The sequence below is a fragment of the Medicago sativa genome, chromosome 8 (genome assembly GCF_051527215.1).
Source record: "Medicago sativa cultivar Bolivia chromosome 8, Bolivia_mono, whole genome shotgun sequence".
NCBI classification, from domain to species: domain Eukaryota; kingdom Viridiplantae; phylum Streptophyta; class Magnoliopsida; order Fabales; family Fabaceae; genus Medicago; species Medicago sativa.
In genome coordinates, this window is record NC_140756.1 from 41,614,456 (window position 1) to 41,684,332 (window position 69,877).

General features: G+C 35.4%; 10 protein-coding genes, 1 non-coding gene and 1 pseudogene across 13 annotated transcripts; 10 read left to right on the forward strand and 2 right to left on the reverse strand.

Annotated features, from left to right (window-relative positions):
- Positions 1–5,161: 5,161 nt before the first annotated feature.
- Positions 5,162–6,867, forward strand: LOC146899201 (expansin-A23-like). The gene is made up of 2 exons (XM_085737796.1): positions 5,162–5,318; positions 6,034–6,867. Exons 1-2 carry the CDS (start codon positions 5,174–5,176, stop codon positions 6,648–6,650), a joined length of 762 nt encoding a protein of 253 aa, XP_085593922.1. The 5' UTR covers positions 5,162–5,173; the 3' UTR covers positions 6,651–6,867.
- A 3,993-nt stretch (positions 6,868–10,860) lies between these two features.
- Positions 10,861–11,416, reverse strand: LOC146899202 (uncharacterized). Its single transcript, XM_085737797.1, has one exon. It carries the CDS (start codon positions 11,392–11,394, stop codon positions 11,020–11,022), a length of 375 nt encoding a protein of 124 aa, XP_085593923.1. The 5' UTR covers positions 11,395–11,416; the 3' UTR covers positions 10,861–11,019.
- Positions 11,417–15,826: 4,410 nt separating this feature from the next.
- Positions 15,827–16,908, forward strand: LOC146899203 (uncharacterized). The gene is made up of 4 exons (XM_085736713.1): positions 15,827–15,875; positions 15,975–16,072; positions 16,159–16,566; positions 16,654–16,908. Exons 1-4 carry the CDS (start codon positions 15,827–15,829, stop codon positions 16,906–16,908), a joined length of 810 nt encoding a protein of 269 aa, XP_085592839.1.
- A 549-nt stretch (positions 16,909–17,457) lies between these two features.
- LOC146899204 (uncharacterized) lies at positions 17,458–18,067 on the forward strand. Its single transcript, XM_085736714.1, has 3 exons — positions 17,458–17,509; positions 17,612–17,709; positions 17,816–18,067. Exons 1-3 carry the CDS (start codon positions 17,458–17,460, stop codon positions 18,065–18,067), a joined length of 402 nt encoding a protein of 133 aa, XP_085592840.1.
- A 3-nt stretch (positions 18,068–18,070) lies between these two features.
- LOC146899205 (uncharacterized) lies at positions 18,071–18,587 on the forward strand. Its single transcript, XM_085736715.1, has 2 exons — positions 18,071–18,247; positions 18,336–18,587. The coding sequence occupies exons 1-2, from the start codon at positions 18,071–18,073 to the stop codon at positions 18,585–18,587; spliced, it is 429 nt and encodes a 142-aa protein (XP_085592841.1).
- A 1,407-nt stretch (positions 18,588–19,994) lies between these two features.
- On the forward strand, positions 19,995–22,616 carry LOC146899206 (replication protein A 70 kDa DNA-binding subunit B-like). The gene is made up of 10 exons (XM_085736716.1): positions 19,995–20,330; positions 20,437–20,701; positions 20,792–20,888; positions 20,988–21,200; positions 21,292–21,421; positions 21,512–21,666; positions 21,761–21,875; positions 21,979–22,155; positions 22,233–22,280; positions 22,374–22,616. Exons 1-10 carry the CDS (start codon positions 20,181–20,183, stop codon positions 22,614–22,616), a joined length of 1,593 nt encoding a protein of 530 aa, XP_085592842.1. The 5' UTR covers positions 19,995–20,180.
- Positions 22,617–23,847: 1,231 nt separating this feature from the next.
- Positions 23,848–29,881, forward strand: LOC146899207 (uncharacterized). The gene is made up of 10 exons (XM_085736718.1): positions 23,848–23,911; positions 23,999–24,202; positions 24,467–24,547; positions 24,646–24,783; positions 24,869–25,003; positions 25,096–25,143; positions 25,271–25,709; positions 25,854–26,779; positions 26,965–28,098; positions 28,230–29,881. Exons 1-10 carry the CDS (start codon positions 23,848–23,850, stop codon positions 29,879–29,881), a joined length of 4,821 nt encoding a protein of 1,606 aa, XP_085592844.1.
- A 7,201-nt stretch (positions 29,882–37,082) lies between these two features.
- On the forward strand, positions 37,083–42,238 carry LOC146899208 (F-box/FBD/LRR-repeat protein At4g26340-like). Of its 2 annotated transcripts, none has more exons than XM_085731581.1 (5): positions 37,083–37,711; positions 38,893–39,343; positions 39,436–39,603; positions 39,688–39,982; positions 41,889–42,238. In XM_085731581.1, exons 1-4 carry the CDS (start codon positions 37,179–37,181, stop codon positions 39,964–39,966), a joined length of 1,431 nt encoding a protein of 476 aa, XP_085587707.1. In that variant the 5' UTR covers positions 37,083–37,178; the 3' UTR covers positions 39,967–39,982; positions 41,889–42,238. The 2 variants fall into 2 exon arrangements, with proteins under 2 accessions (XP_085587707.1, XP_085587708.1); XM_085731582.1 differs by having other exon boundaries at positions 39,439–39,603.
- A 1,331-nt stretch (positions 42,239–43,569) lies between these two features.
- On the reverse strand, positions 43,570–48,623 carry LOC146899209 (F-box/FBD/LRR-repeat protein At5g56420-like). Its single transcript, XM_085731583.1, has 5 exons — positions 48,109–48,623; positions 46,572–47,055; positions 46,330–46,479; positions 45,919–46,207; positions 43,570–43,983 (listed from the first exon to the last, which is right to left on the reverse strand). The coding sequence occupies exons 1-4, from the start codon at positions 48,573–48,575 to the stop codon at positions 45,920–45,922; spliced, it is 1,389 nt and encodes a 462-aa protein (XP_085587709.1). The 5' UTR covers positions 48,576–48,623; the 3' UTR covers positions 43,570–43,983; position 45,919.
- Positions 48,624–50,777: 2,154 nt separating this feature from the next.
- On the forward strand, positions 50,778–53,549 carry LOC146899210 (F-box/FBD/LRR-repeat protein At1g16930-like). Of its 2 annotated transcripts, none has more exons than XM_085737440.1 (4): positions 50,778–51,368; positions 52,404–52,857; positions 52,947–53,114; positions 53,199–53,549. In XM_085737440.1, exons 1-4 carry the CDS (start codon positions 50,839–50,841, stop codon positions 53,316–53,318), a joined length of 1,272 nt encoding a protein of 423 aa, XP_085593566.1. In that variant the 5' UTR covers positions 50,778–50,838; the 3' UTR covers positions 53,319–53,549. The 2 variants fall into 2 exon arrangements, with proteins under 2 accessions (XP_085593566.1, XP_085593567.1); XM_085737441.1 differs by having other exon boundaries at positions 50,782–51,368; positions 52,950–53,114; positions 53,199–53,333.
- A 341-nt stretch (positions 53,550–53,890) lies between these two features.
- LOC146899211 (uncharacterized) lies at positions 53,891–57,450 on the forward strand (annotated as a pseudogene).
- Positions 57,451–65,121: 7,671 nt separating this feature from the next.
- Positions 65,122–65,228, forward strand: LOC146899212 (small nucleolar RNA R71). Its single transcript, XR_015024341.1, has one exon. It is a non-coding gene; the product is annotated as a small nucleolar RNA R71 (small nucleolar RNA).
- The last annotated feature ends 4,649 nt before the right edge of the window (positions 65,229–69,877 follow it).

Consider the following 69,877-nt stretch of genomic DNA (forward strand, 5'->3'; position numbering starts at 1 on the left):
GTGTAATCTTACGTGGGTGTGGATTTAATACGGTAAAATTATCTCCGGAATTCAATTGGTACCACATGCATCTAGAAGAGTCCAGAACATTGCATGCACTTGATAGTTTGTGAGTCGTGTCATATTTGACTATATGAATTGGTGATTATGTGCATTGGTGAAATTTGGTGAATATTCTGCATACTCAAAAATGGTGAATTTATATACATTGCTTGATTATGCTTGTAAACTTGATGAATAATGTTGATGTGGGATTTCATTGGATAGAAGGCGTGCAGGAGTGATTGCTTTGCTTGTGAGTATGCTTGAGGCTAGCTTTGGAGCCACCTCATTTCCTTTATGCTTGAAGTCTAGTTCTAGGGGCTCTGATTAAGGTGTCAGTCTTTTGTCGTTTAATTTTCCATGTTTTGAAGATATTATCACTCAGTATGTTGAGAATTGAGATTTATATTTGGTGATGTATTATGATACATGTGACATGGCTATTTTTGAGATTTTATTATTCGTTGATGAGATGTTATGATATTATTCCGCTGCGATTTTTAAAAATTATTTATGCATTTTTTTGGATTAATCAAAGATGTAGCATCTAAACTCTTTGAATTATTGTACTATTTGCGTGATTTATCGCTTTAAGGGTTTAGGGTGTTACAAAGTGGTATCAGAGCCATGTCGGTCAAGTCCGGACCAAAACTAGGTGATTATTCATGTTGTATGTGAATGGTATAGTGATACCTTCGGTACTTGTTATGTTGTTCTTACCTGCTGGTTGTGGTTTTGTGTAGAAGTAAGATGGCTGGAGGATCTGGTAGGAATGATGAGGCAATTGCGGAAACTTTGACCACAATGGCACTGGTGTTGGCTCAGGCTAATGAGCAGGCGACGCATGGTCAGTAGGACTAGGGTGAGGCTGAGGAGCGAAGGTTGGATCGTTTCATGAGAAACGATCCTCCGACGTTTAAGGGTCGGTATGATCCGGAGGGAGCGCAGACTTGGTTGCAAGGTGTTGATCGGATTTTTCGTGCTATGGTTACTAGTGATGATCAGAAAGTGAGGTTGGCCACACACATGCTAGCGGTGGAGGCCGAGTTTTGGTGGGCTAATTCTAAGAGGAGACTAGAGGTTGGTGTTGTTGTTGTGTCTTGGGAAAGGTTTAAAGAGGAATTCTCGAAGAAGTATTTTGCAGCCGATCTGAGGAACAAGAAGGAAGTGGAGTTCTTGAAGCTTAAGTAAGGAAATATGTCGGCTGTAGAGTATGCTTCTAAGTTTAAGGAATCGTATAGGTTTTGTCCTAACATTAATGTTTAAGATGCTGAGGAGTCCAAGTGTGTCAAATTTGAGAGCGGGTTACACCATGAGATCTACCAGTATGTGTGTTTCCATGAGATTTGCGATTTTGACACTTTGGTGAATAAGTGTAGGATGTTTGATGACCCAGGGAAGGCTAAGGCAAATTACTATAAGGCGGTTAATGAGAGGAAAGGGAAAGGTCATGATCATGGCAAGCCTTATGACTAGGATAAAGGAAAGAGGAAAGATTTTGGTGGTGGCTCTAAACCAAGTGTGGAAGGAGTTAAGTGCTTTAAGTGCGGTGGCACCTATCTCCCAAATGCTCCTAAAATCGTGGAGGTATGCTGGGACCCTCCCATTCACAATTGGGTCAAATGTAACACTGATGGCGCCTCTCAAGGTAACCCTGGTATGGCTGCTTGTGCTGGCATATTCAGAAATAGTCATGGAGAGAGCAAGGGTTGTTTTGCTGCGAATCTCGACATTGCAAATGCTTTACATGCGGAGTTAATGGGAGTGATTTTGGCAATTGAAATTGCTTCTAACAAACAGTGGAATCATTTGTGGATTGAAATTGACTCAAATTTAATTACTTGGGCCATTAAGTCTCCTAGCATTGTTCCTTGGAAGCTAAAGAACAGGTAGAGTAATTGTATTGCGAAGTTAAACTCTATGCAATCTATTTTGTCTCATATCTATTGGGAAAGGAATCATTGTGCTGACAAACTTGCTAACTTAGGCTTATCTGTTGTTGAGTTTACTTGCTGGCCTTCCCCTCCAATTGTAATTAGAGAAGATCTAGTTAGGAACAGGTTGGGTCTCCCATACTTTAGATTTTGCTAATGTTCCTTTGAGTAGGGGTGTTCAAATCCAAACCGATCCAAAATAAAACCGCAAACCGATCCAAAAAAACCGAAAAACCGCAAAAAAATCAAATATTTTTTAATGTGTTTGGATGTTGTTTTGGAAAAACCGCTATGATCGGATCGGATTTCGGATCATCTTTTCATAACCGAACCAAACCAAACCGAATCGCAAAAGTAGATTTTAATAATACTTAATTATTTTATTAGTATTATATATTGCATTAATTTAATTTATATCATTACTACTTCATCTATTTCAAATATAATCAATCATTTTAATTGTATAATGTTAACTTTTTTAATACATTTGTGTTATATTTTGTATCAAACATATTATTTTACTTTGTATGTGTAATATTAATATTAATAAAATAAATTACATGTTGCACTTTGGATGTCCAAAAATCGATCCAAATTAAACCGCATATATTTGGATCGGATCAGATCGGATTTTTTTAGAATAATTGTCCAAACCGAACCGAACCGCACATGATTTTTATTTTGGATCGGTTGACTTTTCCCCTCAAAACCGATCCAAACCGGACCGCGAACACCCCTACCTTGAGGGTTTGGTTCTTCCCCCCCTCATTTTTGTATATCTCTTTTCCTTTTATATATTTTGGATGAGACCCAATAGGATCAGTTTAAAAAAAAAAATATCAAATATTTGTCTCGTGTTATTTATGCATCAATTAGTAACATTTGTCTTGTTTTTGTTTTTTATCTCTGAGTTACTAATATTTGACTTGTGTTTTTATATATTTATTAGTGATAAAATATTTGTCCTGTGTTTTTTTTAATATTTATCAGCGACACATTTTTGTCCGATGTTTTTATACATTATGTGTCCCATATTTTTTTTTATATATTAGTAATAAATATATGTCCCATGAACTTTTTTATATTTATTAATGACAAATATTTATCTCGTGTTATTTTAATGAAGGGAGTCAATAGTTGAAAATCAACCAAATGAGATGTCATCCTTAAAAAAAAAAAACAAATGAGATGTCAACCAAAATTTCATTAATTGTTTTTTGAGGGGACCAAGACTACGTTAAATGATTATTTCAACATTTTGCCACTCAATGAGATTTAATGACTTGAACCCAAGTCACCTCCTATAAATAAGATTTTTGTTATATTCTATTTTAAGAAAAAATGAGAGTTTTGTTTTTATGTACGTAATTGACAGACATTTATGTACATAATTTGTTATTTTTTATTTACTATTTCAAGGGGAATAATACAATTTTTTTTTTTGGATGTGTAGTTATTTTTATTAGTTTCTTTAATTGTAATTAATGGTAATTTTTTTTATGGAATTAATGGTAATTATTCTGTTTGTAAAATAATTTGGTAGTGGCACTTGTATTTGTTCTATGTATTTGATTTAGAAATGACATGTGTATTGTCCTATTTTTTTATTCTAAAATGTATGTTTATAAGAGAAGATAAGAGAATGCATAGATATAAATATAGATAGATAGATAGATAGATATTTAAAAAATTGGAATAAACATTTTAATATGTATTTAAAAAATTGGAATAAACTAAACCCTAACTGGTTTTTGAGAAAGTCTTGGTTGGACACAAACCTAAATAAAAATATTTAGCAAAGACACAAAAGGAAGAAAAATAATTATAATATATCAATTAATGTGACTAAATACTTTTTATTTAATTTTATTAGTTTTATGTGAATATGTGCCTAAAATTCAGATGTTGGGTATGTGTCCAACCAAGACTTTCTCCTGATTTTTAAAGGTCGGTTTGCACTTTGCACACTCCATATTTGCGCTTTTGGTCCATATTTTTCATTCACTCGGTCAAAAGAAAAAAGAGTGAGGTAACAATTTACAATTTTAAACGCAGACCATAATAATTTGTGCGAAGCAATTACCATAATTAGTTGGTAAATTCTTTGGTATTTTAAAATTTGATTGGGTATCAATTCTGTAACTAAAATTTGTTTAACATTAAAATTTATTCTAATTCTCTAAAAAAAATTAATTTTTATATAAATTAATATAAAAATATGACATAATATTGAATCATTATATGAAAGGTACATATCTGATTACACTTTATAGGTATCGCTGTGTCTCGTAAATGTAGCTCAATTGGTATCTATTAGAGACATTATGTACAGAGGTCAGGTTCGAACTCCAGATTCTTCACTTTTCCACACTTAATGAGCGATCATCAATTCCTCAAAAATGTTGTTATTCCACAATAAAACGTTGTTATAGCCAGAACAAATGATACAAAACAAATTTACCGTCTCATTTAACTTTTTTATTAAATATTTTATTTCTTCTAAAAACATTAGAACCCCAATTTATAAGTGGTTAGCTTGAGTTTTAGAATAAACAAATTCATCAAAAAATTATGAAAAGAATTAGATTTATGAAAATATGAAGAAATAACAAGGAATAAGTTATCCTACATTATTATATGATAATTTAAGTAATTTTAATTAAATTTGTGCAATATGTGTAAACAAAAAAGCGTAAAAAAAAGTAAGTAAAATTTGTACAATATCCTTATTTATTAATTTTGTTACGTCTGCAGCAACTTAACCTAATTTTTTGTTAAAAGTCTTCTAAAAGTCTAGTTATGATTAATTCACAACACAACAATTGGCCATTGCAATTCATACCACATTCATTCGTGACATCCGAAATTACGAAATTCTTAAGTTAGTGGTTAGTTTAATGAGTTAATTCAAAGGGTCATGTTAACTTGTGCATTTAATTATTGAAAAGTAAAAAAGTTAAAGTCAAATGCATTAATTATAATAGAATATTTCTATTTTGAATCATTAACTTGTGCCTTGAGGGCACAAGTTAACATTTCCCTAATTCAAATTATCTTTTGGTATTTCCTTAATTTCCTTAATTGCCTTATTTAATGGCACATTACAGCTTTTAAATACGACCCTTCCTCAACTCTTCTAACCTGTAATTTTCACCCCTTTCTCTTCTGTGCCTGTTACCTTTGTTTCGGTCTTTCTTATGATGGCTCAGTCTCATTCTTTGGTCCATTTCGCTTTTTTCTCAATGCTTCTTGCAAAGTCCATGGCTTACATTCCCATTGACTCAAATTGGTATGATGCCCATGCAACCTTCTACGGTGACATGCAAGGCGGTGAAACCATGCGTCAGTATCAAACTAAACTCCCACTTTTCTCTTTTTAAATAAAACTATCATCGTTCTCATCATGGTCAAGATTTTGTTCTTCTTTTTAGGATTTTTTTGTTGGTACAATTTTTATGATCATTCTCATCAAGGTCTAGATGAAATGATTCATATATATATTTTGAAATGTATTTTGAATTTATTCATTGATTTTACATAAATACTTTAGATCGATTTTGTTCGTGAGTATTAAAATAAATAAAATGGAATTTTATGAAATAGTCAAGATTCGGCTTGATGACTATGTTATTACTTTTGTCAACAAAAAAAGACTGTTATTACCTTTTTTCGTGAGATATCAATTCACTCTTACATTTTTTTTAGGAATGTACATGTACACTATTACATGTTGAATCGTTGATTCCTAGAGAAAAAATTGTATTCTATTGTTTAGTTATTACGTGAGCTTACCTCAGTTACTAAAAAAAATACGTGTTATGTTAGTTAGTGTCCTGACACTGGTTAAGGATATAAAAAAAAGAAGTTATTACTAAGAACAATTTTTTTTTCTTTTTATAAATTGGTTACATAATTTTCAATGCAATAACCATTATATAATTTTATATTTTTTAGTATGCTTAACAAGTGCTCCTGAAACACAAGTTAACATTTTCCTATATTTTTTTTATTTTTTATATATTGTATATATATTTTTATTTTATGTTTATATATGTAGAGGGGGCTTGTGGCTATGGTGATCTCTTCCAACAAGGATATGGACTTGAAACCACAGCACTAAGCACAGCTTTATTCAACGAAGGCTATACTTGTGGGGCATGTTTCGAGGTCAAGTGTGTTAACGATCCTCAATGGTGCAAAACTGATGTGAAGTCAATCACAGTGACCGCAACCAATTTTTGTCCTCCAAATTACTCCAAACCTGATGGAAATTGGTGTAATCCTCCACAAAAACATTTTGACTTGAGCATGAAAATGTTCACTACTATTGCTATTTACCAAGCAGGAATCGTTCCCGTTCAATATCGTCGTGTTCCATGCATAAAAAATGGGGGCGTTAGATTTGAGCTAAGAGGAAATCCTTACTTTTTGATGGTTTTGGTGTACAATGTTGCTAATGCAGGTGATGTTTTAAGTGTGAGCATCAAAGGGTCTAGTACTTGGACTTCCATGGCACACAATTGGGGACAATTTTGGGATACGAGATTGAATTTGGTTGGTCAAGACTTATCATTTTTGGTTACTACAAGCGATGGAAAAGCTTTAGAGTTTAATTCTGTTGCTCCTTCGAATTGGCAATTTGGACAAACCTATGAGGGTTCTTTAAATTTTTAGATGTGTTGAATTTAGTTTAGTTTAAGATTTACAAATACATAGTCATACGCATTATGTGTATCATGTAATTGTGTTTTGGGACTAGAAGTCCCAAACTTTGTTTCATTTTAGTTTTTGAGAATTGCTTTCTAGGAAGAAAAAAAAAAAATCATTTATTTCTAGAATCACTAGAATGAGTTTCTCGTATGCATACTATGACTATTCATATATAATAATGACTTAAATGCGCTTTTGGTCCCTTAACTATTTATTTGGTATCGCTTTGGTCCCTTAATTAAAAAAAGATTGTTTGAATACTTTATTTTTATCTCTGTTACCTGTTTTGGTCCATTCTATCCTTTATTATAAAAGTTAGACTTGGTTAGCAAACATGTTGCCCTAATTTGCCCTAATCCCTAGCATTTTTCCCTCCTAAACATGCTAATCTAATCTCACCCGTTGATTCGATCTTTATTCTTAAACTCCTCATTTTCTCTCATATAACTTAGTTAATGCTAATTGAAAACGAATAACACACTTTTAATGCAATTGAAAACGAAATAACACACTTTTAATGGCAATTGAAAACGTAGTTAATGTCAATTGAAAACGAAATAACACACTTTTAATGGAAATCGAAAATGTAGTTAATGTCAATTCGATTAACAACCCACTTTCTCTCTCACACGTAACAACACAAACCTTCTCTTCTCCTTCTTCAAAAACACACACCAACCCTTCATGTTCTACCTTCATTTTGATCATTTTTCGTCCTTCTCCCACTAAAGTAAAAGCATCAATGTCTTCATCTCTTCATTATCTATAAAACCCATTTTCTTTCCACCACGCCGGAGTTGAACCACCGTCGTTGTACACCACGTCGGAATTCGCTCTTCATTGCGTCGGGGTCGCTCTCGGAAGCTTCTTTTACTTTGCAAGGTTAATTGTTAATTTCAGCTTTTGTATTCCTCATTTTTAATATTGAATAATTCATTGTTATTCATTTTGTTCTTTGTTTGGTTTTTTGCATTCAATGAATTTGTCGTAATCGTGATCAAGGGGTTATTGGCATGTATGATGCAGATGTGATATTCATCAACGACTCATTTTTAATTGCTTTCTTTTTTGTGTTTTTCTATTTAGTTTGAGTATTTATCTTCTGTGTTGATGGTTTTGTAATCCAAACAACATCTATGAATAAAATTTATAATTCTGCACTTCTGTTTCACGTTTTATTTGATAATTTTTTTCGAGTAATATGTGTGATCTGTTCTAAAGTCAACGATGGCTAATCACATGTGTATTTACAATTAGGCTAAAACTCTGAAAAACAATATTATTCAAAACTTATTTCAGTGGTTATTTCGACTCGACAACTAAGGCTTTGTATATAATTTCACTTCTTAGATGTGCCTGAAGTCTAACATTTTTAATTTAAATATACTGTCAACGTATTAGCATGTCAAAAAGTTTATGTCAACATAAAACAGTTTGAAATAGCATATAACAATTAAGTATGGTTAGGAAAGGATAATTAGTTTATTTCCATACATATGTTGTTCATCAAGTCTAACATTTTTCAAATATCATTTGCAAGTACTAAACCTTCTTCAATCACGTCATTCATATAGAACTTAATGGAACTTAATGATATTAGTTATAGATTATAGGCGACACCAGTCGAATTTGAAAACACATTTAAAGACCTACAATTCGAATTTCAAATATTTATGGAACTTAATGATATGCAATTGTGAATAAAAGATAAATTAATACTTATTATTGCAGAGGTCAAATTATTTCAATCAATAGATAGTTCATTAATGCTATATAATGGCCACGCCAAATGTCAACTATTGGCATTTATGATTGACACTAACAGCTTACAGAATTGGAAACGTCATAATGCATTATAAAGCATTTGACAGTAATTTCTTTTTTGGCTGCAATGAATAGAAATTATTACTGCAAGAAGTGAATGGTCATTCACATCTAATACTTTCTATATATTGGTGTCGTCTCCTTATAATTTAGTTGCAGGTTTTCAAATATCATTTGCAAGTACTAAACCTTCTTCAGTCATGTCATTCATATGGAACTTAATGGAATTTAATGATATTAGTTATAGCTTATAGGCGACACCAATCGAATTTGAAAACTCATTTAAAGACATACAATTCGAATTTCAAATATTTATGGAACTTAATGATATGCAATTGTGAATAAAAGATAAATTAATACTTATTATTGCAGATGTCAAATTATTTCAATCAATAGATAGTTCATTAATGTTATTCAATGGCCACGCCAAATGTCAACTATTGGTATTTATGATTGACACTAACAACTTTTGGAATTGGAAACGTCATAATGCATTACAAAACATTTGACAATAATTGCTTTTATGGCAGTAATGAATAAGAATTATTACTGCAAGAAGTGAATAGTCATTCACATGTAATACTTTCTATATATTGGTGTCGTCTTCTTATAATTTAGTTGCAGATTTTCAAATCAAAATACTAAACAGCCAGAAGATCCTGTAAATCAATCATGTTAGATCTTAAGTCAACTATTATAGTTTAGGCTATTGTGACTAAACTTCTATCTTATTAATGCAAGCCATTATTCTTTCTTTTTTATTAACACAAACAACATGCCTACATAATGTTTTTTTAAGCTTCATAGAATGGTGTCCTTAATATAGTGACAATATTTCCGCAATAAGAAAAGTCATAATATTGCTACCTTATTGATGCAACTTATTATTCTACCTTTTTTTTTAACACATAGTTTATGCCTACAATTTTTTTTAAAAAAATTCTAAGAATTGTTTCCTTAATATAATGAGAATGCAACCGCAATAACAAAAGTCGTAATATATTTCAAGGTGTTATCCTTTTTTTTTTCTTCTCGATATTCACCTGAATTTCAAAAAGCGATGTTGCATTGCCAAATATAATGTACATGTCTATTTGAGCACGGGTCTTTTAAATGTTTATAATACTTCTATTAACTATATATGGTTACATTGTTGCGACTTATTCAATTAACTTCTAAGCGGTAGGACCCGTGCGGTAGCACGGGTCAAGAGTCTAGTTAAAAAAAATTCAAAAAATCGTTAGGGTTTATATTATTCATCTTCTTCCTTCTCCTTCCATCATCTTCTTCATGATCTTCATCATCAACAACACACCAACCCAAAAAAAAAAATATTTTTCATCATCATCTTCATCAAATCTATAAACATAATCAATTTCATAACTCAATCATAACACAAACATAATCAGTTCCATTGTCCAAATCGAATCTGCAAACCAAATCTGCAAATCGAATTTCATAAACATCCCTTCCAAATCGAATTCTCAATGAACCAAACCAAATCTGCAACCATTGTCCTCTTCAACGAAAATCTATGAACCCATATTTTCTCTCTCTGTTCAGTTCCATTCCAGATCTAAAATTAGTGTTTGTTGGAATTTAATGGTAGATCTTTAAACTCTGAAACAAAATCATTGTCCTCTTCATCTAACAAAGAACAAGGCAGTGTTTATTTCTTGCTCTATATGTTTTTGTGTGTTTTGTTCTTGGCACCACTGGCACTTGTTTCCTTCACGAAAACCGGTGAAATAAAATTATCAGTACTTGATTTTGTTTGTTCTTGACGATGAATTCTGTTTGGTTTTTGAAGGATGCTGATTGCTAGACGCATGGGAAGGAGACGAGGATATGTTGTGTTTTAATTTTTTTTTGGCAGGCATGGAGATGTGTTGATTTTTTTAAAAAAATTGTTGTTTGGTAAATTAAAGTGATTTTTTTAGTGAACAAATTGGTTGTTGATTGAGTTATGAAATTGATTATGTTTATAGATTTGATGAAGACGATGATGAAAAAGATTTTTTTTCTGGGTTGGTGTGTTGTTGATGATGAAGATCATGAAGAAGATGATGGAAGGATAAGGAAGAAGATGAATAATATAAACCCTAACGGTTTTTTGAATTTTTTTTAACAGAAAGGACCAAAGCAGGTAACGGAGATAAAGATAAAGTACTCAAACAATCTTTTTAGTTTTTAGATACCGGACCAAAAGCACATTTAAACCTATAATAATAACACTCATCACACCCAGAATAAATGGTGCATAATGCCCCCACCTGCTATTTGAGAGTATAATATTTTTTTAAGGGCAAAAAAGATTATATATTGAAAACATAATCAAAACTATAAGGAATGACGATCGAAAAAGTTACACCTTTAACAAATAATAGAAAACTAATGCAACAATCTGGAATCAACAGTAAGATTTATAACAGAGAGACAAACAAACAGTAAATTTATTAAACATGAATGATCCATACATCGCAAATTCAATTGGAACAAGATATCGTAATTATTTCCTAGAAGAAAACTTCTTCTTCGGTGCCTCCTCTTCTTCCTCTTCATCTTCTCCATCATCGAATTCATCATCATCATCATCAAATTCAGACTCACCATCGTTTTTCCCATCAAAATCTTCATCATCCTCATCTTCCTCGTCACTCAAAGGATGCTTACCACGTGACATTGATGGAGACTTACTAGTACCCATTTGTCTAGAAAATAGGCTATAGGTCACGCTGCCCAGAAGCGAAAAATTGTTGTTGAGGGAGAGTTCCGAGGCTTTGGGCTGTGCTAACGGAGCAATGGATCGGGTTAGAATTGAACTGGTTTTGGAGAGAAAACGAAGGGGAAGGTTTTGGTTTATCTTGATCACTCTGGAGGCCATTTTTAGTGTGCGAGGTCAGTCTTGAGGGAAAAGATGGTGGCTAATGGGTTTAAATACAGAGAGAGGGGAAAGGCATACGCTTAGGGTTTTAGGGTTTTAGCAATAATCGGTCGCAATGTACTGTTCTGTTCACACGTGTTATTGTGATGCCAAAATGAATGTTCTAGATATTCTTCCCCCAACAACGGTTCCCTAGTTTTGTTTAAAAAAAAAACGGTTCCCAAGTTTATTTATAAAAAAAATGATATTACCTCCGTCCCATTTTTTTTGTCTTTTTTTTATAAGACTCATTTGCTATTTTCAATTACATTAATTATTTCTTTACATACATGCCCCTATTTATTATACATCTTTTTCTTTAATCAGCAATAAATAGCATGTCGAAAATATAAACTAACTCTCTCTCTTAAGGATAAAATTGTAAAAACAATAGTGATTACAAACAACTTTAATACAAATATCCACTTTTTTAATTCTCATAATTTTAGAAAAAGGGTCTTATATATAGGGACGGAGGTAGTAGTATATTTTGACAATAATTCTTTGACATTTTTTTTACAATAATTCTTTGACAATAAAAAAACGGTTCCCTTGTTTTGTTCCACTTGTGTTGAAGTTCTAACCCTTTTTTACGGTGTCAAAGGGGGGAGAAAATGAATGATGTACCTTGTTACTTTTATCCTTCTTCTTGTTTGTTTTTCCCGTGTTGTTTTTTTTTTTTGTGTGCTATATGTCAAGAGGAGCCATCATCAATTATTTGAAATCATCTAAAAGGAGGAGATTGAAGTCTACACAGTTTTACTTTATATGTTTTTGATGATGTTCGTTAGCTTAGTTTATCTTTTTGTTGATTGGCTTATGGTTAGTATGTTAAAACACCCAGAAATCTATGTGTCTTGGTCTAGGATTCACTTGTGTCTCATGAAAAAGTGTCATAGTCCTGACTGTAGTTGCGAGTAACTGAGAGAACATGCAACTTTGAGTGACACCTTCGTGGAATCAGAATCGAACAGTGGTAGTGGTGGGGGTAACCTTTGATATGGTGGTTCTGTCGAAAGTTGATCGGTCATAGTTAACATATGCGAATGCTGTTGTGTAGGGGTTCCGAAAATAGAACCAACCAGTGGTGGCGAATTGAGAGGTTTTGTTACATATGGGCATAGGATCGGAGAAGGTAAACTGATTTTTTCAACACATGGAAACATTTTCGATTTAGCTTCTTGCTTTACTTCCTTGTCCAACAACGTCAGCGTTGTAGGAATCTCTGTGTGGTCCGCGGTAGTGGGTAGCATGGTCGAAGTTGTGCAATCAGACTTGGACGCGACCACTTCATCTTCTGGGAGTGGCAAAACATCACGGAATTCAGGATGAAATTGCCATAGGAAGGCGATGGTGAACGATTCCCAATTTGACTTAGGGTTGCGGTGAGACCACCCTAGCCACCATGTGAGAGCAGAGCCTCTCATGGCTAAAACAGTTTCGATGAGCTTCCATGTATCTGATAATCCTCTAGAATTGAAGTATTTTTCAGAGCAAATAAGCCACCAATAAGCATCTTCGCTGCCATCAAAAATTGAAATCATCATCAACAGGTTCGGTGCAACGGGAAGGAGATCGACAATGAAAGCACCAATGATACACTCTAATTATCTCAGAGTGAAGAAAAGGGCACTCTTCGAGTGAGTGTAAACTCCTAAAGAGAAAATAGATGAGAAATTAGGGAAGAAAGTGAAACATTGTTATTATTCAACATACCATAACTTCATTGTTACATCATATATAGCCAATCTTGGCATAACCACTTGCATAATCTAAAGAAAGGGAAATAACAGAATCGTAAATTTAGGAACGAACATAAACTGAACCATAAAATTAGGAACGGGAGATAATTGAATGTAATCAAGTGCAACTCTACTCGCTCACAAATCCTTCATCCAATGAAATGAGGTCGTATCAGATACCACATTTCATCCAAAATTTTAAGACTTGAGTATGTATTGTGTCACTTAATTGTGGTTCAACGTGCACTCTTTTATTCATTGTTGAGAGCTTTAAATGACATTTGATACATCACAATATCTTTTCCCTAAAGAATGACGAAATTCTAGCCTGTTTTTGACACGAGTGTTCATACTAGTACATTGTAAATGTGTTCATCAATCTACATTTCAGACATCGATCTAAATTTTAGACATAATTTTGTCTCAATACAATGAAGCGAATTTCATTAATTTACTTTCATTCCTTGTCTCAAGAAAACAAATAGCATGGCAAACTAAATTGCTAAAACTATAAATAACATTAACACACTACACTAGCGAAATAATTTAAAAGCAAGCTCTGCAACAACATCTTCATAATGTATATCTGCAAAAGGATAATAGTGAACTAATGTTGCGCTTAGATCTTTATCCCGGGCTCCATTTGCTCATTCTATTTCTTCAAAGTACAATTCACAACAACATGCACGTATCTCTATATTCGCTCGGGAGCACGCACACCTATCCAATTGAAAACATCAAATTGACACAATATGTGCTAATAACCAAGAGACTATTGGACACACAAAAAGATAAATAAATAAAAAATCAGAGCAATTAAATTTACCAGCACAGATCAAGCAGATAAATGTATATTCCATTAAATAGGCAGCAATATGTGTGATTAAAAATGGAACATCACTAGCTCCTTATATTCCATTAACAAGTCGTATGCATACAATGATTATTCATATATAATACTCATCACAACGAGAATGAATGGTGCATAATGCCCCCACCTGCTATTTGAGAGTATAATAATTTATTTAAGGGCAAAAAAGATCATATATTGAAAACACAATCAAAAGAATAAGGAGTGACATGATCGAAAAAGTTACATTTAAAATAAAAATAAAAAATGAAAGAAAACTAATGCAATGCAACAACAGAAATCAGGAATCAATAGTCAAGATTTATAACAAAGAGTAAATTTATTAAACATACATCGCAAAATCAAATAGAACAAGATATCGTAATTACTTCCTAGTACGAAACTTCTTCTTCGGTGCCTCTTCTTCTTCATCTTTAACTTCGCCATCATGGAATTCAATTATTTCAAACTCATCGTCGTTTTTCCCATCAAAATCTTCTTCATCCGCATCTTTCTCATCACTCAAAGGATGCCTACCATGTGACATTGATGGAGACTTACTAGTACCCATTTGTCTAGCAAATAGGCTATAGGTCACGCCGCCCAGAAGCGAAAAATTGTTGTTGAGGGAGAGTTTCAAGGCTTCGGGCTGTGCGAAGGGGGCAACGGATCGGGTTAGAATTGAACTTTTGGTTTATCTTGATTTTGAGCAATGATCTGGCGGCCATTTTTGGTGTGCGAGGTCAGTCTTGAGGGAAAAGATGGTGGCTGATGGGTTTAAATACAGAGAGGAGAGGCGGTAAAGATCCTCTCCATTTATAACTTTTTCCATTTGTTGCAATTTGGAGAGAGATAGACACATAAAAAATAATGATGGTGGGATCCACTTAGTTAGGACCCACCACTTATTTTTTTTTGTCTATCTCTCTCCAAATTGCAACAAATGAAAAAAGTTATAAAGGGAGAGGATCTTGACCCAGGAGAGGCATAGCCGCTTAGGGTTTAGGGTTTTACGAATAATCCATCGCGATGTAAAATTCTGTTCACACGTGTTATTGTGATCTCAAAATGAATGTTCGAGATATACTTCCCCAACAACGGTTCCCTAGTTTTTTTTGACTAAACGGTTCCCTAGCATATTTAAAAAAAAAATGATAGTATATTTTGACAAAAATACTTTGACATTTAAAAAAAAAAGGAATATTATTGCCTTAAAAAAAGCATTATTGACACTTGACATATTTAACTGTGTGAAAAGTATTTTTATATTTTTTTTCTTTTTGTCGAACTTTTTTTTTAATTTAAAAGAGAATTTTTATAACATAAAATTTGAGTTGTGCATAGACCAATTTTAAAACACGGTAACCTTAAGGGCCCGTTTGATGCGCAGGATATGATAGAGATAGGATATGATTAGAAAATGGATGAAGATAAGATATGATAGTGACATGATAGACAGTTATCTTTATATCTAATCCTAAGGTACCTTTGCAAACAACTCTACCAAAACCCTAAAACTCTCATTTTGGCGCTAAACACATGTTGCCCCACCTAACCACACTTAATGCAAAGCTACTTGGGTAATCATTTTCAGAATTCAAAATTTCCCCCGCAAAGCAATCCCACTAACCCAAAAAGGTTCATGCCTTTACATCTTCTAACTACATTCAAAGTGTGTTGTAGTTCCAATGCATGCAACCCATCATATCTCCCAAATCCTCTGCCTATTTAACAGTATTTAACAGCCTTCAGTCACTACCATTTCCCTCACCCACATATTTCTTCTAACGTGAGAAAAGAAATGGCTCACAATGATGTTAATACTCTCCTCGCATACCACAGCATGACTGGTAGTTAAAACACAAGCTTCATAATCTGTATTTTCTTAGCATAGATCATTTACAAATATTCTTAGTTATACATCATTAACTTTCGTTTTCATGTGGCAGCACCTCTTAATCCCAATCCTGAAGATCAGTTGGAGAGGATTGTTAACGATTTACGGGTGAAGTATAGAACATACCAGGTTGGGTTTGATCATGAACAGGTCAGTTTCTTAGCATAATCTGTATTTTCTTAACATGGATCATTTAACCTAAATAATCTTTGGTAACTCATTTTTTATCGTTGTAGGGCATGGTTCTGCTTCCAAGCCTGTTTGCACATGATTTTGGAGATCAAATCGACCGGTATGCAACTCTGGTGGATGCTAATCGCAACGAATTCGAGGTTTTGGTTCAGCGAAACAACTATGGCATCTTCTTGACCAAAGGGTGGCGTGCTCTACGCGATTTTTACAACTTACCACTTGGTTCATGGGTAACATTGGTCTTTGTTGGGTTAGGGAAGTTCAAAATGAGTATTAAGGACAGGCATGGCATCAATGTGAGAATTCCGACGTTCAGTCCTCCAATGAAGTTCTTAATAGACAAAACTAACCTGTCCAGTTTTGCTCCAAGGCCTTTCACTCATAATGAGTTTAACTTTCAAGTGACCTATGAGAAGACACTTACTTCTGCTGAAATTGATTCTGGATTTTTGGTATGATTTAAAAAAGGAAAAGATGATTGTTAATTGTTTGTTAGTTGGTCATATTTATACTAATTGTTTGAACTTTGTAAAATGAAGGTGTTGTTCCCCATGGGTTTTTCTCAACTGGCTTTGGACAAAAGGTCCACTTCGTTGAAGTTGGTCGACGAGTGCGGCAATATCTGGGATTGCACATTACAGTACGTTCGTGGGCGTGATGCACATTTTCAGCTTGGGGGTGGTTGGAATCGCATGGTGAAGGCTAGAAGGTTCAGAGACGGTGCGCGTATTATTGTGGGCGCTCCTTATGTTGGAAGGAATGAGAAGCTTTTCTTTAGTGTTGTCATGTATTAAGATGTTGTATTAAGATGATGATAGGGAGGTCGCATCATGTCCCATATGAGACTTTTATGTTTTATGTTTTTAAGTCATTTATGTTTACGTCGTATGCAAACTAAGCATTTCGCGTTGTATGTGGAGAGCAATTTTGGTGTTCACGCAGATGTCTCTCCCTTTATTTTGATTGTAATGCGTTTTGCTCTGAGTGTGGTGTTACTGCAGATGTTTCTCCCTTTATTTTTAGTGTAGCGTGTTTTGCTCTAATGAATTGAGTATTGTTGCTTATTTAGTTAAAGGACTGTTTGTTATTTTTCATTTTAGCATATTATTATCAAATATTATGAAATTGAATTAATTACTCTTCATGCAGTCTCAATGTAAAACTAATGTAGTTTCCTAGACCCACATGCACTTAATGTTTTTAGTTCTCAACACAGTGTATGGTTGGGATGTTGTAATTAATTACGCCAATTTAGTGCTTATATAAGTAACACATACCAATTGTGCCATACACACAGATCCAAAACATAGTTTTGTTGTTATAGTGTATTTCTTAACTCAGATATGGCATACGACATAGTCCGTGAGACATCAGCTGCTTTGAACAGTATAACAGGTATCAGTGTTGAGTTTAGAAAACAATTCACATTCTTTTTGTTTACTTTAATTGTAATAATTGGTCTCTACTTAATATGTTTGTCATCACCGTAAAAAGCAGCTGCTGTTGATTGGTTGGAGATACTTGGTAATGATGAGATGATTGAATTATCACGATTAAAGTGGCGTACATTCACAGTGGAGTTCAATCCAAAACAGGTACTTACCTATCATAGCCTTTAGAGTGGTTTTTCGTTCATTTTAGGCATACTATAGTTCAAATCATAGTTTTAACACCATTAACTGCTACTCCTTTATGTTCCAGCCACTCCTCCCTCTTCCAACGCTCCTGGTGGAAACGTCAGGTACTGAGTTGAGGAGATTTGCGACGTTGAATGACCCAGCTTATAATCAGATTGAGGTAGTGGTTGAGAAGAAGGGAGATCAGTTCTACTTCAGTCATGGATGGATGGAGCTTAATAACATGTATGACCTGAAATATGGTGCAGCCGTAACTTTGATCAATGTCAAGCCGTGTCGATTTGTTATTCAGATAAGGGATCGTTATGGGGAATAGATTATGTATCCTAAGCACGAGCAACCAATGCTACTACGGTTGAACCGTGAAATATTTTCTGAACCCAGTGGATCTGAATTTCTCATTAATACTACTATTCCGTATAAGCATGAACAAGACTCCTTGAAATTCAGCACATCAAAGTGGCTGAGTTTAGAAGATGTCAATTCTGGCATACTGGTATATGTTTCAGCAAAAGTTGATATACCGCTTTGTATGATAATGCTTATGTTTATTATTAACATACGGTTCTATGTGTTTTTTGCAGACTATAACTTATGACCGCTTCATAGAATCTCTTTTGCCAAGCAACACAAAGGACTTCTATCTTACTGATGACTCCGGGCATATATGGAGTTGCACGAAGAAGTTAGTGCATGGGAAGGTACTGGAATACAAGATAGGTGGCAGGTGGAAAGATTTTTGTGTCAGTCGTCGTGTATCTTACGGAACTGGAATCAGAATTGGAGCACCAAGACTCGGCAGAAATGTTTTCTTATTTATAACATTGAAATTTTAAAGTTGTTAGCATTTTAGTGTGTTATGAAAAACGATATTGAGTGCAACATTATGTCGTAACACGGTATCGCTTTTTTGTTTAACTGTACTTGCTACCAACTAAATTCTACCTTTATGTTGAACTACATTATTCTGTTAGTCTTTTTTTTGTATAAAGGTATTGAGAAAGACAATATATGAACAAAAAAGATAAGGCTTTTTATTTTTGCCGATTATAGATATTTATAATTACACAAAGATCAATAAAAAGATCAATAATCACACATCTTTAACATGAAGGTAACCAATTTTTAATAATGAAGAGCGAGAAAAGAGATGAACTTAATAATGTAAAACTTTTTCAAAACAGATGGACTTTAGAATATAAGGCTTTTTCAGGTTGCCAAGGACATTATAAAGTTGTTGCCTAATTGTAATTCTTAGTCCAAATTAAGTTACCTTGATGATCATCTTTTATACAAATTAAGTTAAGCAATCTATACAAATTAAGTAAAATTCATATAAGTTTGGTCTTTCATGTGATCCTTGGATATTTATTGAGCCATGATTATCAAGAGTGGAAGGTCAATATATCAAGACTAACTTTTAATTGTATTTTTACTTAATGAGCTATTATGGATCATTGTAAAATAAGGTAAATTATAAAATATTATGTATATACACACCTTCTCACATATAATGTGGTTGTGGGGTCTTCAATACTCATACGGGATTAAAAAGCACATCAATTTAGCTATTCATGTGGATATACACACCTAATACTACAATTTGTCTTATGCTCCCAATGCATGTAATGGATCATTGTATTAGACAGCATTTAATCTCTTTCTCACGTTTTGTCCACTGGCTTTGGATGACTAAGTTCAGTTATAGTTGGAAGAATAGCTACAATTAATTGTTACAAGTCTCACTTCCCTACTGTCAAGTGATTGGCGCAAAACTACTATATGCCTGCACACATATTATAACAAATCAGATATAATTCTACTCTCAAGGCATAGGGGAACGCCATTAGGCAAGACAAAATTAATTGTCTAATGCACACTTTGTCCCCCTAGGTAAATAGCCTATGCCACAGAGTGTTTAATGTATGCAGCCATATCATACTTTTGGTTGGAAGAATAGCTACAATTAATTGTTACAAGTCTCACTTCCCTACTGTTAAGTGATTGGCGCAAAACTACTATATGCCTGCACACATATTATAACAAATCAGATATAATTCTACTCTCAAGGCATAGGGGAACGCCATTAGGCAAGACAAAATTAATTATCTAATGCACACTTTGTCCCCCTAGGTAAATAGCCTATGCCACAGAGTGTTTAATGTATGCAGCCATATCATACTTTTGGTTGGATGTAGGAATTCTCATTTAACTCATGCACGCATCTCTCCAACCTACTTTATCATTTGTTGTTTTCCAATGTTTAGACAGTTGAGTAAAATTAATTCAGCCATTGTTCCATTGCATTGTGCCTGATGGTCCTTATATATATGATGATCCAGCTAGCTATTTGGTTCATCAATACCTTTCAGAATTTATAAGATTGGTAAACATCCATACTTAATTCAATACTCTCAACTCGGTCCAAAATGGCCCCTGTGATCACACCAATTGCCGCCATTTTAGCTGGGAAGATTAACATCAAGATCCATTGTCGTGTCATCCACATTTGGACAATTCCTGATTTCAGCAATCCGAATGAAGATGGAAGCATGCACATGTTGTTACTTGATGAAAAGGTATATTATTTAGCTTCAATTCAGCATAAGGCATTTACTTCATATGATGTAGCTTTACATTTCATTGAGTATGTTTTCTAACTTTGAAGGCGTGTTTATTTAACAGAAAGGGAAGATTCAGGCATCTGCTAAGAAACATTTGATACCGAAGGTGAAATCACTGGTGGAGGTCGGATCTGCTTATGAAATTGAGAATGTTCTGGTGACACGAAATGAACCCAAGTATAAGTGCACTGAACATAAGTTCAAGCTAAACTTGATTGACAAGACCAACTTTACCAAAATAGCTGGTAATAAGATACCTATAAACCACTTTGATTTCATGTCTTTTGGTGACATATTGGAATCAGACCAAGAGGAGAAAACAGTTGGTGCGTTTGATATATTATTTCCTTTATTAGACAATTTTATATGAATGCATGAAATATAATAGCTAGAATTAATATACAATATTATTACAGATGTGATTGGCCACGTGGTTGAGAGGGATGTGATGAAGGAGAAGGATGTCAATGGTAGAAGGAGTAAGCTGATTGACATTACTCTGCAGGATTCAGAGTAAGTGTTGATGAATGTTCATTGTATTGAATTTAGTTTATTGTCTTTGAATGTAATGGAAATATGGCCTATATTGACCAATGTAAACCATTGTTGCAGGTCTCGGAGGATACATTGTACGTTGTGGGCTAACTATGCTGAAAGAATTAACTCTTACTTGGCCACGCATGAATCTGGGTCTCCTGTCGTTGTTGTTCTCCAGATGTGCAAGCTGAGGAAATATTGCGGTGCTATGGGAGTTTCAAATGCATTTTATGGAACCAATCTCATCCTTGATGGCGACTTGCCTCACATAGTTGATTACAAATCTAGGTTGTTATTGGATAAGGATAACATTATATGCTCTCTCTTAATTATATAATTTATAGCATTCTTAACAAGTTCAATGCATACCATTTTTCAGCATTGACGGTGCTGATGTGCAAGTAACCCAGGGTGTTAGCCAACAGACATCATCAACTGTAGTTTCTTTAGCTGATGATCTGCTTCAATCTCAAATGATGACCATTGAAGACCTGATAGAGACTTCAGATGTAATGATTCCTTTGACATTGTGTATGCAGTTTTCTGTGTCATTTGATGCGAATACATTAATAGTTTTACATGTATTGTGTCGTTTCCAGCAAGGTTTCGGGGTTGTGCTTGGGACTATCTGTGGGATTGAACCCGAGTATAATTGGTACTATCAAGCTTGCACTAAGTGTGCTGGTAGGGTCAAGTCCGTGGCTGGGAGGCTGTATTGTTCAAAATGTAACACTGGCAGGAACGCGGTGCCTAGGTATAGTAAAACACTTATTTCATTTTTGTTCATCATGTTTTTTACTCATGGATGTCCTCAGCAATACATGTGTATTAATCGGTATTATCTATAGGTACAAATTGCATGTTCAAGTCATCGATTCCACTGGCTCAACCAGCTTCATTTTGTTTGACCGTAATGTAACCAATTTTGTCGGCAGAAGTGTGCAAGATTTGATTGATGCACAGGTCATATATATTATAAAACTTGAAATTGTTTTCATTAGAACCACATGAAGGTCATTATGTTTATGAAATAATTTAATACTGATTATTTATGTCTATACAACAGCCAAACAATGCTAAGGACTACCCTACTGAGCTTGACGTTTTCATTGGAAAACAAATGCTATTCAAAGTTGAAGTCACAGAGGCTAACCTTCTCCATAACTGGCGCAACTATGCCGTCAAACGCACCACAGATGATGCTGACATTATAGGTCGCTTTAAGGTCCTTCATAACATCAAGGTAATTTACAATAGACAATTGATTCATCTTTGTAGCAATTGGGACATCCATTAAATCGGTTGTTGAATGTTTGATAGATTTCGGATGGAGATGACGAAGCAGATTGCCATGTCGTGACAGCAAAGGTACTTTACCTTGAACGACATATAATGTATTCCTGACATCGACTAGATCTTTTTTTATGCCTTACATTCTAAAAAGTATTTGCAATCATACAGAAACAACTAATTGAGGACGGTGGTTCGTCAAAGACTGCAATCACACTTACAGATGACGACTCGATGATTTGCACCCAGAACACACACAATGCAGCTGATGGGGAATGCACTCCTTCCAGCAAAGTGGTATTAAAAAGGTCTGCTGATGATGCAAGTGATGAGAAAGATGAGAATGGTGCTGGGGACATGTCTGTCACGAAGCCTGTTAAGCTCAAGGCAGTGAAGATAGAACCAACTGATTAAAACGATCCTGTTGGCTTATTTGGCTGGAGATCTGTGATGTCTTTACCAGTTGTTTGTTGTTTTGGTGTTTTGTTGTTATAATGTTATTTGCTGGATTTTCTATGTATTTCTTTAAGTTGCTTTTTTTGTATTATTGATGTACCGTTAAAGGACATCATTGTGTCTTCTCGAACCGTATCATTTTGGTTAAGTTGTTATTGAAATATGCAGTATTTTATCAATTTTATCCTCCCACAGTGCAGTTATAACATTGTTTAAATTTAAATGAATTCTCATATACATTTCTAAGATAATGGAGCAAATAACATGGTTAACTAAAATGATAAATCTTTGATATAGAATTTTGTTACTTTTATAAACACAATTATGACTTATTTAGACTTTTGTTTTCCCTCAATCAAATTAATATTTTACTAATCCATATATACATGTATAATTAATAGTTCTGTCACAATTGGGTTGAGCTCCATCAACAAGAATTTGAAACCTTAATAAAATGTTGCAGTCTATGTAGCCTCTTTTGTGGTCTATAAAGAGAATTAGCTATTATTATTATTAGTGATATTTATGTGTGTTTTGTGTATAGGTGAACGAATGGCTGAATTACTTTGCACACATGCAAAGTGTATATTGAGAGTTCTTAAGATTATATGACTATGTTGGTAGATAGATCAAATCACAAGTGCACTCCACATGTGCACCTCTTAAAAGACTCACGTTTGGGTTCTTAATGGGTGCAGTTGTCTTGATTTGGAATTTCATTGCTATAATATATGCTGTACAGTAATCACAATCTATGGACATCTATAAATGTGCATCTTTAAAGGGTTAGTTTTATTTGAGGGTATTGCTTAAGTTCTCACCAGAACCATATGATAAGATACAATGAGGTGCTTACTTGCATAAATTGTTAGCACAAGGTGATTATTACATTGATGCTTTGGAAATATGATGATAATTAGGCCTGTAGCACCTAACACACTATATCCACATAAAATGATGATAACACATAAGCAGGGACAATGTCATTAATGTACACGGCGCTCCAGGCCTATTTCATATTTTCAATGTGGCTACAACCACTTTAGCAGCAAGATGTGTTGGATTATGAATGTCTATATATACAAAGCATTGAACCCACATGTATATCAACTTACATATTTGTGCTCATCTCAAACAAGTTTGCTCTGTCTGTGAATGTAACTTTTAAACTACTGAAAAAAAAAACAATATGATCCCAGCCAAGCGACGTAAGACTGCTCAGGGGCGGTGTCCACTGTCTGACATCACAAATGGTAGAAAATAATCTGAATTTGTATCTTAATATCAATGAGAATATCAGTTATTGTTCACTACATGATGCTTATTTCGTTCATATGCAGTTGGGGAAGCATCCCGACGAAAGCAAAGATCTTCTAATACCACAGAAGCCAAATTAACACCTGTTGCACCTGGAAGATATGTATTCAAGCAGGTCACCAACTCTCAAATACAAGAAGATCTCCCTGGCAATTCAGCTAATGGAAAACAGATATTGCAGGATAGCAATCATGTTCAGCCCTCTATTCGCGAAATGAAATTTCATGGTATGAATTTTGATCGAATATGTGTTAGCACAAAAGTGAATTTTGTTGTTATATTCCCTAAACATTATAAGGACTATGTTTGCACGTTCCATACAACTATAAAGTCAATTCTACAATATGGTTATGCACATTACAACATACACGACAGAAATGTGATATATATATATATATATATATAGTAGTTGATTTATGAGAACGAAGTCTGTGTAATTTTATTTTTATAGACAAGTTGCTCTTCTAATCATGAATCGTTTTTAAATGCAGCTGTCAACCAAAGTCCTTATAATATTACAGCTGATCCATGTGAATCAACACATATGGAGGTAGATGCAAATTATTCAGCAGGTATTATTCAGTTTGCTTTCCATTTTATACTGACATTGTATCAAAAGAGTTGTTTAACAGGCATGTTCAATTGTGATGTGTAAACTATATTTATGCAGAAGGCGTCACCCAGCCAGTGGCCATTGGAAAAGGCATAGTCAATCATGAGTTGGGAAATACGTTAGTGGATGATATTTGCAGTTTTGATACATGTAATAAGGAGCGCTTGGATGTTAATGATCTAAATATGGACTCAGGTAATCATACAACTAATTCCAATTCTGTTTTTGTCTGGATGAAACTTTTTAGAATTAATTGACTGCTGCAATATTTGTCTAACAGGGGAAGGATATATTCAAAAACATACGAAGGTGAGTGAGAACATACATGGCAAGGAGGGTCAAGATCAAAGTGTTAACGCACATATGATTTGCAACGAGAATGGTGAAGATTTTGATGTTCCAGATAACGATATAGGTATGTAAATTACATATATTCTTCATGAGAAAATTATCATTCACAAAACAACCAAGATTGCGTGTTAACTTTGGAACAATATTTTTTTCCAGATGAGTACGAACCGGAAGAAGATGCAGGTGAAGATGGTGACTTATCAGGTCAATTTAAGTTACAATACATTTACTGATAGTAACAAGCATTTTTCATATAGAACCAGAAGTTAGTTATTTGTACCAATTTTATTATAGTGTACCTGCTATTAATTCTTTTATGAATTATATGCAGAATATTTTGAATGTGGTCAGCCGCTGTTCAAGTGTCCCTTTTGCAAGGCCCTGATGTGGTATGATGAAAGGGTGTGCAAATCAAGGAACACGACGAAACCTGAATTTACTATGTGTTGTATGCAAGGAAGAATAGAGATAGCACCTTTAAAAAAATTACCAAAGCCACTCTACGATTTATATCATAAGAATGATCGAAAAAGCAAGTACTTTATGGAAAATATAAGATCATTCAACAGCATGTTTGCATTTACGTCGATTGGAGGAAATATTGATAAGACGAAGAATGACGGAAAGGCTCCACCAGTTTTTGTTTTGAATGGAGAAAATTACCATCAAATAGGAAGTCTACTTCCGAAGCCTGGTCACCAACCGAAGTTTGCACAGCTATATATCTACGACACCGACAATGAGCTAAAAAATCGAATGGATGCTGTCAGGTATATTTTATTTGTGACATGATGTATCTTGATTATGAGTTCTTCCGCAAAAGACTTTATGAAAAAGTTATAAATATGTTTGATTGAACCATATCCTATGCATATTGATTCTGTCATTGAGTTCAGCTTGGTGTTATTTTGTAGGATGGAAGATGACAAAAACTCCATGAAGCAGAAAATCGTCAAAGAAATAAAAGATGTTCTCGATAGTTCAAATTCATATGTGAAATCCTACAGATTGGTTAGAGAAACTCTATTGAAAAAGCAGGCCCCTTCCATTAAGCTACGAATTTTAGGCAAGAGAGGATATGATGGAAGAAGGTATAACTTGCCATCTGCATCTGAAGTTGCGGCTTTAGTTGTTGGTGATTACGATGCAGCTGACTTCGAGCGGGATGTAATTGTGGAAGAGCAATCAGGACTTTTAAAACGTATATCTGTCTTTGAACCTTCTTACTTACCATTGCAATATCCCTTAATATTTTCTAGAGGGGAAGATGGTTTCCATAGAGATATATTATTTTCAGATAAACATAAGAAGGTGCCAATTCAGAGGAAGTATGTTTCAATGAAAGAATGGTTTGCATATATGATCCAACAAAGAGGCATTAATGTTTCACACCTTCTATTCTCCAGACGGTTGCTGCAAACGTTTTTGGTCGGTGGGTTTAGCATGATTGAGTCGTGGCGTTTGAAATGGTACAGAGACCACCAGAAAGAGGTCAGAGCTGATATGTACAAGGGGTTATATGAAGCTGTTCTTAGAGGGGAGACAAGTCCAGCAACTGCAGGGAAACGTATAGTGTTGCCATCGAAATTCGTCGGAGGAGCACGATATATGATACAAAATTACCAGGATGCTATGGCAATATGTGCATGGGTGGGGTATCCAGATTTGTTTATCACTTTCACATGCAACCACAAGTGGACTGAGTTAGTAGACTTTCTGAAGAAGTACAACCTAAAACCTGAAGATAGACCTGATTTAGTAAGTCGTTTATTCAAGATAAAGTTAAATCATCTCATAAAGGAGATTAAGAAAGGAAAAATATTTGGGAAAGTGAGATCAGGTAATCTTCAATTGGTCATCTATATATCAAATTCTTTTTTATATGAGTCTATAAGCAAACAAGTAAATTAGACATATAATTTACTCATCTTTGTCAAACTTCATGTGTTATTGCAGTTATTTATACCATTGAATTCCAAAAGCGAGGTCTCCCGCATGCTCATATATTGGTGTTTTTGCAACCAGAATTTCGTTGTACTCATCCTAAGAACATTGACAAGATTATATGCGCTGAAATTCCAGACAAAGACCGTGATCCTCAACTATACAAAATAGTGTCTTCTCTTATGATTCATGGTCCATGTGGAGATCAAAACACATCATCACCCTGCATGATAAATGGCAAGTGCACTAAATACTTTCCAAAAAAATTCAATGACAGCACTGTTATTGACCCCGAAGGCTATCCAGTCTATAGAAGAAGGGATGATGGTGTTTTCATAAAAAAGGGTCAATCATTTGTGGATAATAGATATGTTGTTCCATATAATCGACATCTTCTACTAAAATTCAATGCACATATTAATGTAGAATGGTGCAATCAGTCGCGGTCAATCAAATATCTGTTCAAATATGTCAACAAAGGTCACGATCGCGTCACCGCTACATTTTACAACGAGGCTGATGAAAATTATGACGAAATAAAAATGTATTATGATTGTCGGTATCTCTCATCATGTGAGGCTGTATGGAGAATATTTTCATTTGATATAAACTATAGAGAACCCTCTGTTGAGCGTCTGAATTTCCATTTAGAAGGAGAAGAACCAATCGTGTTTGAAGATCACGAAGATATTGAAGAGGTTATCAGGAAACCACATATTCGTGATACAAAGTTTATAGCATGGATGGATGCCAACAGGAAATATCCAGAGGCAAGAGAGCTTACTTACAACGAATTTCCATTAAAGTTTGTATGGAAAGCATCTGAACGTAAATGGACGCCGCGAAAACAAGGTCTCTCAATTGGCCGGATTCACTTTGTTCCTCCTGGGTCCGGGGAGAAGTTTTACCTCAGAACTCTGTTGAACTATGTTAAGGGTCCTATGTCCTTTGATGATATTAAAACAGTTAACAATCACAAGTATGACTCATTCAAAGATGCTTGCTTCGCTTTGGGGCTGTTGGGTGATGACAAAGAGTTTATTGACTGCATAAACCAGGCCGGACAATGGGGAACCGCTGATTATTTACGCAGGTTGTTTGTTGCTTTGATGGTATCAAATCAATTCTCTAGGCCGGATCATGTTTGGGACAAAACATGGCCTCAGCTAAGCGATGATGTTTTACGCCGTCAGAAACGTATACTACGCGTACAAGGTACTGATGGTTTCATTTATACACTTTAAATGCCATTCACGTTAAAATACATTATATGCAGGTTTTTAATGTAGAAAATTCAGCAAGTTACAATATAATATTGTGTGTTTAACGTGCAGATTTGGTGTTAGATGACAATCAATTGAGAAATTACGCCCTTGCAGAAATAGAAAGATTGGTTCAAAAACATGGCAAGAATATGAAGGATGAATATCCCATGATGCCTAGACCTGATGTTTCATTGATCCATCATGCAAGAAATATGCTTTTATACGATGAGCTGAGTTACAACAGAGGTGACCTCGAAATTGAGCATGATAGATTGATGTCGACGATGACTGCGGAACAAAAGAAAGTATATGACACAATCATTAACAGAGTTAATTCCAAGCATCCTGGATTTTTCTTTGTTTACGGTTACGGCGGAACAGGTAAGACGTTCATATGGAGAGCCTTATCAGCTGCATTGCGTTCAAAGGGGGACATAGTATTGACCGTTGCATCTAGCGGTATTGCTGCATTGCTCATACCGGGGGGAAGAACAGCACACTCCAGGTTTGGTCTTCCTATATCCATTGATCAACTTTCTACATGCGGCATAGATCCGAAAAGTCATTTGGCAGAACTTATCATTCAAACAAAACTTATTATTTGGGACGAAGCACCTATGATGCACAAACATTGCTTCGAGGCTCTTGATCGTTCTATGAGGGATATTCTTAGACACCAAAATGGCGGTAGGTTGGATATTCCTTTTGGTGGAAAGGTCGTTGTTCTTGGCGGAGATTTTCGACAAGTTCTTCCGGTTATACCGAAAGCAAACAGACAAGAAGTATGCAATGCAACCATTAATTCTTCCCAACTTTGGCATTTTTGTGAGGTTTTGACACTAACTACTAATATGAGGCTTTTGCATGGAAGCTCACCTCATGACATATGCGAAAGAAAAGAATTTAGTGAATGGGTGTTGGGGATTGGTGATGGGAGCATTGGGGAAGAAAATGATGAACATATAAACATCCAAATTCCACACGACTTGCTTATTCAAAGTTCCGGCGATCATATTGCATCAATTGTTGACTGCATATATCCGTCGTTGTTGGATAACATGCATGAAAAGGACTTTTTCCAAGATAGAGCAATACTTACACCTAAAAATGTATGGGTGGATGAAATTAATGATTATATGTTGGATCTCATACCTGGCGAAGAAAAAATTTATTTAAGTTGTGACTCTCCGCTCACAAAGCCATCCGCGATGAATAGGCCTGATGACATTCATACACCAGAGTTCTTGAACACAATTAATGCTTCTGGACTGCCACGTCACAAAATACGATTAAAAGTTGGAGTGCCCGTGATGCTAATGAGGAATTTGGACCCAACTGCAGGACTTTGTAATGGAACTAGATTGATTATTACAAAGATGGGAAGATATGTGCTTGAAGGAAAAGTTATAACAGGAAGCAATATTGGGGAAAAGGTCTTTATTCCTAGACTGTCGTTGGAACCATCTGATACAAGAATCCCTTTTAAATTTCAACGTCGACAGTTCCCTATATCTGTTTGTTTTGCAATGACCATCAACAAAAGTCAAGGGCAGTCACTCAAACAGGTTGGCATTTACCTTCCACAACCTGTATTCTCTCATGGTCAACTCTATGTAGCCATATCAAGGGTTACATCAAGGAAAGGGCTGAAAATTTTGTTGTTGGATGAAGACGGTTGCTGCATTGATAGTACCTCGAATGTTGTTTTCAAGGAGATTTTTCGTAACGTTTAGTTAATTTCACTATGTTGATTTAGCTGTTTTGTTTCAGTTCAGATTCACTTAGCTTAGCATGGGTTACCAGTGAAGTAATCATACTTTTTCATGTATTTTCAATTATTTTTAGCTATCTGCACACCAACTATTTTTGTGGTTTCCATGCTTTTCTGTTGATATCAGTTTCAATGGTTGGTTTTTGAGTTGGTCTGTCATAGTGGATGGTTAAACATAAAATACAGGGAGTTTGTTAGCACCTGCCGTATGACTAAGCATTGGTTGATTTAAGCTGAGAACATGTCAAATATATTCATTCAAGTGTAATTATACACACTCAATTTGGTGTATCACTTTCCATATATTGCAACTATTTTCGTGATTTTCCTTCCCTTTCTGTGATATCAGTTTCGATGGTGGATGTGTAGATTTTTGGTTTGTCATGATGGTTTGTTAAACATGGAGTTTGTTTAGCTTATTGCCGTATGGTGAAGCATTGATTGAAACATAAATTCTACACACTCAATTAAGAGTATCACTTTCCTTATATCATTTGCATATATAATATCAATACATTGCATCTATAATGTATATGACCCGTGCGTCAGCACGGGTGAAAGGTCTAGTCCTATCATATGTTTGGTGCACATATGATATGAAATATGATAGAATTATGTTATCCTATCATGTGTTCGATGCACATTTGTTATTGACATGACAAGAAAAGATTAACAACACTGCACCATATTCATCTCCTACATCATTCTATCATACCAGATTCACGGTCTTTGACCACCGTCGCCGATCCTCCATCTTCAGCCAACGAAGCACCTCACCGTAAACTCCTAACTCCATCAACTGTGAAGCCACTGCCACCACTTCACGTGCAACAACCAATTGGAATTGATTGGGGAAAAAAATCCATATCCTTTAATTTTTATGGCCAAAATATGAAATTATATTAAAATTGAGACCTACACACCAGGCAACATATAATCCTAATCTCAAGATAACATTCATTCTGTAAAGTGCCATTTGAATATGCCAAATCCTATAACACCAAATCCTATAACAAAAAAGAAACACTAAATCGTTCATCACAGCAATTTGAATATGCCTTTGTTGAAATCAATTGCTTCATTGAAATTAATTGCTTCGTTGAAATAAAATTCTTCATCATTCCATTAATTGAATTTGCAGAGAGGAAGAAAGAGTTTGAGTTGTGAAGTTTTTCATATCAATTGAAATCAGATTGGGAAATGATATGTGTTGCCAATTCAAATCGATTGGGAAGAAAGGCAGAAGTAGTGGAAATAAATTGTTGGAATTGAAATGTTGGAACAAGGAAATTGGGAAAAAGAATAAAAAAATAACAAAATATGAAGAAATAGAAATGGTGGTGGGAATCGAAGGATGTATTGTGGTGAACATAGGATACTGGTGTGATAGCTATATGCTATCATGTTGCTAACCCACCAAAAACTAAGGATAAAAATAACAAAGGAGGAGTGGGATAGGATAAGAAATAGGTTAAACTTATCCTTTCCTGTTGGTGCTCCAAACGACGGATTGACTCAGGATAGGATATTATAATCATATCCAGTCTCCTTATCCTGCGCACCAAACGGGCTCTAAATGCACATTGTTAACTTTTTTTTTAACATATATCATTTTAACCACTTTTTATACAAACTAAGTGTGAGTCTAAACATCTTTTTTCATCTTTTCTTTCAATCTAAATAAGTGGTTTTCACATGTATCAAGATTTTTCTTTTTACATTTTTGTGATTTCGTCGTCTATTTGCGGCGTTGTGTTGTTAGTCGTCTTGTGCGGCGTTTGATTTCGTGTCTTGTCGTGGTGTTCGTTTAGTTCCTATTGAAAGATCGACATCAATCAGTTACAGATTCATCCTTTACGTTTTTAGCGATGTTTGTATCTGATGTACTCTATCAAGTTGAATGAATGAATATCGTTTTGTTTTTGTCAAAAAAAAAAAGAGTGAGTCTAAACTTTTTTTTCTTCTAAAAATAAAATAAGAATAGTGAGTTTAAACGTTAAGGAAAGACTTAGATATCCAACTCAATTGACATCTCCAAGAAACACTTATATGTTGCCACCTACTCATAATATATAATAAAAGAAATAAAAAAATGTGTACAATAATTGGACCAAACCAAAACCCTAAAAAAAACCCAAAAGAAAGTAAAAGTAAAAGAAACGGTGATGCTCAAACCACCATTGGGGTCATCCCTGGAGCGAGTGTCGTAGAAATTGAATTTGTTGAGTTGTTTCTTCTACTTCTTCATTAGATAATGTGTAAAAGATTAAGTAAAAAAAGGCATAAAAGCATATGATCTCATTATTTTGCAAAGGCCTCATCTGCCTAAGAAGTTCATGGTCCTTATGAAGTATCGGGCAACAACATGGAGGGGGATAGTCGATGTAACGCCCATTTTAATTATTTAATTATTTTAATGAGTTTTAGGATATATTATATGATTTATATTATTTTTTTTATATGATTTATAAGATGTACGTGATTTATGTGATTTTTTAGAGATGTTATGAGACGTTGTGACTTATTTTATTATTAAATAAAATAATTATTGAGATGTGGGGCTGTTTTATAAATTTAGAGAGTTTAGTGGGAAATAGGAAAGAATAGAAGAGGGGTTATAAATAAGGAAGTCTAGGTTAGAAAACGTTTTTACGTTGAAACGACTTTTGGAGAAGAGGAGAACAAGAGAAGAGAAGAACCTAAGAGAAAGGCTGCATCTATTTTGCTAAGGTAAGAGTGGGACTATCTTCACTAATATTAAGTCTGTGAATCATTAGATTGCATCTAACATGTTTTAGGTTGAGTAGTGAGGATTTAAGAATTAGGGTTAGATAGCGATTTTGATTATTAGATGATGAAAAACTGTAGAAACCATGTCCATATGATGCACAGTTCATAGATTAATAATTTAACAATGTCCTAATCAGTGTTTGAGATTTGGGTGGATGAAATTCAGATTTTTCGTGTGAAATATCGATGTTTAAGCATTTTTGCAAATAAGTGACTATGCGAGGTTCTGGAAAACAATTTTGGGGTGGTTTAAACTTGAATTTTTCTGTAGATTATGATAGGGCTAAGTGTCAGGAACGTGTAGGCGAAAACGGCATCGAAAACGGATTAACGGTTTGATTTTTATGCGCGAAAACGTGAAGGTTGAAAATCTGGTGCTGTCTGTCCAGCTATGAACGTGCCACGATGCGGGACCAACGTGCCACGATTTTGAACAGGATTTTTAGAATTTTGACTTTGGAAAAATCGTGCCACGACGGGAGACAAACGTGCCACGATCCTGTCAGATAAGAAACCTTAAAAAATGCATTTTTCTTCAATCTAATTGTTTTCAAACTTATTCCTAAGTGTATAAACTTATCCTAATCATTTAGGGGTATTTTCATGAAAGAAATAACTTGCTTTAAGGATCTAATGAGTTCTTGTGTTGCCTTGCATTGAATTAGGTAATTATGAGACGAACTTAGGATTTTCTCAAGTGAACCTTAGTGGAATATTGAACTAATGCTTGATAGCTTATAAGAGGCCTATGTTTATGCTTAAGTGATTAATGTTATTAATGATGTGATATTGTTATACAAGCGCTATATGTGTTATTCACGATGCTTATGTTGATGCAATGTTTAAGATGTTGTTGTTTATCGTTTGATATTGATATAATATGATGATGATGTGATATGAGTTAATATGTGCTGTAAATGTCGTTGTTGATCTTTATTAAGACGTAAATGTCGGTCTAAGTCATGAAGTTATAAGATGTCCATGAAGTTTTTAAGAAATAAGATGTTGAGTCCATGCATACTCATTTAAAGATGAGGGCTCATGCCCTAGGAGCTTATGCTCAACAGAGACGAGGGCTCATGCCCTAGGAGCTTTTGCTCAATAGCGACGAGGGCTCATGCCCTAGGAGTATATTTATGCCCATAAGCGACGAGGGCTTACGCCCTAGAATGGCACCACATGCATTTGCATTGTCAAGATGATATAAGATGATAAGAGTTGCATAGTCGAGTTTAGATGCATTGTCGAGTCACGTTGTTAAGTTGTGATGTTTTAACGAAGTATCTAGTGATGAAATATTTGTATGATGTTATGTGACGATGATTATGACTGTTATATGATGATATCTATGTATTTAAATATAATTGTTGAATTATATGATGTTTATGTTGTTAAATGTAATTGATGAGTTATATGCTTGATATTATTGTTTGAGAAATCTCACCCCTTCTGCTTGAAAATGTTGCTCTTCGTATGAGTAACTTGCAGGTAATCAAGATTAGGCGTGGTCGTGAGTGGACTCCTCACAAGTGTGTCTTTAGGTGCTCTGATACGTAACGGGATGAGAGTTTTGACATTATTTTCTATTCCTTACGTATTGTTTTATGAGAATTATAATGAAGTTGTTGGATTGAACTAGTTATTATGTTTTAGACTATTTATGAGACTTTATGATAAGGCCTTGGTGCCAAGGACTACTTTTAGAAGTTGTTAAATCCCGCTGCGAGATATTAAGTAATTTATTGGTTGAATTTTGAAGGATAAATATTTATTTAATCCATTTATGATTTTTATGAAATGTGACATTCCGTTTACGATGAATTACTCTGATTTTATTAAGAAATTTTTATGTTGGGAAACAGGGTGTTACAGTCGACGTCTCCTCAGCACTCTCCTCATGGGACATATTATTATTATGCTTAATATGCTCAACAATCCGAGTTTGATCGATTTGCCCAATATTCTTAACATGCTCAACATTCTCTAGAGGGGGTTATTTTACGTGATTACATCCAATACAGGTTCAACAAAATCATCCCTATGTTGGACCATCTCATGAGTGACATTAAGCAACGTAAAACTAAAAGATGTGTTGGACTTGGATGTATAGTTGTAATTTTGAGCGGCATTTATCCCACTGACCTTTTCAACAATCGTAGGCAGTGGCTCTTTATGAGCAACAATTGCTTGCAACACTTGTCATTGTTAGACGTTACTTATAAATTCTTGGTTATACCAACAACCTCGACTTCTTTTCACAAGGAACATATTAATGAATGTCTTTTTTTATGGGAACATGTTGTATATTAGCTTGCTTCTTTCAAAGGTCATGTTGTATGGTTGTTAGTTTCTTATTAAATTCAATTTTTTCAATTACTTTCTTAGATGCAACCATGTGCAGTTTGAGATGATATGACAAAAACTCCCACGGTGATTACGGAATGGGGGATGCTTTTCATATTGCACTTCAACCTTAAAAGTGTAGCCTTCTTTTTCCACGAAATCTTATCAACGATTCATTTTGAGAGATCCATATTAACCAAAATTCTCGCATAATGACCAAAAACTCTAATATTTGTCGTGACATCCAAAGTGAGAGGGGTTCCCACTACGCCTGAAATTTAAAAGAGAGTTTTGTCGCGCCAGTATTCTTGAGGAAATTCCATAAGTTTGATCCAAATTTGCGTCTACGTCTGTTCTTGAGTATAATAATTGGCATCCTTCCTCCATTGAGAGAGACAAAGCACACCTGGTTGGAAATTAACAGTTTCCGATGCCCACATTATACGCATATCTTTGTCAATTGGGTCCACCCCGGAAGCGAGTGTTGTAGAAATTGAATTTGTTGAGCTGTTTCACTCCTTGTTGGTGGGATACTCGGGTGTTGTACGACCCCTGCAGTTGTTCTTTTTTGGTTGGCCGGTGAAAGTGGGTGAGAGACTTGGTTAATGGGTTTCCTATAAAAGTAGGAGTTAGGTTTCTCCTTCGCTGATGGGATCATGGGGCCTACCTTGGATAATAACCCTTGGTGGAGTTGAAAGGGTCGTCGTGGTTATGCTGGTGGTAGTTGGAACACTGAGGGGGTTTCATAGGGTTCCTAGTCGAGAAAGGGAAAAACTGGATTGTTTGCTCCGCCTATTTGATGGTTATTGCAGACACTGATGAGCAGAGATGTGTGTTAACCATGAGATCTCTTGAAAATGAATGGAAATGTTTGTTATGAGGTCAATTTTCCAATGAAATCCCCACTGATCCTCCCTGACTTGAGATCTTTGGGTGAATGGCGTTGAATGACCTTTGTGGAGGACACTTCAGTCAATTGTTGCCTCCTCCATCGCCCTTGATCATCTTCTCATGATGAATGCGGGTGGTGTACATGCAAATGCTTCGACGCTCAAGTCGATGAGTGTGGGATGATATGTTTTGTGTAGTGAATACTGAACATACCTGACCCCATGCTTAAGAGTCGATATTTATAATGGATCATTAGTTTAGTTTAGGCCCTTGCATTCTTGTTTAGACAATTGTCTTTGAAGGAGAGTTATGGTCCTTTTAGGGACAACTGATGTCTTTTGAGGGACACTTTTATAGTGTGTCCTTTAGTAGATTTACTATATGGACCTTATTGGTTGTTCACCTTAGGTCCGTGAGTGCTCTTGTGGAGTGGACACTGGTTGTTCATCTCGGTATGTGCCTTGTGTTTTGGACTATATCAGTTGTTCACCTAGGTTCATGTTTTCCTATGCTATAGAGGTCTTAGGTTGTCTTCTTATGAGTATGACTGACTACTCACATACCACATGCTCTTAGACTCCTTTGGGGAAGAGCCCTATAAGACTTATCAATGGATGGACTTCAGTCGATATCAACACACTTGTTAAGACACATTTTTTCTTATTGAAAGTTGAGAATTTTTTGTTTTGGTACAATAAAGATGAGAAATATTATTTTAGAGTTACCCATCCTTAGGATTTTATCTCATGATATTAAAAAAAAAAGTTCTAGTATGAATTGTTTATTTTTTTTTTGAAGAATAGTATGAATTGTTTATTGTCGTGATGAACTTCAATTTCAAAACATTTTTATTAAATTTATTATCTTATATAAAACCATTCTAGCGAAACAAGTTCTATATTTTTATTACAACGATAAAACTATGCATTGTGTACAAATTAAATCTAAAATGAAAAATGTTTAGATAAGAAAATATATTTCTTACAAATTTAGTATTTTTACGAATTTATCAATTGCTTAAAAAAAAAACGATTATATTTATATCAATTCTTATTAAATAAACTTTGTGGAAGAAAAAAAAAAACTAGTTAAAATAAAAAGCTAAATATAAAATGAATAAAAATGGAAGACAGAAATGGGTTAAAGTGAGTGAGAGTCCCATGGTTTCAGTTACATTCTCTCCCTCTCCATCTCTCGCCTAGGTTTTCCCCTGTTAGGTCATTGAAACAACAGCTATGGAGGAAAGCTCAAAACGAAGAAAAACAGAAACCGAAAACGAAGACAAAATCGACCGATTAAGCCCTCTACCAGACACACTATTATGTCATATACTATCTTTCCTCCCCACAAAAACCCTCGTCTCTACAATGACCCTCGTCTCACGTAGATACCGTCATCTCTGGAAGCATCTCCAATCATTCAACTTCTACTACGACTATAATCCCATCCTCGGCGCCAACTCCGAAAACTTCAAACGCTTCGCCGTTTTCGTCAACGCTGTGCTCACTCAACGACATTCCATCGACGTTCGGAAGATGCGTCTCTCATGTGGTTACTTCAAGTCTCAACCCGAAGACCCACATGCTTACTTGTATGACTCGTGGGTCCGATCCGGAGCCCGGTTTACGGAAATGTCTGTCGATGCTTGGATCCGTATTGCCGCTGGTCCGCTGCTTGAGGAAATGAATCTTGCTCTTTTTACATCTGAGGATCATGGCTTCCGCCTTCCTCTCACTGTTCTCTCATGCCCTAAGCTACTCTCCATCAGGTATTTTCTTACTTCCTCCGCTCACTGTTATAAGTAAAAATTGATTTTTTAAGTTCATTTAGAGCCCGTTTGTTATAGCATTTTTAAGGAAAAAATCACTTATTTTTAAAAAATAATCACTTTTAAGAGTATTGCATCGGTTTGTTACAGATTTTAAAAAAAATCAGAATCTAAAAATAATCTAAAAACAGCTTCAAATGTGAAGCTGTTAGGAGCAGCTTAAAATAAAATAGATTTTTTTTTAGAGGAGAGAGATAATATAATTTAAAAGATTGAACTAACTTTGGAACGAAAAATCCCTTTTATATAGTTGTATTCAAACAAACTAGATTATTTGTTTAAAAAAAGTAATTTTTATTACAGTAAACAAACGCAAAATAAATTCTAATTTTTCATATAATCTCTAAAATATAATCTCTAAATTATTTTATATTAAAATCACTTTTATTTTAATCCGTAATGTATGTGGTCTATATATAGACTACATACATTATTTATTGAATGAATTTAAAAAGTGAACTTTTGCTTATAAGAGTGATCGGATGAAGTATTTTCTAATTATAGATTTTAATTAAGATTTAACTGATACTGATCAGACTGATCTTGTGCAAAATGTTAAGAAATTTAAATTGGTAAGTTTGTATTTGGAACTTGTACATTTTATATTAAATATATAACTTTTTAATAAATAATTGGTGTTTTTCAATAAGAATACTTTTAGTTGCTTTAACTCGTGCAATATTGCACATTTTAGACAAACCCTTGCAATTATACTGGGATTTAACTAATTTTTTTATATAAAAAGATAAATTGTAATTACAATAGTTTAAATGAATTGTATAATTGGGTGAATGAAAAAGCTAAGACAAATCCGCTTTCCACTTTAAATATTGTTATAGATTATAGATATAGATGATGATTGATGAGTGACATTACTTTCTAGAAGGATCTATTCTATCTTGTCGTGACGAGTCATTATACTGTTATGTTTCTGTTAGCAAGAATCCGATGTATGATTTGGTTTAGTATACGTAAACAGATGAAGAAGGGAATAATATACAAGAATATTGAAGAAAGTTTGTTTGTTAGCGTAGCATGGTTATCTCTCTCTTTTGTTGCATGATTTGGTTTCATCTTATTGCACTAAGAAACTTATAATAACATTTATGTAATGTACTCAGTCTCTGCGGTGATATCGTTGTGGAATTAGCACAATCTTCGGCAATTTCTTTGCCTTCATTAAAGACGATGAAACTAGATATTGGTAACGTGGATGTGAATTCTGTGGATATCCTTCTCTCAGGCTGCCCAATCTTAGAAACCCTGGAACTCTCCTTTTCTCCCATATCTCTGGCCAAGCTTCGTGTTCCATCTACCCTGAAGAGTTTGAAACTCACCGTTGAGAATGACATTGGAGCTTGTGTTGAGATTGATGCACCCAATCTCAAATACCTTAGCCTCACCAGAATTACATTTGCTAATGATACTGCGGTTGGGGACTTGCACAACGTGAAAGAAGCATATCTTGATGTATTTTACGCTCCTGAAAATGAATCGGTTGACCCTTTACTCATTCTCCTCCAAGCTCTCACTGGAATTAAACGTCTAGTATTGCGATGTTATACAGCAAAGGTGAGTAAAATTTTCTTTATCTATATGTTTTCATTATATATTTTGTAGTTTTGTGCTAATATTACTTACTGTTGTTGTTGTGTACGTGCAAGAAGAGACTGGTAGATGGTCAACCTATTATAAATTTTTCGAATATACATTTTCCGGAATTTCACCATTTACTACATCTAGAGCTCATTCTTCCCACTTTCGACACTTTTCTGTACGGTGTACTTCAGAAATGTCCTATGCTTCAAGCTCTTATAATTCAGAACGACAAGGTTTGTGAGTATATCTAAAGCTTTGGTGTGTGCGTGCGTGGTTTTTGTTTTCATCTTACGTCAATTGCCCCTATTTGCCCGCAGGATACATCACCAAATGAAAGTGGCTTGGCGGTGAAGCCTAATACTGTTCCTAACTGTCTTGTGTCTCACTTGTCCAATATGCTCATTAAAGGGTATCAAGGAGATTCTAGTGAGATGGAATTTGCTAGCTATGTTTTGCAGAATGGACTTGTTTTAAAGAAAATGATTATTTCTGGTGTTTTCTTGGACCAAAAGAAGAAGTGGGAGAAGTACCGTTGTGTTAGCAAATTTTCTAATATGCCGAGGGGCTCTGCTGTCTGCCAAGTTACATTTGACTGAGCTATATCTACTCAAGGTGATAACTCCACCATCTTTGTTCTATGTGGCTTATTGAATTAAAGATGATTTTTAGTATGCACAACTAGCTGTCCTTTGTTTTCTTTTCTTTACATGATTGCACCACATTTTCAACTTTGTTGATTTTGGTGGAATTGTAATCCATACTCCCTTCCCTAGTTACATAAATTTTCAACCATGTTATATTCTCATCATGAAACCTAGTTTGGACTGGCCTCTATACGCTAAACCTAATCATTCTAATTGTTCCCTTGTAGCTATGTTTGTTTTAATATGTTATGGTTATGTGCTTACTAAAGTTGAATCGAAAACTTTTAAATTTCATGCCTCTTACTGCAAATTAACTTGGCTATTTTCCACTGTATGTTCTTGTTAATGTTATTATTAGTAAAATAAGTAATACTACTAAATCTTTGTTTACTGTTTACTTGAGGGCTTCAGGGCACTAGTGTTAACTTTTTAGAATGCTCTGCACAACCTTTTTATGAAATCCTGTATTCTTTTATAACATGATTATCAATTTTGTATTCATGATTCAATCTTCTGGGAAATCTAAAATAAAGAGAAAATATTATCTCATTTTACAATTTTTTTCCTTCTAGCTTTGAAAAACACAAAAGTCGACCACTTTTCTGTTGCTTTTGAGTTTTGACTCAGTTTAACTATGGCAGTGATTTCATCTTATGAGAAAAGAGTAAATGTTTTATATTCATTGATCGACAGAAAATTATAATGTAGTTTGATATGTCATATCTGTCAAATTAGTTGTTTTAGCCATGTTTATTTTTTCTACAAATTTATTTAATTTTGGAAGTTATATTATGATGTTGCAGCCACTGACTAAATCTTACTGATAGTGACCTAAATCAGTTTTGACAAACCTATAAATTTACACGGCAAAATTATATTTTAAATGATGCACGCAAGCTATACTATGATGTACGCTACAAAATTATTGTCAAAATATCTGTTCAGAGGAAAGAAATTAAAACAGGGACTGATCTTTTGTTGATGAAATTGAAAGAATTACACTCTTGACCCTGCCCCCTCACTCTCCTTATAAACTGCCTCCAATTAGTTAGCAGTCACTAAATGAGTCACCAAGAGGTTGGTATTCTCCGTGTCTCTCCCATTTATTTCTACCATCATCGACTTTAGTAGTATGGGAACATTGTCTGTCACTTACATAGAGATACCCCAAATTCATGTTATAGAAGCTTCTATTTTGCACAAGAGAATAATTTCTTAATTAATTTAATTTACATTTGTCAGGATTTTAGTGAAAAAATTTCCCTCTTGAAATACACAGTATTTCTTAGAATGTGCATAAGCTCTGGTAGAAATATTAGTGTCTGAGGTTGATGGAAACAACAAATTTGACCTTTTCCCCTGTTTTACATTTATCATTTTTCGATTGCTTAACGTTCTCTTTCTATGTAAACTTCTGTTTAAATTCTCTTTCTATGTAAATTTCTGTTTAAAGCTTTTGAATGCTTATAATCTCATTGTCAACTATATTATGCAGCTGCTAGCTTTTGTTGTATGGGTAATCGACAATTTCTAAGAAATTGTGTACAAAGTTCGCACGTCATAGATGCTTTTGACTCCTATAGCTTTTGTTGCCGATTTGGGTGCTGAAAATTTGTTTTAAACTTTTGTTTTTATAAAGAAAAGGCCTACATTTTTCTTTCATTAGTAGGGCAATTGTTATCCATTTTGGTTTCCAACTAAATTTTTGCCATTCTCTATTAGCTTATTTTGTTTCGGTTATTAGATTACATTACTTGAGTTGTTATATAATGCTATATGACATGATTTGTTAAATCTGAGTATGCTTATTGTTTTGTTGATTAAACCTGTGGATTGAAATTATGTGAATGGCTGATGTTAAATTTCTGTTGCAGGGTAAAGCCGTGTGCGGATTTGGCATTTGCAAATTATGGCTATTGTGTTCCTAGCTCGTTACTTGATGGAATTTGAAACTTTTTGGGATTTATGTTTTGGCACTGTGCTAATGCTTTTTGCATTCTAGTTAATATCAAGTCTTCCAAATACTTGCTTAAGTTTATGTCGTTTTGTTCAGAACAAAACAAAGTCATTGGAAATTGTTTATTGGCTTTCCAAACAATACAACTCAGTTTTGGTTATTTTGATCAGATGAATTGCTTAAGATTGTGGATGCTTAGTGAAATTATTTTGCTATTTTGAGGCGCAACAACAATATATTTTGATCACATGAATCTGATTTCCTTTACCTATCCGTGTTCAGTGCAGTCTCCTTTGATATTTAACTTGGTTGTCTATATATTGATGCGTTCTGTCCAATGCGCAAAGGTAAATTACTCTTGCACGATGCACAATATTTTTTTACCATTGAATTAGTAAGTCTCATCACATCTCATTTGATTCAATGGTGAAAACAAGCTTGTGCATGGTGCAAGACTTGTCTCATTTGTGTACCCTAGACTTGACCATTTTGATAACAGGCGTGGTGATAGTAAGAATGTCAATAATGATAAACTCTTGAATGCAAGGCAATCAAAATCGGATTGGACCGACCGGTTCAACTGGTTGGATCGGGAATCGGACATGTGTCCTATCTGTTTGGTCATGAAAACTGCCTTCAAGTAAAATCGGACAGAAAGCCGGCTAAGTTGGGGAAACCTACGGTTGAGCCAGTTTAAGAGGTTGAACCGGAATTCTCTGCTAAAACCAAGCCGTGGTAGCAACAATTCTTCTCCATAATGGTGATGTTAGAACATGGAAATATATTGATAGAAAGCCTGAGAAAGAACATAGAAAGTCAGAAGTGAAACTAATATACACCAATGGCATCTGGGAAATTGGTTTGAAATAAAAGCAGATTGTATTTGTGTTGAAACTGGAATAGTTACCGGTGTAAGTAAAACACCAATGAATAAGGTCCACGTTAGGCTATTACCTTCAGGCTATCGAAACTTTTTTTTTGAAGAAATTCAAGTTATCAAAGTTGTTTTATACTTCTAGTAGTAATAACTTTTATTCAAAAAGAATACTACAATCTTACTTTATTTTTCTATTAAAAAAGACTATAGTATTTCATTTTACTGAACGTGTTTAAATGATACTACAAAGCAATGGTTTTTCTCTTACCCAAAATAATTTCTGACGCAAATAATTTGTATAACACAATATAACTTCTGAGCAATTAAACTTTTGTGTGTAAAATCAAATCAAAACAAATGTGAATTTATGTTTCATAATTTTTAAGAAATAATTAGTTGAATAATAGAGATGGTTTGCTGGTAGTAGTTGAAATAGTTTTTTTGCCGTTTTCAAGAGAAAAGAGAGAAATCATTGAAATGTTGTTTACTTTCTCGTATTTAAATACCTTCTCCACAGTTGTCTTTTCATTTTTATAGCTACTGTTGTTAACACTCGGGATTTCATAGTGAGTTTTATAATAAAGGACGAAAATTAGTTACAAGGTTTGCTTGGTTGTTGGAGTTAAGCAGTGAAATGATAAGGATAATTAATAGTAAAATCAACATTATTAATCTAAGTATTCAGGTAAAGAATTGCAATCAATACCATGAAGAGACTTCGTCAAGGAAATGAAATTCTTGTGATCAAAATATGCAACATCCTGTTTTGCGACTCAAAATCTTAGGACGAATACTTAGTAGCATCCACAACTTTTCAAAGTCAGAAAGAATCCTACTATAAGCCACAGATATAATTGACTAATTTATCTCAATTACCAGCAAGAGTTGATATTGAATTGTGACATTACTGAGTCGTAATCATGGACAGCAAGTGACTCTAAATCTCGTGATAAGGTTTTTCAACGACTTTCCTCCAAAGCCAGTTAGCCATGTCCTGATATTAGCCAATTAAAAAAACATGCGAACTGAAATGAAGTTTATATGTTTGTTCTCGATGTCATCTTCAAACGGTGCCTCAGGCATCTGAGCAAACATGATTTTCGCCAGCTTCAGAAATCGACATTCCAAACGTGCACTGCCAAACATTTAGCAGCAAAAGTTATTCAAAGCCCACAAAAGTTTACTACTAACAAGATTATAAAATAAAGAATCTGCAAATGCCTAAACTATGCCTTTATAATGTGATACAAATATTTTTACCAATAGTAAGTCGCATCAGTTCAATCCATAGGCATAATCGGGATTTACAACTCATAACATATAGCATTATACAATAATAATTTGAATCTGTCAAGTTATCTAATAACCAATAAAAGGCAAGTCGTAAATGGCAGCAGCATACAACAGATTATTAGAGCTTTGGCACGATATTAGTCAGAAAATACAATAGATAACAATTGTCTAACAAAAAGTGGGCCTTTTCTGCAGTAAAAGAAGTTTCTTTTTCTTGTTTCCATAAACTTTGAAAATCGAAACTGCTAAATTATATATTTTTCAGTATGCAAATCTACAGCAGTCTAAGTGTCTAACACAGACGACTATGAAATGAAACAAAACATATACTATATACTTGTGTAAAATTTGTTCACAAAATTTGCAATGATTGGTTAACATCAAAATTAATTGATTATTGAAAATGACATTCTCGGCAATGAAAAACATTAAACAGTAGTATAAATTGAAGAAGTACAATATTAAGCAATTGATAACAACACCTGATGGATACCTACAAAGCATGCAAAACATTAACAAAAGGAGGGAGGAGGAAGGGAGCGGAAAATATCAAATGTGTGGTTTATATAAACCTGCTAAAGAAAAAAAAATTTAACAAGAGCTCAGGCACATTCTAAGCATTACTGTGCATTTCAAGGGAATAAGTATTCTCTAAAAATCCCAACAAATGCAAATGACATAAATTTATACATCTCTTATCAAGCAAAAACAAAATATGATTTCATATTAGAGTTGGTATCTCTAATGTAAGTCTTGGTCTATGCTAAAAAGTAAAAACAACATAATATAATTTAATTTCTGAAATTCATTTGTAGAATAAAATATGGTTGAATGGAACCTAACCTACTAAAGTCGCTTAACAATTAGAACTAGTTTACAAAAATGGTCAAAAAAACTTAGCGGAGGAAATTTTTAATTGATACATGAAGATTAAAAGTTTAAATATATCGACCGGACAGGTGGCTTGTTTTCTTCAATTTATGTAATTGTAAAAGTTGACAATATTTCCTCAGGCTTAATAGAAGATCAATCAAGTTTCATGAATAGAACGATCAAAACTATATTATAACAAAAAGATGTGTGGATTCACAGAAGGGAACTCCAATGCCCCAAATAGACAATGATTTAGAAATTGGTAGCAATAACAAGAAGATTACCCAGCACAATATAACTAAGTTGCAACAAGTGGCATAAAATGCATTAGTTTTTCCTGAATATTAGTGAACAAGATAAAGTCATATTCAACATAATAAAATCTTTCAAATCTCCACTCCTGCAAAGCTTGAGATTCTTAAACATGAATAGTAATAGGGGAAAGACTATAATAATTTAGTTTCGTACAGAGCACCAATTCCAAATAGGATTATAATGAAAATCTAACTAAATCAAATACAAATTGGATATTCTAGGGGTATGCTAATACATAGTTCAGCCACAAAATAGTTAAAAATGCGGTGACCATGACATGCATGTAAAAACACAAGGTACATCCAATTTTAGTGGAAATCGGAGGATGAGGAGAGTATGGGAAAAAGGAAGCTTTAACTTGAAGTTTGAGAGAAATTTTGAAAAGGAACCATATTGAAAAGATACTGAAATGAGACTCAACATTCTATAACTTAGTGAGCTTTTTAGATACCAACTACATCACTATCTAACAGAAAAGCTAACAAACCTATATCATGAAACACTTCTAATCATGCAGACGAAACCCAGTCTTAACCATCATTAATTTAGTACACCGCATAAAAAAGAGAGAGAATGTGAAAGTTTGCACCTTATAGAGACACAGCTGAGTCAAATTTAAGTTGGCATGTGACAGAGCCCCTTGGTATATCAGTTAATCTTTTGATAGAACAGTTCTTGTTTGTTAGGTCCATTGAAGTATCGAAAAAAATGAGCATTGTGTGTAAAACAATTCCGTTACGCAAAATATATTCAGCAAATGCCAGCTCATCTTCAAATCCTTGATATCCTTCTATATGAATATAGGTCAGGTGGGATTCAAGACATTTAGGAACTGTTGTTGACTTTGGCTCCCATGTTCTTGAAGGTGACAGTTCATCCTAGAAGCAACAAGCCACACAATGACTCAATTATATTTGCACGTCTATATATACATAATACATACATGCATACATAGACAGAACCAAAAATTGATTTAATTTAACCTGAGAACTCTACAAACCTTGCTACTCTGAATTATGAGAACTTTAAGCATATGACATTTCTCAAGCACGTTGAGCAGAAGATTCGTGTTGAAGCAGGGAATAATGAACTTTAGATGATGCAAATTGCAAAATTCTGGATAATTTAGAATGGAGGTGCGAAGCGGCTTCTGCTTGTACACGATAACAAGTGATGGCACAATATTAGTACAAAATTACATATATATAGAAATTCGTATAAACTATAATAATAAAACTTCACCTTTGATGTCGAATGACGCAGAAGTAGATGTAAATCACCACCTAGATCTCGGAGGTAGTTGAGCATAGGGTCGATAATTTCACTTTCACGCAAGGAAAAAAAATCAAGATATGCTTCCTCCATGCTCTGCAAGTCGCCAATGATGCCAAATGTGGGTTTGATGTTGCAACCACCGTACTCTATACCAAGCCCATCAGAATCTATTTCAAGGCATGTCCATGAGAATTTCACATCAGTTAATTTCAACCTCTTGGCAGAAGGTGGAACGGGAACTCTGGTCAAGAAATAGGGAGAAAAGTAGGTATCTAGAGTTTCGAGTACGGGGCAGCCAGAGAGAAAGACAAGTATTGAATCCGTAAGGTGTTTGCCGAAATCCTCAATGTCAATGTTGTGTTCCAATATGCTGAATTCGACTTTCAACATCTTTAATGATGGAAAATGAATCGCAGAATGTTGAAATTTTAAATGGATCAAACCAAAAAGACTGCAATGTTTTCAAAAGACAGGTTGGTTACAAAGCATTCTATATATATATATATATATATATATATATATATTACTTTACAAGTTAAAAATATAAAGAGAACAAGAAATGAAATCATGAAAGTGAACTTTGACATATCAGCTTAAACTTCATAAAAATGAATTTTTGGATATCATTTTCTTTATGGTGCATATGGATATTGATTTTATAGTTTATTCCAAGTTTTCATTTCCATATTTAAAACATGACAATGCTGCCAATTTCATATGATTAAATATTAATTTGAAAAAGAAACATATTTTTGTATACATCTTAGTAACTTCAATTTTAAACTTGATATCCGGACCAAGGACCACACCTAATCTGCAGACCAACTCAACCGTCCACTACTAGGTCCAATCAAAGCCAGAGCAAAGTTGTGTATGGACTAACCCAACACAAAAATTGATGGGGATTCAAACTTTGTGATATAGAGAAGAGCACACTCATAGGTCCCAAACCCTAACCCTTAATCCCCTATAAAAAAATACTCAAACTCCAAGGGTTATACATCTTAGTGTATGTTTGGTTCCACTTCTAGAGAAGTCAAAGTTGATTTAAAGGTGTAAAATTGATTTGTTTGGTTGCTTTCTAGTAGAGCTGATTTTGCTTCCAAATTTGTTTATTTTTTTTTAAATTCAGCATCCAATCCCACCGCACATTTGCGTGCCCCATTTAAAGCCAAAACAAAACTTTGCATGGACTTGCCCACCGAAATTGGCAGTAGAGGGAATCAAATTTGAGGGGAGCAAACTCCAACATCCCAAACCAACCACCAGTCCAACCCCAAATGGGTGTTTTTACTCCAAAATTGATTCTATTTAAAGCTAAAATTTGTATCTTTTGATTCTAGAATTGATTTTTACACATAAATTTATAGTTAAACTAACTTTTACATGTATCCAAACAAAACTCTCTTTTAGTCGGAATTTAACAAAATAAATTCACTAATCAATTCGTATGACTTAGTTTAACTTGTAACAATTTGTGATGAAAGCATGAAATTAGGGTTACCTGAGGGAAACGAGATTGGTGCAATTCAAGAGGGAAGGAGGGAGATAAACCATATCATCACCATGGCAGTTTGTAATATTGAGAGACAAATCTTGAAGGTGGGGTCCAATGGCAGCACGGACCCACATGTAGACACATTCTCCGGGAAAACTGTAAACATCGGAGGTGCAGCAGGTGAGATGAAATTTTCGAATGTGGCGAGATTTACGGAGGGATAACACAGAGCTCACGAAAAATGCAAACTTTCTGAACTTTTTGGGATTCCTGCAGTTGCAGTTGGACTCGTCGTCGAAGACGAAGACGTTTAGATGCTCCCAAAGGTGGCGCCACCGGCGAGAAATGAGACTGGTCGTCATGACGGAGGTTTTGGTAGGAAGGAATGATAGGATGTGGCATAGGAGTGAGTCTGGTAAACTACTCATCCTATCGATGACATCGGCGTTGTTTTCTTCTTCTTCTTCCGCCATCGCAGTTTGTGTCACTCCAATTTTCACACAGTAACTTTAGATTGACTTATACAAAACCTCATTTTCCGTGTTTTATTTTAGTCAAATTACGCCGCGTTCATGCATGGACGGAAAATTTGGTTTTTTTTTCTACCTTAGTGACTTTTTTTAAGTAGCACCAACAACACTATCTTTTCAACACTCTTTTCAACACTTGTTTTTTAATTGACTTACTTAAATGATATGGGTCTCACACTTTGGAAATGGGTTCCACTTAAAGTGGTAGGTCATAAGTTTTATCTAGACTTAATTGCAGTTTTAGCCCTTTAACTTTCCCAAAGTTGCGATTTTGGCCCCCTAAGAAAAATAACTACAAAACAGCCCCCCCTAAGTTTTGCAACTGTAGCAGTTTTGGCCCCCCAAGGCAAAATAAAAATAAAAAAATGACACGTGACACCTCACTTAGGGTGTCACGTCAGCGTAGACCGAGTCAAAATTGGCCTTGAGGGCCAAAACTGCCACAGTTGCAAAACTTAGGGGTGATTTTGTAGTTTTTTTTTCTTAGGAGGTCAAAATCGCAACTTTGAGAAAGTTAGAGGGCTAAAACTGCAATTAAGCCTTTTATCTAATAAGAGAATAAATGTTGGAAAGAGAGTGACCATGCATTCCTTTTTTTCTTAAACAATTTTTTTCAAAGTAAAAAAATGTAACGCTCATACTAAACGTATCTAGAAAGTTTAACATGTGCATTATCTTAGTACTAGATACATTAAAATTTACAACATAACAGTTTCAATGAATATACACATCTATACAAGTTCATACATTTAACACAACAGTCTTGGGGATCCAATACAATCATCTAGTAATCACTTGAATCCAAACAAGAATCTTCGACTGGTACGAACATGTATTTGATGAGAATCCATTCAGCTACTTGCATACCGTCTCTTGCCACAAAACCTGTTGATCTGAAACATAAAAGACATAAAGTCTCAGTGAGTTCTACCTAATCCTAGGCTATAGGCAACCTCGGGGAACCTATGGTCACCACGTGTCTACAACACAACCATGTGGTTGATTATACGTGTGTGAAGTCTTGTATACCTAAACGATTGTGCATAACTATGATCGTCATGAGCTTCTACATATTAAAGTCTACAAGTCCTGCTATATGCTCTGCATACCATGGCAGTCAAGGGAAACTAATACCGCTAATTCTGAACATCATCAACATCATGGTATAATCATATCATATACATAACATATTCTGACTGGACGATCGGGGAGGACTAATATCGTCAACAGTGGGTCGTCATAAACTTATTGCAGGAGCATACACATATCCGTGTCATAACATAATCTTATCGTATACTTGTTGCATAAAACATTATACCGTGTTAGGGGTTAGCGTTGAACATACATACATATCTTGATTCATTTTACGGATTAATCCCGAGTGGAGTAACCCCGGAATATAATCCCATGACATAACCTGTGAAATTCCTATCTGAGGCTAACACCGGACTCCTCTTAATGTCGTGCGGGCCTACCTTGCGGAGCGTATCACGTCCCCATAATGTGAACCTCTCTTATCCCTCTGGTGTGGATAACGGAAAGACACGACATGTTCATACTTATATAGTCTTAAACCTACATAAGGGTTTGAAACTTAATTCTTACTTGAATGATTACCACGGGTCTGTAACCTACCCGTATAGAGGTAATTCATTATGTGCTTGCTGTTGTTCATACATAACTTATACCTAAAGTGCTTAGGTAACATGGTAACATGGTTAATCCCGACTATCTAAGTCGAAGCTCTACAAGTTTAGCAAAACATTAATTTAATAATATATAAAATATATATTAAATAATAATTTATATAATTTTTAATATAAATTAAGAATGTCCTTCTTTTTTTCATTTTACATTTATCAGCTACTTGAACCGCTAATTTTATCAAACACTTTAATTAGCTTATCAGCTATCCACTATAAGCTTTCAGTCATCAGCTATAAACTATTAGCTAGCTTATCAGCTATCTGCTATTTTTACCAAACAGAAAAGTTAAATCTAAAATGAAAAATGTTTAGATAAAAAGATATATTTTCATACAAATTTAGTATTCTTACGAATTTATCAATTGCTTAAAAAAATGATTAAAAATGGAAGACAGAAAGAAAGGAGTTAAAGGGAGTGAGAGTCCCATGGTTTCAGTTACATTCTCTCCCTCTCAATCGATTATTAGGTTTTCCCCTGTTAGGTGATTGAAACAACAACGATGGAGGAAAGCTCAAAACGAAGAAAAACAGAAGAAAACGAAGACAAAATCGACCGATTAAGCCCTCTACCAGACACACTATTATGTCATATACTATCTTTCCTCCCCACAAAAACCTTCGTCTCTACAATGACCCTCGTCTCACACAGATATCGTCATCTCTGGAAGCATCACCAATCATTCAACTTCTACTACGACTATAATCCCATCCTCGGCGCCAACTCAGAAAACTTCAAATGCTTCGCCGTTTTCGTCAACGCTGTGCTCACTCAACGACATTCCATCGACGTTCGTAAGATGCGTCTCTCATGTGGTTACTTCAAGTCTCAACCCGAAGACCCACATGCTTACTTGTATGACTCGTGGGTCCGATCCGGAGCCCGGTTTATGGAAATGTCTGTCGATGCTTGGATCCGTATTGCCGCTGGTCCGCTGCTTGAGGAAATGAATCTTGCTCTTTTTACATCTGAGGATCATGGCTTCCGCCTTCCTCTCACTGTTCTCTCCTGCCTTAAGCTACTCTCCATTAGGTATTTTCTTATTTTCTAATTATAGATTTTACTTAGGGGAATTAGTCACTTTAGTCTTGAATAGGAAAGGAGTAGTCACTTTAGTCCTTGAATGCAGGGAAATTGCAAAACAGTCCCTGAATGTACACTCTGTTGGTCAATTTCATGGGCTAAAGTGACTAACTGAGTCTACATTCAGTGACTAAATTGACTAACGGAGTCTGCATTCATTCAGGGACTAAATTGATTGACAGAGTATACATTCAAGGACTATTTTACAATTTATCTGCATTAATGGACTAAAGTGACGACTCCTTTCCTATTCAGGATTAAAGTGACTAATTCCCCTTTTACTTAAAATATGTACATTGTTCTTATTGATTAAAATGTGATATGATAGATGACCAAATTTCACACAAAAAATCGTTTTTAATTAAGATTTAACTGATACTGATCAGACTGATCCTGTTGCAAATTTGCACATGTTACGAAATTTAAAATGGTAAGTTTGTATTTGGAACTTGTACATTTTATATTAAATATATAACTTTTTAATAAATAATTGGTGTTTTTCAATAAGAATACTTTTAGTTGATTTAACACGTGCAATATTGCATATTTTAGACAAACCCTTCCAATTATACTGGGATTTAACTAATTTTTTTTATATAAAAAAATAAATTGTAATTACAATAGTTTAAATGAATTGTATAATTGGGAGAATGAAAAAGCTAAGACAAACCCGCTTTCCACTTTAAATATTGTTATAGATTATAGATATACTTAGATGATGATTGATGAGTGACATTACTTTCTAGAAGGATCTATTCTATCTTGTCGTGACGAGTCATTATACTGTTATGTTTATGTTAGCAAGAATCCGATGTATGATTTGGTTTAGTATACGTAAACAGATGAAGAAGGGAATAATATACAAGAATATTGAAGAAAGTTTGTTTGTTAGCGTAGCATGGTTATCTCTCTCTTTTGTTGCATGATTTGGTTTCATCTTATTGCACTAAGAAACTTATAATAACATTTATGTAATGTGCTCAGTCTCTGCGGTGAAATTGTTGTGGAATTAGCACAATCTTCGGCAATTTCTTTGCCTTCATTAAAAACGATGAAACTAGATATTGGTAACGTGGATGTGAATTCTGTGGATATCCTTCTCTCAGGCTGCCCAATCTTAGAAACCCTGGAACTCTCCTTTTCTCCCATATCTCTGGCCAAGCTTCGTGTTCCATCTACCCTGAAGAGTTTGAAACTCACCGTTGAGAATGACATTGGAGCTTGTGTTGAGATTGATGCACCCAATCTCAAATACCTTAGCCTCACCAGAATTACATTTGCCAATGATACTGCGGTTGGGGACTTGCACAATGTGAAAGAAGCATATCTTGATGTATTTTACGCTCCTCCTGAAAATGAATCGGTTGACCCTTTACTCATTCTCCTCCAAGCTCTCACTGGAATTAAACGTCTAGTATTGCGATGTTATACGGCAAAGGTGAGTGAAATTTTCTTTATCTATATGTTTTCATTATATATTTTGTAGTTTTGTGCTAATATTACTTACTGTTGTTGTGTACGTGCAAGAAGAGACTGGTAGATGGTCAACCTATTATAAATTTTTCGAATATAAATTTTCCGGAATTTCACCATTTACTACATCTAGAGCTCATTCTTCCCACTTTCGACACTTTTCTGTACGGTGTACTTCAGAAATGTCCTATGCTTCAAGCGCTTATAATTCAGAACGACAAGGTTTGTGAGTATAACTAAAGCTTTGGTGTGTGCGTGCGTGGTTTTTGTTTTCATCTTACGTCAATTGTCCCTATTTGACTGCAGGATACATCACCAAATGAAAGTGGCTTGGCGGTGAAGCCTAATACTGTTCCTAACGTGAAAGAAGCATATTTAGTCCTTACAATTAGGCGTCGTTTAAAAAGTGGTCCCTGTATTCGCTAATCCTTGCAATTATTAATCACTTAAAATTTAGTCCCTTGACCCAGTTAATGACTGCCAGGTCATCTGATTACTGACGTGGCGCTGTTAAACTGGTTTTCACTTGAATGACTCAGCTTCTGGGCATGGGAATGGACCAAAATGCCCTTCTTCAGATGAGACCAAATTTAGTTGACGAAAATACCCTCCGACCCTTCTCGTCATTTTCACAATCTGAGTTTTCTGGGTGACGAAATTTTAGGGTTTTGAAAGGGGAAAAACGCGATTGAAGATTGTGCTTGCTCTATGCTACGAATCCAACAAAGTGAGGTAGTGTAACTCGTTTTCAATGGCGAATCCAATGGAGGTGTCAAACTCGAGTTCGAAAAATGCAGAGTCTGGAGAATCATCCTGACATAATACGGGTATGTTCATTCGAAATGATGAAGTATGTTTTTAGTTGTTGTTTTTTAGTGAATGTCTGTGTTATTAGTTGTTGTTCTTGAGTGAATGTTTGAGTAAATGTTCAAGATTTATGATCATGTTATGCTTCTTTCCATCATTTCTAAATTGGGGTTTATTATTTTCTTCCAGATATGGGTATTGCTGTTAAGTTTCATTACAGGGGTAGGTTTGTTAGGGATTGGGTTATTTGTTACAATGGGGGAGAAGAAACATTGATTGAAGGTTTAGATCCTGATAGGTGGAGTTTCTTTGAGATAACGGGAATTCTGGAAACTGATTTGCTAGTTAAAAACCCTTATAGGTTGTGGTGGATGTTAGATGAGGAGGTTAGTTTTAGGTTGATTAAAGATGATGCCACTGCTGAAGTTGTAAAAGAGTATGCACTTAAAAAAAAAATCTGCTGTGGATCTTTTTGTTGAACATAATGTGGATGAAAGTAATGTTGTAGCTGATATTCCTAATTATGATGTTGTTGGTGAGGAATTGGGTCAGAGTTATCAGGTACTTAACAATGAGAAGGGTGAGAGTTCTGAGGCAGTAAAAAATGACAAGGGAAAATGGCCATTAGTGTACAGTGATAATGAAGAAGCAGATGTTGGTGATATAAGTAGCAGTGAAGATGAAGATGAAGATAATAATGATAGGTATTTTGATAGTGAAGAAGAGAGGGCACTGGGATTTGAAGATGGGTTTGAAGAAGTGGATAATGACAATTTGAATGAAGACAGTGGGGCTAATGTGCAAGTGGATAATATACCTGATGTGGATGATACAGATTGGGGGAAGGAGTATGAGAGTGAAGAGTTAGATTCTGATGATCCTAATTTGAGTGGTGATGAGAGAGCACCTGCTTATGATGTATTTAACCCCAGCCAACTAACCAAGGATTATGTGTTCACAGTTGGCATGGACTTTAAGAGTCTTAAAGAGTTCAAGGATGGTGTAAGGGAGTGGTGTGTATTAAATGGGGCCCAGATTAAAATCTTAAAAAATGATAAAGAAAGGTGTAGGATAGTCTGCAAAGATTCCAAATGTCTTTTTACAGCCCTTTGCAGCAAGGTGGCATACATCCATTCATTTAAATTAAAGACATGGTATGGGGACCACACATGTGGTAGGGTTTTAGATAACCGTAGTGCTGATGTAAACTTTGTTACCAAATATGCCCTTGATAAGATGAGGACCTCTGAGATGAAGGTTAGTGATATAATGACAGATCTGAGAACACACCAGTCAGTTGGTGTGTCATTTTACATAGCTTGGATGGCAAAAACGAAGGCCAAGGAACTCATAGAAGGGGATGCAAGGAAACGGTATACCTTATTGTGGAGGTATGCAGCTGAGCTTCATAGGGTGTCAAAAGGAAATAGGTGCAAGATAATGTTGAGAGAATGTCCTTAAGTGTTCAACCTAGGTTTAGCAGGTTTTATTTTTGCTTTGATGGTTGTAAGGAGGCCTTTTTATCAAGTTGTAGGCCATTCATAGTGGTAGATTGGTGTCATCTGAAAACCCAATATGGAGGTATTTTATTGGTTGCAGTGCGTAGAGATGCAAATGACCAATACTTCCCTTTGGCATTTGGAGTTGTAGAGACTGAAACAACAGATTCATGGAGGTGGTTCCTTACCTTACTGCTTGAAGATATTGGAACTGACAGGAGGTGGATATTTATATCTAATCAACAAAAGGTTAGGTGTTTTTTCTAGATCTGATTGCTTCCCTTATTTAAACTGTATATCTGGTTATTTAACTCTTTAATTGTTTAACACTTTCTTAATTTCAGGGGCTCATATCAGTTCTAGAGGAGTGGTCTGACATAGTTGAACACAGACTATGTTTGAGGCATCTGTGTGCAAACTTTAAAAAGAAATTTGGAGGTGGTGCTTTGATCAGGGACTTGATGATGGGTGCAGCCAAAGCAACTTACTATCAATTATGAAAGTCAAAGATGGATGAGTTGAAGAAGATTGACTTCATGGCATGGTAGTGGTTAATGGCACATGACCCTAAAATGTGGTGTAAACATGCTCTTTCTTATTACCCTAAATGTGATGTCTTAATGAACAACATATCTGAGGCTTTTAATTCAACAATATTAGTTGCTAGAGACAAACCAATACTTACCATGGCTGAATGGATTAGAACATATTTAATGAATAGGATGTCAACCAATAGGGCTAAGCTAGAAAGTTGGAACTATAGGATAATTCCTATGCCTAGGAAAAGATTGAACAGAGAAATTGAGAAGTCTGGTGGTTGGGTTGCCATATGGGTTGTTGCTGAAGAGTTTGAGGTTCATCAAGTTGGAGGAAGTCAGGCCTTTACTGTTAATGTTGCCAAAAAAACTTGTTCATGTAATTTTTGGGAGTTGGTGGGGATTCCTTGCAGACATTCCATTGCAGCAATGTCTAAAACATCTATGAACCCATAAGATTATGTCTCTGACTGGTATAGCAAGGAAATGTATGAAAAGTGTTATTCACACAATGTGAGTGCTATCAATGGCAAATACATGTGGCCAGAGGTTGAATGTGAAGAGATGTTACCTCCTGCTTACAAGAAAGGACCATGAAGACCAAAAAAGCTTAGAAGGAGAGAAGCTGATGAAGTACCATCATCACAGGGTAAGTATAAAAGATCTGGAACTACTTACAGGTGCACAAGATGTGATAAGTTTGGGCATAATGCTAAAGGATGCAAAAGTCTAACTGTCAACCCCAATGCTAAAAAAAGAAAGGTATTACATTTACATGTTATCATTCTTACTGTTTATATCAATTCACTTTGAGTTATAAGCTAACATGTGTGCACTATTATGAATGAAAACAGAGAAAGCCACCAAGACAAACAAGTGAAGCTGGGAATGGAGCAAGTGCAAGTGAAGTTGTTGATGGAGCAAGTGCAAGTCAGAGTCAAGCAGGGACTGGGGAGTCTATACTGAGTACCCCAGACATAACTGAGCCTGTGCAGGGTGCAAGTAAAAAAAGGAAGGTTGGGAGCAATACAAGATTCATTCCTCCAAAACAGAGTAAGAAACCTCCAAAAAATCCAATGGCTTTTATGTCTTCATCTGTCAAGCCAAGTGCTAATGTACAAACAACAGTGCACACCACCAAAAAATCACACACCTTAATAGAGCCAAGTGCTAATGTCAACACTGTTGTGCACATAAGGAAAAAAGCACGCACATTTGTGAAGCCAACTGCTAATGTCAACACTGTTGTGCACACATCCAAAAATGCACACACATGTGAAGCCAACTGCTAATGTCAACACTGTTGTGCACACATCAAAAAATGCACACACGGTTATCAAGCCCTCAGCTAATGTCATCACAGTTGTGAAACCAACACCAAATGCCCAACAACCGGTCATGAAAAAACCTGCTATGCATAAAAAGCCACCAACAAAACCTTCTGTTAAGACCTTAGATGTTGTTAGAGCCATTGTGGAGCCAATAGTGAAAGTGAAACAAGTTAGGAGGAGTGGCAGAACAATATGGAAAGGTCCAAAAATCAAAGATGGTCCAGGGAAAGATATGGAAAACCCAATTGAGTTGGTTGATGAAGAAGTTGCAGAGGCAACTGGATCAGGGAAAGATGTTGCTGAAGCTACCCCAAGGAAATTGAGAGATGAAGGTGGAAGCTGCTTGGCCTTGTTAAGAAGTGTTGAGAATGTGAAATATATTTAGTGATCATTATGTAATGTGATTGCCATTGACTTGTATTTTGTGTTTGGCTATGTCCAACTAATGTTACTTGGTTAAGACTTGTATTTTGTGTTTGGCTATGTCCAACTTATGTAACAGCAGTACTTGAATTGACATAACTCTGTCATTTGCTTGGCTAAGTCCAACTTTTGTAACACTAAGTATGAACATCAGTTCTTTATGAATGAATGGTTTTTAAGTTTTCAACTATTATAACTTGTGTTTGAAACTTTAATAGCAATCATCTGACAAGCATTGACACAAACTAACAAGGCATGATTTCATTCATTAACATCACATTACATAATTGATAGGCCAAACCGCAAGTGCAAGGTCTATCGAAGTAGTAGTAAAAGAGAGTATCGTTTCGCTAGGGAGTTGTTCAATTTAACTAACTTTTAGAGAATGATTAGAGGAGAATAAAGATTAAAAAGTAGGAGGTTCAGCTGGTTGAAAGTAAATAACAATAATAAAAAGATCCTTGGGATCATTGGTTCGTCAGAATAACAAGTCCTTCACTAGCCAAAACCTTAAACTATAATTTCATGTTTTATACCTAATTTCTAAAGACCGGTTTCCCTTTAGCCCCTCACCTTTTCGACCAAGTCCAGTGAGAGTTTACCTCTAGCAACCAAACCTATTTCGCTGATTTAATTACTAGAAGAAGCTTATAAGGATTGAAACTACACATGTCTCAAGAATTGCTAAGACTATTTCACTGCCCTTGCAATTCTTGTCTAAATTCACTTATTCCAATATCAAAGCTCCGCTTTCGCATTATGAATTGATATTTGAGATGATGGATAAACAATTATCAAACCCTCCACTTTCGTTTCCACAGTTTGATAATGGTTAATTCATGTTAAAATGGTGAATTTAGATTAGAAATTAAGATTACATGAAATTAGGGTTAAAGCTTGGTTCAATTAGGATTATGTCATTAGACTTATCCAACAATCCCAAGACAAGAGAAGTCTACTTGCTCATGCTCATCGCAGACATAAAGAAGAAGAGAGAAATCATAAAGTAAATAACAAGAAAGTAAAGAAATAAAAGAACTTTATTAAGAAAACAATTGTCACTATTGAATTCCCAGAAATAAAGATGAATATTTATGATGGGAGACTACTCTATTTATAGTTTACATTCGACTTAAAATCTAAGCAACTACGTGGGCTTTTTGGTAAAAACTAAAACAGAGTAGCTTAAGTCCTAAGCAAAAGCAGCAAAAGGCATTCTGGGGGGTGGCGCAGGCCGTGCCACATGTTGGCACGGGCCGTGCCAAGCTTCTGACTTTGGGGATTTATATTTTTGTTCCCGAATCTTCGTATTTTCGCTCTGAATCAGCTCTAGACTCCTTTCTTTTGCTCCAAGACTCAATCCATCCAATATTCATTCCTGAAATATAAATATATGCATTTGAAGTAAAATAATTCAAAAAGGAAATAATATTGCAATAAAATAAAATCAAATCTAATTAAAACGAAACTAAATATTATCCTAAAACTAGCTAATTAATGACTCATCGAACTCCCCCACACTTGAATCTTTGTTTGTCCTCAAGCAAAAGGCAATAGACATAGTAGCAACAAAAAGATTTAACATGGCAACACAATTGAAAACTCATGTCTCCCTTAAGGTTTTGTTCCAATGTACACTAATCACAATTTCAAGTATTCCTTGTGAACCTATTCAACCCAACAACAAGTCTCAAGTGAGTGTGTGTGTGTGTGTGCAGTCCAACCCCTTTCTTGCTCCTGTATAAGACATATATTATGAGGAACAAGTTCTATCCTTAATACTAAAGTAACCGAGAAAAGTCTTTTCTTCATTTCGTATAAGAGAGATGGGAATTTAGTTATATTAAATTAACAACTTAAGCACAAGGGGCTGCATATTTCTTAGGGGCTATCTATCCTCATAGGAAGTCTTTATGGAGAGGGTGTCCTTTCCTCCTAGATTCAAAATCACCCTAAGTAGTGCTGCAATTTGTTTTATCATCGCCGCGTAGGAAGTCTTTATGGAGAGGGTGTCCTTTCCCCCTAGCTTTGATGAATTTATTTCCTCTTTTGAGGGATTTGGAACTTAAGTTCAATTTAGGGAGTCACCACCACATTTAGGAAGTCAGAGAGAGGGTGTCCTTTCCTCCACATGTTGGTGCCATTCTCCCGCCCCATTTTAGTTTAACACATTATAACAATAAAGCATATTATTTCCCACACAAACTTATACTACTTTTACTCTGAAGACTTTTAAGGGTCTAAGTTACCATTAAAGTTAGAATGTGCTCTTTAAAATACCTACTCATACACTTACTCAAATATTGCAACTTGAGTGCTTTTCTCATTGGAGAATTTTTCACAATAAAACAAGATGTGGGTATAGCAAGAACACTAAAAACACAAGAAATCACTTTCATGTACAAGAAACAACCTTTTAAGAAGAGACAACAAAGAATTTTACGCCATAATTTCCAATAAAAACAATCTACTTAATCATGCCTTTCGCCATAAAAACAAAACAAAAGAGTAAAGTTCAAGGGAGTTTGGAAACACTACGACTCTAGACACTTTATTAGGCTCCCCCCACACTTAGGAGAAGCATTGTCTTCAATGATTCAAAAGAAAAGCAAAATTAAAAGAAAAGAGAAGGAGAAGAAGAAGAAGAAGGATAAGAAGAAGGAGAAGAAGAAGAGATAAGGAAAGAGAGGAAGAGGAAAGCTCACAATTTATCATTGAGGTCCATAGGGAGGACCTTGGAGATGATAGTGCTGCATCATCCTTCGGAGCATTTCATTGTTTTCTTCCGTCATGCGGTTGCCCCTTTGGACATCATTTCCTAGCCCCAAAAGTTCAACACCTTGCCTTTGTTGCTCGGTGCTTATCCTCTCAACCTCGGTGTGCATTCATGCCCATCTTTCATTGTCATTTAGCTCTCCGGCTTCTTGGTCATGGTGCTCTCCCTCATGGTGCAAGTTAGCGCCTTCTCCTTCATCAAGATTTTGTTCCTCATGTACCTGGACATTATCAACATACAACAAATTTTCTTCCACCTCGGTGTTAGTCCAAGATGGGTTAGGAAGCAAAAATAGAATAGGTACATTGAGTTTAAGGGCATATTGCAATGGTGGGCGATGCTTTATGAAGTTCATAGTGATTAGAGTCTCTATGTTAAGCCTATTGTTGCCCTCAATTAGATTTATCCCCTCATCCTCACTTACTCCAAACTTCCTAGCAATGAATGTAATAACACCACCCACCACTATATTAGTTATATGATTAGGCTTAGTTCCTATGGAGGCAAGGTAGTCAAGCATGTAAAAACAAGTATTTACGGGATTGTTATTAAGCATAGCCCAAAGCATGAAGAGTTCATCCGTCCTGCATGTTCCTACTTCCTTCCTACCCCAAATGGTACAAGCCATTACTCTCTGAAGGTATCTAAGCACTAAGTTGTGAATGTTACTAGCCTTGTTGGAACGTGAAACATATTGTCCTAAACCGGTGATGCGTTTCCAAAAGCTAGCAGGGTCATAGTCTTCCGGCTTTAGAGCTTGATTCCATGAGTCATGGATGAACCCCGCATTTGCGAAGCCCGTTTCATTGCTAAAATTTTCAAGGGACATCTCGTAATCAATATTCAAAAGCCGGAAGGAGACTCTATGATTGGTGTCATCGAAATTCAACTTATCTTTCTTGAATTGGATAGAACTTAAAAACTCGTAAGCGAAGTTCTCATACCCCATCATAGGTCTAAGCATCTCACCCCATCCTAACCTATTCAGCAGTTCAAAAACATTGTCCCTAATCTCTAAGACATTCAGAGTATGAGAGTCAGGGTACCTACAAGGATGTAAAGGTTTAGAGATAAGATCTTTATACCTAGCCTTTTGGTTGTCATCTTTGAAGACTATGCCATGATTCTTAGCCGGTGCTCGTTTCTTTTGTGGAGGTCCTCCTGAAGAGCTTGCTGGCTGGTTCTTTTCCACTTCTCCTTGAAGCCATTTGACCTTGACCTTGGGTTGACTTTGTGTTTTGATGAAGGTTAGGGTTTGGAAAGAATTTTGGTGGAAAGGGTTTGTTTAGGTTTGAGGTTTATGTTTAAGTAAGGTTTATGAGTTTAGGTGTGGAGATTGGTTAAGAATTTGTGGATTTTAGGATAGGTTTATGGGGGATAAAGGTTTGGTGAATTATGGGGTTGGGTGGATGAAAGTTGTTTTTGATGGAAGGGTTATGTTTAGAATGATGTTTAGAATTGTTTTGGGGAAGAAATTGATTGGTTTGGTCAATATTTGATGGAGATATGAAGGTTAGAGGTTGTTGGTTATGGAGGTTTTAGAGAGAAGTTGGAAGGTAGAGAGATGTTGTGGGTGAGAATGAGGAAGAAGAATTTTTTTTTGAGGTTATAGTGTGTGAGATATCGGGTGCGGTCGTGCCACCTATTGGCACGGGCCGTGCCAACCTTCTGGAGTCTTACCTTGGTTGGCTTGGTTATCTGGCACGGCCATGCCAGCTGGGAGCACGGGCCGTGCCAACCTTCTGGACAAAGGGGGCTTCAAAATTTTCACTTTCTTTGATTCACACTCGGATAATTACCTACAAAACACTTAAAACAACGGAAAACAAACAAAATAAAGCAAATAAATGCATGGGTTGCCTCCCACGAAGCGCTCTTTTAGAGTCATTAGCTTGACGGTTAGAAAGAGTCCTTAGAATGGATCAAAGAGATCATGTTGTGTAGATGACGCTATGAAGTATTCTTTCACATCATGGTCTTCAAGCATGCAATAAGAATAAAGAGCGTGACCTTTCATAACATTCTCCAACTCAAAGCCTAGCATTTTATCACTCACTTGAAAGACAATCCTGCCATTTTGAACATCAACAAGAGCTCCCGCAGTCGTAAGGAAGGGTCTACCTAGGATTATAGGGACGTCATCGTCCTCTTCAATGTCAACTACCACAAAATCAGCCGGGATGTATATCCCTTCTATCTTAACAGGTATGTCTTCAACAAAACCGACTAGATTAATAGTAGAACGATCAACTAACTTTAAGACCAACTCGGTAGGTGATGTAGTAGTTTTGCATCAAACAAGATAAGTATTTGTGTATCGTCTCCACAGGAAATAGTGCGATATCAAAGACAAGTCAACATCAATTATCATTCCAAGTATTAAGAGTACTTGTTTGTTTGAATTGTAACTAGCTAAACTAAATTGCAAAAGTAAAAGTTGAGATAAATAAGGATTGAAACTTGTTAGGAGTAGAGTTCCTTAACCAAGTGTCACACATAACCTAATGATCCATACGAATTCTAGCTTTATAAACAATATTATCACAATCATTTCTACAATATCCTTCGTGTCCAAAGCGATATCGTTATCTCTAAGGTATCGTTTAAACATTCGTGTCCAAATCCCTTAAATGATCACAAAGACGATCGGATAACTTAATCGACCGTGTCCAGCCTGACTAAGTGTCCGAAAGCATTAAACTCTTGATTAAAAGTGATTACCAAAGGTTACCAAAGATGTCAAGTAAGTTAACCTAAGATAGATTGCTACTCTAGGTCTAGATTCAAGAGTTCGTGTCCAAATCATCTTGAATCTCATTGAAAGCATTAACAACAAGAATAACAACAATATTGAATATAAATTGCTAGAACCATATATTGCAAGATCAAAAGATTACATGTTAGCAAGGATCAAGTACCTCTCATCCCAACAAAGGATATTTAGCTACACATCATCATGGAAGCCTTGGAAGGATGGATTGAAAAGGAAGGATTCATTACACCTTGTGATGTCTCAACAAAGGAAGAAGAATCCAACTTCCAAAATCACTCTCACTCTATATGATCTACCCTATTTCTCTCTTAGATATTACAATGAAAAGCTAGGAAAAACTAAGAGTAAAAGATCCTCTAAAAATATCTAAGATGATCCCCTACATAAATCTTCAAGGAATAGCAAGTGGGCATTTAATAGCATTCTGTTCTGCTTGAGCTCGTAGCTGCGAGCAGCTTCACTCGCAAATGCGAGTGCTTCTTCTGGACCAATGAGCTGCTGCCACGTCATAAATGAGGAGTCAAACCGCCCTAACTCGCAGTTGCGAGTAAATGAGCTCGCAGTTGCGAGTTGCTCGCATTGGCACTCGCAGTTGCGAGTTGAGTGCGAGTTGCTACTGCCTCTTGGATCAGCTTCTGCCAAATTGCACTTTTTCATGATTTTTGGTCTTTGATCAGTGTCTTGGGGTAAATTCCTGCATAAAAGGATAGAGTAAGATATATAAAGCGTAATAAGGCATTTAACACTAATTTCTCGGCTTTTCCTTCAATAACTTGCAAAACAAGTAACAAAAAGTGCTTAAAATATAACAAGAAAGTATCACTTCCTAGCACTTATCAGTAGGTTTCAACTCTCCTATCCCCATCCTCTTAAAGAGGGACAAGGGCAATAAACTACACTAGATCCTAAGTCGCACAAGGCTTTGTCAATGTTCTCACTCCCAATCATACAAGGTATGGCAAAACTACCTGGATCTTTAAGCTTAAGGGGTGTCTTTTGGATAATTGCACTAGTTTCATTAGCTAAAGCTATCGTCTCACTATGCTCTATAGCCCTTTTCTTTGAAAAAATTTCTTTTAAAAACTTAGCATATAGAGGCATACGAGACAAAACTTCCGCAAAGGGGATTTTAATGCAAATTTTCTTAAGGATGTTGACAAATTTATTAAATTGACCTTCCAAGTTGAGCTTAACATGTTTTAAAGGGGAAGGAGCTTGGGTCTCATCAAGCGGTTCCTCACTTTCTATCACAGTTTTCTCACCAAAAAGCTTGACACTTTCTTTCTCAATGTTTTTAACCTTAGCAACAGTTTCTCCTTACTTACTACCCTCAACAGAAATAGCATTAACATGGGCTTTGGGATTGGCTTCGGTTTGACCAGGAAAGACTCCCGGTGTTTGAGAAAGGGTAGCCACCTATTGGGCTATTTGGGAGATTTGGGTTTCAAGCATTTTAGAATGAGTAGCAATAGAATCAACTTTGGTATTGAGTTTGGAAAGAGAATCGATCAGAAATCCAGTTTGGTTTTTAAGTTCTTGAAGTTGTTTAGATTGTTCAGCAATAGAGTTTTCCAATAAAATTTCCAAATTAGATTTCTGAGCGACTCTCTGGTTGATTGCATAGCCAGGTGGTGCTACTTGTCCATAGGGATTTTGAGGAATTTTATAAAATTTTTGGTTTTGCCTCATCCCTTGGTTGTATTGAGCATAGTTCATTTGCTCAACACCATTAATAGCACTACCTAGTTGGCAATCAACACCAACATGACCAGATATATCACATATTTCACAAGAAGGAGATGCAGAAGTAGAAGTGATGGCACTAACATTTAGTTTTTCAAATTTTTGAGTTAGTGCATCAAGCTTAGAAGCAAGGTGATCATAGTTAGAGACTTCGTACATACCTGCCTCCTTTTTGGAGGGTGAAGAGTTGGTGATGGCTCTCTCGTCGGCCCACTTGTAATGATTTTGAGCCATATCTTCAATCAAGGCATATGCCTCCATGTAGTTCTTGTTCATTAGAGCTCCACCTGCAGCTGCATCAACAGACATCTTAGTGGTATAAGACAAGCCATTACTTCTCTAAACCATGGCGGGGACAAAGTCTAAGCATTTCCTTGAAACGCTCCCACGCATCATAAAGAGACTCCCCATCTTTTTCATTGAACCGTGTAATTTGGTCCCTTAGTTTAGCAGTTTTAGAGGGGGGAAAGAATCGGGCAAGGAATGCTTGCCTCATTTGATCCCATGAAGTAATGGAACCGATTTCAAGGGAATGGAACCAAGCGCTAGCTCTATCCCTTAAGGAAAAGGGAAAGAGATGAAGTCTTACGGCTTCTTGGTTCTTTTTTATGGTTCCACTAATTCTTAGGAAAACAGAGATGTGAAGATTGGGATCCTCGGCGAGGGATCCCGAAAACTGATTTTGCTGCACCAAGTTAAATAGGGAAGGCTTGATTTCAAAGTTGTCATCCTCAACCGTTGGGTACACAATAATAGCTTGTGGCTCAGCCGTAGACGGCGTTGCATACTCTTTGAGAGTGCGATTAGCAATGGCGGTATTATTTCGTGCGTCTCTCTTTCTTTTATGTAAAAACCTTTCGATCTCGGGAATGAATACAACTCGATTTCTGGTTTTTCGCATAAAAAATTGAGAACCCAAGAAGCTAACGATAACAGAAAGAAAAGAAAAGAGTAAAAGAAGAAAAAGAAAAGAAAAAGAAAAGAATTCTGATCAAAAAGAAAAAGTTAATTAAATTAGTTAACTCCCCGGCAACGGTGCCAAAAACTTGATAGGTCAAACCGTAAGTGCACGGTCTATCGAAGTAGTAGTAAAAGAGAGTATCGTTCCGCTAGGGAGTTGTTCAATTTAACTAACTTTTAGAGAATGATTAGAGGAGAAGAAAAATTAAAAAGTAGGAGGTTCAGCCGGTTGAAAGTAAATAACAATAATAAAAAGAGCCTTGGGATCATTGGTTCGTCATAATAACAAGTCCTTCACTAGCAAAAACCTTAACCTATAATTTCATGTTTTATACCTAATTTCTAAAGACCGGTTTCCCTTTAGCCCCTCACCTTTCCGACCAAGTCCAGTGAGAGTTTACCTCTAGCAACCAAACCTATTTCGCTGATTTGATTACTAGAAGAAGCTTATAAGGATTGAAACTACACATGTCTCAAGAATTGCAAAGACTATTTCACTGCCCTTGCAATTCCTGTCTAAATTCACTTGTTCCAATATCAAAGCTCCGTTTTCGCATTATGAATTGATATTTGAGATGATGGATTAACAATTATCAAACCCTCCACTTTCGTTTCCACAGTTTGATAATGGTTAATTCATGTTAAAACAGTGAATTTAGATTAGAAATTAAGATTACATGAAATTAGGGTTAAAGCTTGGTTCGATTAAGATTATGTCATTAGACTTATCCAACAATCCCAAGATAAGAGAAGTCTACTCGCTCATTCTCATCGTAGACATAGAGAAGAAGAGAGAAATCATAAAGTAAATAACAAGAAAGTAAAGAAATAAAAGAACTTTATTAAGAAAACAATTGTCACTATTGAATTCCCAAAAATAAAGATGAATATTTGTGATGAGAGACTACTCTATTTATAGTTTACATTCGACTTAAAATCTAAGCAACTACGTGGGCTTTTTGGTAAAAACTAAAACAGAGTAGCTTAAGTCCTAAGCAAAAGCAGCAAAAGGCATTCTGGGGGGTGGCACGGGCCGTGCCACATGTTGGCACGGGCCGTGCCAAGCTTCTGACTTGGGGGATTTATATTTTTGTTCTCGGATCTTCGTATTTTCGCTCCGAATCAGCTCCAGACTCCTTTCTTTTGCTCCAAGACTCAATCCATCCGATATTCATTCCTGAAATATAAATATATGCAATTGAAGTAAAATAATTCAAAAAGGAAATAATATTGCAATAAAATAAAATCATATCTAATTAAAACGAAACTAAATATTATCCTAAAACTAGCTAACTAATGACTCATCAATAATAGGGTACCAACAACATTACACAAACTCAATTTCCCTAATAATAGATTTTACACTGCATTACACCATAACAGACCACAATACACCATAACAGAACAATACATTAAGCTTACAAACTACATAACATCACTTCTTAACAAAGAAAACAACAAAGATCAACCAGCTAGCTATGATAATCCACTTAAGCCATTCAACCTTCTTCTTCTCAGCCAGCACCTTCATTTTCCACTTGTCTTTCTTCTTCTCCCAGATTTCACCACAGTTGCAATGTTGGTTTGCAGACTTTCCAAACTTTGTAGACTCAGCTTCACGAATCACAGGTCCATTCACAGCTGCAGAATCTGCTTCACGATTCACATGTGCATTCAAAGGAGCAGACTCTTCTTCCCTTGAGTTTGAAACAGCTGAATAGCACTGAACCATTGGTCTGGTAGCTGGACCAAGTTCATCATCCCAAATCCACTCATTACAAGTTTTGTTTTTTTTTTTTTTCTACATACCAAACCATTTCCAATGTTATTCACTATGATTACAATACCATAAAAACGTAAAATTCCTACAACTTACTTGCCAATCTCGACATCTCCAGAACCTCCTGCATGGATTCTCCAAAGTCGTTGATATGTAAATAATCATCGACTTCGGAGGTAAATAATGGCACAGTGGAAGCATCCCTCGAGATGTGGGCAATGACTGAGGGGGAAACTTGCCACCATTGAAGTAGGTTTCATAGCTGTCTGTTGTTGAGGTATTAGTAGACATTTGCAATGTTGAGGAAATCAGTGTTGGAGAAAGGAAGGAAGAGGACGAACAAGAATGAAATGAATCAAGAGAAGAGGACGATCTGCAGAAGAAGAAAGGGGTCGCGGTGAAAGAGAAGAGAAGAAGAGGGTTTTTGAAGAAGAAGAAGGAAGGGTAGTTTAGTCATACCGCTCTGGTCTCATCTGAAGAAGGGCATTTTGGTCCATTCCCATGCCCAGAAGCTGAGTCATTCAAGTGAAAACCAGTTTAACAGCGCCACGTCAATAATCAGATGACCTGGCAGTCATTAACTGGGTCAAGGGACTAAATTTTAAGTGATTAATAATTGCAAGGCTAGTTTGCAAGGATTAGCGAATACAGAGACCAATTTTTAAACGACGCCTAATTGCAAGGACTAAATACATATTAAAGCCTATATATATCACTGAGTTGCAATCACGAACTAAATCTCATATTTAAAGGTGATAAAGTTTTTCAATGACTTTCCTCTAAAGCCAGTTAGCCATGTACTGATATTAGCCAATTAAAAAAACATGCTAACTGAAATGAAGTTTATATGTTTGCTCTCGATGTCATCTTCAAATGGTATCTTAAGCATCTGAGCAAACATGATTTTCGGCAGCTTCAGAAATCAACATTCCAAACGTGCACTGCCAAACATTTAGCAGGAAAAGTTATTCAAAGCCCACAAAGTTTACTACTAAAGAGATTATAGAAATCTGCAAATGCTTAAACCATGCTGCTATAATGTGATACAAATATTTACCAATAGTAAGTCGCATCAGTTCAATCCATAGGCATAATCAGGATTTACAACCATAACATATAGTATTATACAATAAAAATTTGAATATGTCAAGTTATCTAATAACCAAGAAAAGGCAAGTCGTAAATGGCAGCAGCATACAACAGATTATTAGAGCTTTGGCACGATATTAGTCAGAAAATACAATAGATAACAATTGTCTAACAAAAAGTGGGCCTTTTCTGCAGCAACAGAAGTTTCTTTTTCTTGTTTCCATAAACTTTGAAAATCGAAACTGCTAAATTATATATTTTTCAGTATGCAAATCTACGGCAGTCTAAGTGTCTAACACATACGACTATGAAATGAAACAAAACATATACTATATACTCGTGTAAAATTTGTTCACAAAATTTGCAATGATTGGTTAACATCAAAATTAATTGATTATTGACAATGACATTCTCGGCAATCAAAAACATTAAACAATAGTATAAATTGAAGAAGTATAATATTAAGCAACTGATAACAACACCTGATGGATACCTACAAAGCATGCAAAACATTTTTTTTGAAGATAAAGCATGCAAAACATTAACAATAGGAGGGAGGAGGAAGGGAGCCGAAAATATCAAATGTGTTGTTTATATAAACCTGCTAAACCACCCTGTGAATACTTGCTATTACTTGCTTGATTATCTTGCCTCTGTTGGCACTAGGTCTGATGGTAAGGAAGAGATAGTGGTGGGTGGTATCATCACCTATATAGCTAGGAAGTTTGGAGTGGGTGAGGAACTAGGGATAAACCGGATTAAGGGCAACAATAGGCTTAACACAGAGACCCTCATCTCTATGAACTTCATTAAGCATCATCCACCTATGCAATATGCACTCAAGACCAATGTACCTCTTTTAATTCTACTTCCTAACCCATCTCGGACTAACACCGAGGTGGAAGAAAATTTGTTGCATGTTGGTGATGATCCACAGGTACATGAGGAGCACAATCTAGGTGAGGAGGAAGGTGCACACTTGCACCATCATGAGGAGCTCCATAACCAAGAAGCCGGTGGGCACAATGATAATGAAAGATGGGCATGGATGCAAACTGAGGTTGATAGGATAAGTATCGAGCAACAAAGGTGATGTGATCCTAAAATTATCTCTCTTGAAAAGAATAATAAAGTCATTGTGGAATTAAAGAACCAAATTAATTTTGGGTTCAAAGTTTTATTTTCGCAGGTCATGATATGTCAGTCTTGTTTTGGCTATATCTGGAGCTCTGGATGTCCGTTTGAGGTGATCTTTAATGCGTTGGAAA

Coding starts and splice junctions, on each gene's coding strand:
- LOC146899201 (XM_085737796.1), top strand. CDS start 5,174: ATGATGGCTCAGTCTCATTCTTTGGTCCATTTCGCTTTTTTCTCAATG. Junction 5,319..6,033: donor GCAAGGCGGTGAAACCATGC/GTCAGTATCAAA, acceptor TTATATATGTAG/AGGGGGCTTGTGGCTATGGT.
- LOC146899202 (XM_085737797.1), bottom strand. CDS start 11,394: ATGGCCTCCAGAGTGATCAAGATAAACCAAAACCTTCCCCTTCGTTTT.
- LOC146899203 (XM_085736713.1), top strand. CDS start 15,827: ATGGCTCACAATGATGTTAATACTCTCCTCGCATACCACAGCATGACT. Junction 15,876..15,974: donor CGCATACCACAGCATGACTG/GTAGTTAAAACA, acceptor TTCATGTGGCAG/CACCTCTTAATCCCAATCCT. Junction 16,567..16,653: donor AAATTGATTCTGGATTTTTG/GTATGATTTAAA, acceptor TGTAAAATGAAG/GTGTTGTTCCCCATGGGTTT.
- LOC146899204 (XM_085736714.1), top strand. CDS start 17,458: ATGGCATACGACATAGTCCGTGAGACATCAGCTGCTTTGAACAGTATA. Junction 17,510..17,611: donor TGCTTTGAACAGTATAACAG/GTATCAGTGTTG, acceptor CGTAAAAAGCAG/CTGCTGTTGATTGGTTGGAG. Junction 17,710..17,815: donor TGGAGTTCAATCCAAAACAG/GTACTTACCTAT, acceptor TTTATGTTCCAG/CCACTCCTCCCTCTTCCAAC.
- LOC146899205 (XM_085736715.1), top strand. CDS start 18,071: ATGTATCCTAAGCACGAGCAACCAATGCTACTACGGTTGAACCGTGAA. Junction 18,248..18,335: donor ATGTCAATTCTGGCATACTG/GTATATGTTTCA, acceptor TGTTTTTTGCAG/ACTATAACTTATGACCGCTT.
- LOC146899206 (XM_085736716.1), top strand. CDS start 20,181: ATGGCCCCTGTGATCACACCAATTGCCGCCATTTTAGCTGGGAAGATT. Junction 20,702..20,791: donor CCAAGAGGAGAAAACAGTTG/GTGCGTTTGATA, acceptor ATATTATTACAG/ATGTGATTGGCCACGTGGTT. Junction 21,667..21,760: donor GGCAGGAACGCGGTGCCTAG/GTATAGTAAAAC, acceptor TATTATCTATAG/GTACAAATTGCATGTTCAAG.
- LOC146899207 (XM_085736718.1), top strand. CDS start 23,848: ATGATCCCAGCCAAGCGACGTAAGACTGCTCAGGGGCGGTGTCCACTG. Junction 24,548..24,645: donor AGATGCAAATTATTCAGCAG/GTATTATTCAGT, acceptor ATATTTATGCAG/AAGGCGTCACCCAGCCAGTG. Junction 26,780..26,964: donor ATTTGGGAAAGTGAGATCAG/GTAATCTTCAAT, acceptor TTTTGCAACCAG/AATTTCGTTGTACTCATCCT.
- LOC146899208 (XM_085731581.1), top strand. CDS start 37,179: ATGGAGGAAAGCTCAAAACGAAGAAAAACAGAAACCGAAAACGAAGAC. Junction 37,712..38,892: donor CCTAAGCTACTCTCCATCAG/GTATTTTCTTAC, acceptor TAATGTACTCAG/TCTCTGCGGTGATATCGTTG. Junction 39,604..39,687: donor TTATAATTCAGAACGACAAG/GTTTGTGAGTAT, acceptor ATTTGCCCGCAG/GATACATCACCAAATGAAAG.
- LOC146899209 (XM_085731583.1), bottom strand. CDS start 48,575: ATGGCGGAAGAAGAAGAAGAAAACAACGCCGATGTCATCGATAGGATG. Junction 47,056..48,108: donor ACCAATCTCGTTTCCCTCAG/GTAACCCTAATT, acceptor AAAACATTGCAG/TCTTTTTGGTTTGATCCATT. Junction 46,480..46,571: donor TGCGTCATTCGACATCAAAG/GTGAAGTTTTAT, acceptor GTGTACAAGCAG/AAGCCGCTTCGCACCTCCAT.
- LOC146899210 (XM_085737440.1), top strand. CDS start 50,839: ATGGAGGAAAGCTCAAAACGAAGAAAAACAGAAGAAAACGAAGACAAA. Junction 52,858..52,946: donor TGCGATGTTATACGGCAAAG/GTGAGTGAAATT, acceptor TGTACGTGCAAG/AAGAGACTGGTAGATGGTCA. Junction 53,115..53,198: donor TTATAATTCAGAACGACAAG/GTTTGTGAGTAT, acceptor ATTTGACTGCAG/GATACATCACCAAATGAAAG.